Source organism: Myodes glareolus, chromosome 2 (assembly GCF_982192425.1).
Source record: "Myodes glareolus chromosome 2, mMyoGla1.1, whole genome shotgun sequence".
NCBI classification, from domain to species: domain Eukaryota; kingdom Metazoa; phylum Chordata; class Mammalia; order Rodentia; family Cricetidae; genus Myodes; species Myodes glareolus.
Genome location: NC_142027.1, coordinates 107,745,733 through 107,817,821, shown reverse-complemented (window position 1 = coordinate 107,817,821; position 72,089 = coordinate 107,745,733). Strand labels below are relative to the sequence as shown.

Genomic DNA, 72,089 nt, shown 5'->3' with positions numbered 1-72,089 from the left:
TGGTGAAGATCAATAAAACAAATAGCAGCTCGTTCTGGTGAGGTGAGTGGAACATTGGCTCACCACTAATGGGAGTGCAAACTTGTTTGACTATGGAAATACATGTGCTGATCTCTGAAGAAGCTTTCAATAGTTATACCCTAAGATCCAGCTATACTACCAGTGAGTTTATAATAAAAGGAATCTATATCCTGCCATAGAGGTACTTGCTCATTCATTCTTCATACTAATCTATTAAAAATAGCAGAAATTGATGAGTAGACAATGAAAATACAGTATTTTTAGACAGTGAAATATTATACAGCAGTTATGAAAAATAAAATTTACAGGTAAATAGATAGAGCTAGAAAAATCACCCTGAATGAAGAAACACAGACCACAAATTTCAAATATTTTTGTCTTATACAAGGGTGTCAGTTTTTAAGACTTTTCAATGAGTGCTATAATCTGAATAGCCTCAAAGGTTAGGTGCAGACTAAGACAACAGGGTGGAAGGAAGGATCTTCAAAGGAAGGAGAAATATAATGTATTGTTATGGAGTGACAGAGGGCAGACTAGAATCAGAGTATGAAGTAGGGAGAAAGAGGGAAAATAGGAGACAAGTAGACAACACAGGAAAGGGAAAATAATAATTAATGCCATTTGAAAACCTATTACTATAAAAGCTTCTTGACATATATGTGTACATAACCAGAACTTAAAAAGAGACAATAAATAAGGAGAAAATGCTCCCAAAACATCTTATAACATCAAGTAAACCTTCAGTATCAGGAGTTACACCTCATTGAGTCATTGGACAAAGATGACTCATTGAGAAATCCGTAAACATTACAAACTGTTGCTTAATTTCCACATTCCAGTGGTAAGGTCTGTTGGGAGCCACCTGGAGGCACAGGTGGTCCTGCAGTTTGGAGGTAGCCACGTGGGGCTGAGCAACCCTGCCTGCACCCTTGCCTGCACATGCTCAGACCAGCAGAATGGCATTAACCAATCAGGACAGCGTTCAAGCTGCTCCACCGTTTAAAAGCAGATGCCTCGGGACCCTACTTCCTCTCTCTAAGCTTTCTCTCGTCCCTGCTCTATCGTCCCTTCCCCCAATTTTCCTCAAGGGAATGCTCCAAATAAAGATGTGACCAGAGAAGGAATTCTCGTTTTTGGTGGGGTTCATTCCTGCTGGACAGGATGGCGCCCCGCGACTGGTGCTCGAAACTCCGGGACGCTGAGGGACCCTGACAACTACGCCGGGGGACCCTGAGAAGGAAGCGCCCAACAACGCGCTGAAAGCCCAAGATCAGACACCAGCACAGAGAGCCTTGAATTTCAGAACTCTGAGAACATGGAGCGGTGAGTGACGTCGGTTGAAATCCCCAGAAAGGGGAGGAAAAGAAATGTAAAAAGGAATTTCAAAGGATAGGCCTAAAATAGAAAAGAAAATACAAAAAAAAAAAAAAAAAAAAAAAAAAAAAAAAAATCAAAGTTAAGGTATCTGAAAGAAGGTACAGAAAGCAACGGGGAAGAAAAATCCCTTAAGTTCAGTGCAGGAGGAATGTAAACAGCAGCAAAAAAGGCGAGGTAACTAAGGCGGGACTTTGAGGACGATGGGGTACGGGAGACCGCGGCTTCCGCTCCCTCTCCGTCCACCTGCGTACTCGCTGATAGAGACTGGAGGCAACAGTCTCGTAGGGAGGCAAACTTGATCACTGCCTTCCCTGTTCTTAAAGAGCCACAGAGCTTTTGGAGGTGATTTTCGCCTAATTTTGATAAGAGAGCTCAGTCTTTGGCTCTCACGTACAAAAAACTTTAATTTTGACAAGCTGCTTGATCGTGCTGAGAGTGCTGGCGGCAGCCGGCCCGCCTTTGAGCGGTAATGCCTGATTAAAAACACGGAAGTGGGCCAGGCACGGTGGTGCACACCTGTGATCCCAGCTACTCAGGAGGGAGACGCAACCAGTTGCTGGCGGGGAGTTTGCTGGAGGCCTACGAACAGCCAGATCACCATGGCGACGGGCGGGCTAAAGTCCGTGTGACATCAGAGGCTATATGTCCCGGCCTTCTGGCGGGGCTATGGTTTTTGGAGAACTTTTTCAGCACCTGAGCGGACTCGCCTGACTGAGGCGGAAGCTGCGTGGTGAGCAGCGGCGCCATAGAAGGCAGAGAGGAGCTGAATCGGCTCTGCGGAAAAACTGTGTTTCCATAGCATCATGGGCGGGCGGAGATGAGTTCCCAGAGAACGGGGCTCCGCGCGCGGGCAGACCGGGCCCTCCACGGGTGGGCGGATGCCCCCCCTCGCCGGAGCTTGGAAAAGACTCACAGCCGGCGGTGCGAGTTCATTGCCTGAGGTAAAACGGCGAGCCCGTGCACGGCCCGGGGCGGGGCCATGCGGAGCACGCCATAAGGGGCCTTAAAGGCGGAGCTGTGGCAGCCGCCACCTTCCGCTGCCACCGCCGCTGCTGCCGCCCTCAGCCAAGGTCGCCAAGAATTTAGTCAGATAAAAACATTTGTCGCCAAGAATTCAGTCAGATAAAAACATTTATCCCCCAAACATCGCCCCTTTGTCAGCAGGAAGTAGTAAGATGATCGATGCTACGCCCATTCTCCCTTAAAGAACTGGTCGTGATTATTATAATAAAGGCATGTTTACCTGGTTACCGTATCCTAGGTAACAAAGAAAGGCGGACCTTTTGCCTGAGGCACCTGGTGAGATAAACAATGCTACCTAGAGGTTTTTCCATCTGAATAAGGGAGCTGGAGAGATGGCTCAGAGGTTAAGAGCACTGATTGCTCTTCCAAAGGTCCTGAGTTCAATTCCCAGTGACAACTGCTTTGGTTTTTAGACATAAGAGGGGGAATACACTACCAGTGACAGCTTCCCCCAGAGAAAGGATTTCTCTTGCATTCTATACACTTAATTTTTAATTCAAAATTTTGCTGGTACAGGCAAACAAGATTTGCTTTTTGAAACAGAGACCTGCAAATCTCTAAGTTCAAAACCAGCCTACTTCCAGTACTGATTGTGCTGAATTTTTACACTGAGAGTTTTTAGTACTCTTAAATGTTAATTTGGGAGGAGAGTTTTGTTTATGTTTTTCTAGGAATGCTGACATACATCTGGATGCCAGCGAGACCGACCAGAGAGATAAAGAAGATGACCCAGTGGATGCTGAGTGTCCTGCTGTGGAAGATTCGTGCGGAGGCAGCAGAGATGACCTTCTGGGCAGTGCCAAGAGCAGCTGTTTCACAACATCGACTTGAGCAACACCCTGTGCAACCTCTTATCTCTTAACAATTTTCTGACTGACTCTATTTTGCCTTTTCCCTCCTTGGGGATGGGTGGGAGCAGATATCCTTGGCATGCTGCGTCTAGGTGGGGACCAGATTGGAAAATAGTTTTGCCTTATTGCTCTTAAAGACAATAATTAGGGGGAGATGTTGGGAGCCACCTGGAGGCACAGGTGGTCCTGCAGTTTGGAGGTAGCCACGTGGGGCTGAGCAACCCTGCCTGCACCCTTGCCTGCACATGCTCAGACCAGCAGAATGGCATTAACCAATCAGGACAGCGTTCAAGCTGCTCCACCGTTTAAAAGCAGATGCCTCGGGACCCTACTTCCTCTCTCTAAGCTTTCTCTCGTCCCTGCTCTATCGTCCCTTCCCCCAATTTTCCTCAAGGGAATGCTCCAAATAAAGATGTGACCAGAGAAGGAATTCTCGTTTTTGGTGGGGTTCATTCCTGCTGGACAGGATGGCGCCCCGCAAAGGTCCTATTGCATAACACAACACCTTGAGCAGACCAATACAGGCTGCACGGTTGTCATTTCAGTCTCTGTGATCCTCTATGAACCCTGGTTAGTTGATTCTCTGTGTCATGTTCTTGTGATGTCCATGATTCCTCTGGTTCCTACAATTCTTTCTCCCCGCTTTGGTGGTACTACCCAAGTTCTGCCTAATGTTTGGCTGTTGTCTCTCTGTATCTTCTCTAACCAGTTGCTATATGAAGCATCTCTGGGGAAATTTATGCTAGACTTTGTTCTATGAGTATAGTAGAAAATTATTAGGAATCATTTCATAGACTTTTTTTTAACAGTCATGTTTGGTTCTATCCTAGATCTCTGGGCTCTCCAGTTCTGACTCCTTACCATCTAGGCTGTGTCAGGAATGGGCTCAGTCTTTTGGCTTAGGCTTCAAGTAGGATGGATTAACCATTGGTTGGCTAATCCCACAAATTCTGGGCCACTTTTACCCTGAAATATCTTGCAGGCAGGACAAATTATAGGTCAAAGTCTTTGTGTTTGGGTTGATAACCCAGTCCCCCTACTGGAAGCCATTTCTGGTTACCAAAGATGAACATCCCACATTGCCAGGAGTCTTCAATAGGGTTAACCTCATAGGTTCCATGGAGTTTCCATGGCACTAGGTTTCTAAATCTGCCTTCCCATATTTGAGTCATATCTCACTGTACTCCCTCACTCCATCCCTATCCCCCACCTGATCCTACCTGTTCGCATTGCCACCAACTCCCAGTCCACCCATGAAATTTTTTCTATTTTTCCTTCCAGGAGATCCTTACATCCCTCCTTGAGCCCTCCTTTTTACTTAGCTTCTATAGGTCAGGGGATTGTGACATTCTTATTCTTTACAGCTAATATCCACTTAGAAGAGCATGCCACAGTCGTCTTTCTCAGTCTGTGTTACCTCAGTCAGAATGATTCCAGCCATTTGCCTACAAGTTTCATGATTTTTTTCAGCTCATTAATACTCCATTGTGTAAATGTTCCAAGGTTTCTTTATCCATTCTGCAATTGAGGAGCATTTGGGATCTAGGTAGGTTCAAAGTTTTAGCTATCATAAATAGAACAGCAATGAACATGGCTTAGTAAGTATCTTTGTGATAGTATGGAGCATCATTTGATATACGCCAAGGAGTGCTACATCTGGGTCTTGAGGTACATCATTTCCCATACTTTGGAAACCATAATGTAGGGTACCATTTTGTATTTTGACTGTGTCTGTTGCCCTGCTGAAACTTTTCAGTTTCATAAGGTCCCATTTACTGATTGTTGATCTTGATGCCAGTGTATTCCTCTACATGCAGAATCCAGTTAGACAATCACAATTTTTTGAAGATGCAAGTTAGACAATCACAATTTGTTGAAGATGCTTTCCTTTTCAATATTTTATTTCTGGCTTCTTAAAAAATTTACTGCCCATAAATGTGTGGATTCACATCTGGATCTTCAGTTCAATCCCTTTGATCAGCATGTCTGGTTTTATGAAATCCCATGTGGATTTTTAATATAGCTCTGCAGTGCAGATTTAGATCAGAGGCAGTGGTATCTCTGGAAGTTCTTTTATTGTACATGATTGCTTTACCTGTTTGGGCTTTTTTGTTTTTCCAGAAGAAGGTGAATATTGTCCTTTCAAGGTCTGTAAAGAATTACATTAGAATTTATTTTCATATCATTTTATTGATTGAGAGTTTCATAACATACACCCTGATTACACTCATTTCCCAATATCCACAGGTCCACTCCCTCCCCCTTGTTACTTCCCCATGACAAAAAAGCAGGTGAAAGAGGAATAAAATGAGGAGAATAAGGAAAACTTCAAATTATGTCACCCATATACTTACTGGAGCATGATCAAATTCTTGGTGGCCACCCCTTAAAGAAAATAGAGTTCTTACTTACATGTACCTCTGTTAGAAGCCATCAGTTATGAAACACTTCAGCATCCTTATCAAAATTTTTAAGAATGTTCTCTGATGGCTTTCTAGGTTTTTACTTTTGAGGAAGAGGTATAGGGACCATCATATAGGCCTTTTATTTCCCTCTCTCTCAAATCTGAGTCACAATTCATCAATACTACAGAAAAAGTAGCCTCCTTGATCTTTACCATCATCAGTAGCCTGGGTCAATGGGCTTTTTCATTGTCACAGGTACTAACATGTGTCATGGAAGTCATTATGATCTCCAGTAACAGAACAGACCATGAACAACAGCATGGCTTTCTGCTGCAGCATAGGCCATGGACACCATCATAGCCCTCGGCAGCATCACAAGTTGAGGACATCAACATGCCCTCAGGAGGCAGCATAAGCCACTCAAATTAAGATGGCTACAGGTGGCAGAAGGCCCACAGACAACAACAGGGCTTTGCGTGGCAGCATGGACCACTGAAATCTGTATGGCCTTCAGTGGTAGCATGAACAATGGATATTACAGCATCTGACCACTGACATCAACATGGCCTCAGGTGGCAGAATAAGCCATTAATATATGTAACATGAGAGGGCCTGCTTGTTTGTGTTTTCTGTCCCGCCCTGTTCCCCCAGCCTGTTTAGCCCCAATAAAAATCATTCACACAGGAGATCTCTGTAAGTTATAAAACTGATTGACCCATTAGGTCAGGTTTCTTATTAGCTAACTCTCACATCTTGATTAACCCATTTTTCAGATCTATGTTAGCCATATGGCTCAGTACCTTTTTTAGTGGGCAGATCACATCCTGCTGCTTCGGTGGTTTGGGAAGGAGTGAGAGGAATCAGCTTCCTCCTTCCCAGAATTCTCCTGCTCTCCTTGCATCATTTCCACTTCCTGTCTGGATTTCCCACCTACACCTCCTGCCTGGTCAATCAGTGTTTATTTAAAACATGATTGACAGAATACAGACAATTCTCCCACACCACTTCCCCCTCTTTTTTTATAAAAAAAGGAAAATATTCATAGTCCATTTTTTGGGGGGAATGTGGGCGTAGTATTCCAGGCTACTTCCTGCTGGTTGGGGGTGCTGATGATCTTATGGGGACCTAAAGAAATTTAGAGTTATGATCAAGTCCTGACTGAAGTATCCTGTGAGTCTTGATAATCTCAGGCAGCATCTTGAATCTGTTCTGGATGAAGAACTCAGACATCTGGGCCATCTGTTCCTACCGGGGATTTCTCAGGTGGTCTCCCTTGGTCAAAGATTATTTTTCTTAACTCTGAATAAATCCACAGACTCTCATTTTCTGTGGAAACAAAAGAAAAATTTCTTCTCAAAGTAACATACCTTTTGACTTCAATTTTGAAGCCAAGGTATTTTCAAAATACCTATCTTGAATTAATTCTGCAGCATTAATAAGCAAATATTTTTTAGCCGCTGTTGCTCCTTCTTCAGCATTTAAACAATTCAAAGAGAGCATAATAGCATACAGTATCAAGATTCTCTGTGTATTTTCCATCTTTACGTGGCTTTATTTTAGCCTCGATTTCTTTTATTTTCACTTTTCACTTTTAGCTTTTTGAGACAGGTTCTCTGCATATCTTTGTCCTGGAACTCCCTCTGTAGACCAGGATATCCTTGAACTTCTAGAGATCCATCTGTCTCTGCCTCCCCAGTGCTGGGATTAAAGGTGTGTACCACCACACCCAACTACTCTCTTTCTTTCGTTTCTATTATAAGACTTTAAACTTTTTTTCAAGCCTGCATGTATTTTTAACACTATGTAAACCATTTAGAGGTTTTCTTACTCTTTGAATCTCTCCTTACTGTATATCTCTCTTTTTCTGACCACATGGGTCTTTAATTTGCTAAGGAATATGAAGAAGACAACACTCAAAAGCTCTTAAGGTCCAAATGGATTAAAGACATCAACATTAATCCGTCCACTTTGAACCTGATAGAAGAGAAAGTGGGAAGTAGTCTACAAGATATAGGCACAGGAGGCCTCTTCCTAAGTAGGACCCCAGCAGCACAGACAATAAGAGAAACAATGAATAAATGGGATCTACTGAAGCTGAGAAGCTTCTGTAAAGCAAAGGACACTGTCAGTAGGACAAAAAGGCTGCCTTCTGACTGGGAGAAGATCTTCACCAACCCCTCATCAGACAAAGGTCTGATCTCCAAAATATACAAAGAACTCAAGAAACTAGGCACTAAATCTCTAATTAACCCAATTAAAAAATGGGGTACTGAACTTAACAGAGAATTCACAACAGATGAACTTCGAATGGCCAGAGGACACTTAAGGTCATGCTCAACCTCCTTAGCGATCAGGGAAATGCAAATCAAAACAACTTTGAGATACCATCTTACACCTGTCAGAATAGCTAAAGTCAAAAACACCAACGATAGCCTATGCTGGAGAGGATGTGGGGTGAGGGGAACACTCATCCATTGTTGGTGGGAATGCAAACTTGTGCAGCCACTGTGGAAATCAGTGTGGCGGTTTCTCAGGAAACTGGGAGTCAACCTCCCTCAGGACCCAGCAATTCCACTCTTGGGAATATACCCAAGCGATACCCTAACATACTACAAAAGCATTTGTTCTACTATGTTCATAGCAGCACTATTTGTAATAGCCAGAACCTGGAAACAGCCTAGGTGCCCCTCAATAGAAGAATGGTTAAATAAGGTGTGGAACATATACACATTAGAGTTTTACTCAGCGGTAAAAAACAATGACATCTTGAATTTTGCATGCAAATGGATGGAAATAGAAAACGCTTTACTGAGTGAGAGAAGCTAAATAAGAAGATGAACCTGATGAAGATTATTTACCTATCCACCAGGAGGTAGGAAATAGACAAGAGTCCCAGATCCTTCATCTGGCGACGGACGGCGATACAGTCGGAGACCCACATTGGAGCACCGGACTGAGCCCCCCGAGGTCCAAATGAGGAACAGAAGGAGGAAGAACATGAAAAACGAAATCAGTACTGCGAGGGATGCTATCACCTACTGATGCAATGGAACGGATCTAATGAGAGTTTACCAAGGCCAGTTGGACTGGGACTGAATGAGGAAGTGATCTAACGAGATTCTCGGAATTTGGCCGGATTCTCTGAATGTGGCTGGCCTGAAGTCTTTCTGAAAAGCCATTGACTATGATACTGGGACCTGTTTCCTCTGCATATGCTGGATTTTGGGGATCAAGTCTGTTTGGACACTCACCTTCCTGGACCTGGAGGGAGGGGGGAGGAACTTGGACTTCCCACAGGGCAAGAAACCCTGACTGCCCTAAGGGACGAAGAGGGAGGAGGAGAGGGAGTGGGGGGAGTGGGAGGGGGTTGGGAAGAGGGGCGGAAATGGAAACTTTTATAATTTAATAAAATTTACTTAAAAAAAAAAAGAAAAGCTCTTAAGGCGTTTCAAGGTCCTTGCCAGGAAGCAAGCTGCAACAGTGTTTCCATAGTCAGGAAGGCCTGCTTGAAAGAGTCAGAGTTTTCCCTGGCCGGACAGCCCAGAAATCTGGCATTTTAAAACAGCGCAGCTTTTTTCCTGCTTCAGCTGAAAACTGAAATGCTTTACTCTAGTCTTTCCTAATCTTTCTAAGGCATTCTGTGGATGCAGTTATGCACATGGGCACCATTCTGTAACATGAAAAGGCCAGGCCTGCTTGTTGGGGTTTTTGTCCTGCCCAGTTCCCCCAGCTGTTTAGTCCCAGAGAAAAATCACACACAGATCTCTGTAAGTTATAAAGCTGATTCGCCCATTAGGTCAGGCTTCTTATTAGCTAACTCTCACATCTTGATTAACCCATTTTTCTGATCTATGTTAGCCATATGGCTCAGTACCCTTTTCAGTGGGCAGATCACATCCTGCTGCTTCGGTGATCTGGGCAGGAGTGAGAAGAATCAGCTTCCTTCTTCCCAGAATTCTCCTGCTCTCTTTGCATCATTTCCACTTCCTGTCTGGTTTTCCCACCTACACCTCCTGCCTGACCAATCAGCGTTTATTTAAAACATGATTGACAGAATACAGACAATTCTTCTGCACCAAATATAAACTTGGGATCTGGAAGCAGCATGACCCATAGGTATCCTCATGACCTTTGGGGTATGTTGGAATTTTGATGGGGATTGTGTTGAATCTACAGATTGATTTTGATAAAATGGACACTTTTACTACAGTAATTCTACCAATCCATGAATACTGGAGATCTTTACATCTTCTGATATTTACTCCAATTTCTTTCTTCAAATACTTGACATTATTTTCATCCAAGTCTTTCGCTTGCTTCGTTAGTGTCACTCCAAGATAAGTTATACTATTTGTGGCTATTGGGGAAACTCTTATTCCCCTGATTTCTTTTGTGGTCAGTTTTGGAAAATGTCTGTGAGGTAGTGAGAAGAAGGTACATGCTTTTGTGTTCAGGTGAAATGTTCTGTAGATATCTTTTGGGTCCATTTGGTTCACAGCTTCTATTAGCTACACTATTTGTCTGTTTAGTATTTGTCTTGATAACCTGTCCATTGGTGAAAAAAGGTTATTGCAATCACCGAATATTAATGTGTGAGGGTTAATGTCTGATTAAGCTTCAGTAATGTTCCCTTTACAAACATAGTTGCCCTTACTTTTAAGGCATAGATATTAAAAACTGAAATGTCATCTTTGTGGATTTTATCCTTTGATGAATATGACATATTATATATTACCCCAACTTTTTTGACTTAGTTTAGGTTTGAAGTCTATTTTGTTGGATAGTAGGATAGCTGCAGTCTCTTGCTGGTTAAGTACATTTGTTTGGAATATTTTTCTTTCCAACCCTTTATTCTGAAGTAATATTTATCTTTGATGTTAATATATGTTTCTTAAATGAAGCAGAATGATGAATCATATGTTGCATCCATTCTTCTAGACTGTGTCTTTTTATTGAATAATATTGATTTTGAGAGATATTAGTGACCAATAGATTGTTAATTCCTGTTATTTGTTGTTGTTGGTGATCATGGTGGTGATGGTGGTGGTGATAGGGTATATGAGTTTGCTTCCTTTCTTTCACTTTTGCTGGCATGATACTACTTATTTCCTGTTTTTAATAAATGTAGTTAACCTCCTTGCTTTGGAGTTCTATTCTGTTTTCTTCTCTAGGGACAGATTTTAAATAAATATTTTTTGACTTTGACTTTATTATGAAATATCATTTTTCTCCATCTATAATGATTAAAAGTTTTGCATGTATAGTAATTTTGGCTGTAATTTGTGGTTTTTTAGAGTATGCAGTAAATTTCTCCAGGACCTTCTGGATTTTAGAGTCTGCACTGCAAAGTCAAGTGTAATTCTCATAGGTCTACATTTATACGTTACTTGGTCTTTTCTCCTTGCATGTTTAGTATTCTTTCTTTGTTCTGTACATTTAGTGTTTTGATTATTAGCTAACAAAGGGTTTTTTTTTCTGGTCCATTATATTTGGTGTCCTAAAAGCTTCTTATCCTTTATATGCATGTCTTTTTTTAGGCTAGGAAAATTTTCTTCTATGATTTTGTTGAAAATATTTTCTGGGCCTTTGGACTAGAAATCTCCTTCTTCTATTCCTATTATTCTTATATTTGGTCCCAGTTTTCCTAGATCTTTGTGCTAGGAATTTGTTAGATTTAACATTTTCTTTGACTAATGTGGCAATTTCTTCAGAAATCCTCTATTGCATGTCTTCTGTTGGTGATGTTTGCCTCTGTAGTTCATGTCCACTACCTAGGCTTTCCATGTCCAGAATTCCCTCTAATTGTGTTTTCTTTATTGATTCTATTTTCATTTTCAGGTTTTTAAACCATGTTATTTGTTTCCTTCAAATATTTGTTTGTTTGTCTTTCTTTCTTGCCCTTCTTTAATAAATTTATGATTTTACTTGTAAAGAAACTCTATTATCTTTGAAAAGTTGGTTTTAAGGTAATTTTCTTGTGCTTCAACTGTGTCAGAACTGTCAGATCTTGCCATGGTAGGATAACTGGATTCTGGTAAGGACATACAGCCCTTGCTGTTATTGATTATATTCTTCCATAGTTTAGGCATCTAGGTGTTGAATGATTATAGGTCTAGGTACTGATTTCTAAATTTGTCTTTGTTGGATGATTGTTGTGTTCCTTAGTTTCTGTTTCCTCTTTGGTCTTCTTTGGTCTGCTGGCCTGATAGTCAGGCAGCAGGTCTGATATGTAGTCAAGCAGAGAGTCTCGTAATGTTAAGTTAATGGTGGTACATGGTGATTAGGATGAGAGGAGTCACTGGTGATATTGTTAGTAAGGGTAGGTGTGGAGAAAATAGAGTAATTATATATGTGGGCCACCTATCTGAAGTTCTGGCAGTTGAGTTTGCCTATCTCTTCTTTCAACTGCTATGGCCTTCACATGCCCTTCTAACTGTTGGCCTGTACCTAAGCAGTGGAGATCTGTTCAAGTTGTGGAAGAACCTAGAAACAGGGTTAGTGGTGTTGCAGGAAGAGGTAATAGTTGGTTATGTCTTTAGGATCTGAACCAAGGGTATAGGAGAGTTATGAGGGCATCTGGGCCACTTTCCTGTTCTTTTGACTGAACCAGAAAGAAATCTTCCTCAACTCCTCCTGTGTATTTCCTAAGACATCACATAGGACTCTACCATCAGGAATGTGGTTTGTGTTCACAGATGACAGTGAAAATCACTATACCATAATATGTATTACATCATGCTTCTAAGGTGGTTATTTCTACCTTTGAATTCAGCATCAGTCAAGGCATCATTTAGGTCTCCCATGTAAAGCATTCCATTTCCTAAACAATTACAAAGTCATTTGAGAGTTAATAATCAACTCAGTTAAACAAACACTTAAGAAGGTCCAATCTGATCAAGACTGTGTATTGACACAATTCTATATATCTTGCACAGTTTATAACCTTTTATATTGGAAGAGACTGAACAATTTTAGACCTATGGCCAAGTTAATAATATATCTTCATATTGCACAAGACTTATCCTGGTATCCTACTGTGTAATTACCCTGTTTATTTAACCTGCCTTTAATGCAACACTGTCTCAAACAACTTTATTTGCTTTGGAGTTCCTATGTAATGAGCCTTTAATACCTAAGCTAATGCACAGTTTAAATCATAATTATGTATCCTATCACACCACAGACTACGAGTAATGCATGTTTATATTTGTGTGTTGTAGTAATCATTTGCTAAAGTGGCCAACAGTTTGGAAGCAAACCACTAGAGAAATATGTACCACAAGCATTGTAAGCAGCCCATACATTAACTTTTTCAGTTGTAAGCTGACAATACTTTTGGTTTTCTGAGTGTTGTAATGTTTGTTGGGGTCAATAAATCAGTTTTCTCCGTGTAAAACTGTAAAATATTCTGTAAAAGTATCCATCATCCGTTTCCCATGTTATGGTTCATGTGATGTTCAACAAATATAGAATAAAGCCCTTTGTTAGGAACTCATACATGAGCAATAGTTCAAGACAGAACAACAGGCATAAATCTCAGATAGAACACCACCTTTTATATACAGAGGCAAGTCACAAGAGAAAAAGTCGAGAAATCAACCTTGGGGATTTCTCTTGATCAAGTTAATCCAAGGGTGATGTCCTAATACATTTGGGTGCATATGAACCTATCTTTAATATATTTAATTGACATAGGACTGGGAACATATGAGTGAAGCATCTCTAGAATATTTCATTAATTTAAAAAAGACAACAAAAGTAATGCAAGATGAACTTTAGATTTTGAAGGGAAGACATGATTGTTTTGTCAAAAATTGTTATGGAATATAATATTCCTTCTATAATACACAGGAATTCCAGAGAAAGGAATACACATGGATAAATATTTAGAGATGAGGTTTGTATGCAAAGATTTAACGTTTTTAACAGTGATGACAGCCACAGAAACTTTAAAGGAAATTTAATGTCAATCAGTCTACTGCATTTCTGAGAAACAACTATGACCTCTGGTCTCACTGAGAGCATTGGTTTAATTATTTATTAATTTCCTAGAGAAAAGAACAGTGAAGAAGTCAAAATGTGGGTTACCTTGAACTATTGTGAACTGTCAACTGAAGAGGACACCCATAGTCTCCATACCCATGACAGATACACACTTGGTCTTTCTACTGGCAGTATCAACAGCTCCACCCCCTTTCCTAGAACATAAATACTGTGGCTTAGCTTCACAGTTTCACTCCTGGTCTCAGAAGGAGAACTAAAGTCCTCACCTACAAGGAAAAGTCAGAGAGCAGATTTCTTGGAAGAAAAGAGCAATGGACTTGATTTTAAACCTTTCCATGGAAACATGGGCACTACTGGCTACTATCCTGGTGCTCCTCTACCTGTGAGTAAGGGCTGGATGCTTCTCTGTTGTGGCCCTAGAGTTGGAATGATTCTCAGACCCTTTTTACCTATCTGAAAACCGGAAGATATAATCCAATGGAAATTAATACTGCCACAGCTGAACACATGTCAACTGTAAACTAAACCGTGGATCTCACTGTGCTTTTCAGTCAAAAATTCTCAACTATTGTTAAAGTTCCAATAGGCTTAAAATGGTTAGACTGAGCTGCTTCTATAGGATTATTTTCTGCCATTTGTTTGTCATTAGTTTGTCACAACAGAATAGGAGGATTTGCAGGATCTTGATCCCACAATGTAGTAATCTATATTTGAGTTATTAGTTAATAATTAGACTCAGGCCTACCTTCTCTGAGAGTATTGTCACAGATGTTGCTGAATTACAGACAAGAGTTAGTAATAAATGCTTTGTGAGTGATCATGTTAGTTCATAATGCTGTCATTGTGCTATTTATGAATAAACAGGTTAGAGTTAGTCACTTCATTTGGGCACAACATGGTGTTGTTCAGACTTTTTACCTCGGTAGGGCATCACTGACAGACCAGTGTACCCATTTATCCAAAGTCTACCTTGGAGAGGCATAAGTTTATGAATCTATTACAAGAATATTTTTGAAATGTTACTTGCAGAGGTGTGAATGGCTCGAAGGAAACTGCAGCATCAAAACATCACATTGTTGGATAATGACACAAACTCTGCATATGTGTATGTATATATTCTGTGCATATGAATGTACCATATGTATTGCAGATGCCCAAGGGTGTTAAAAATACTGTATGGGGATTCCAAGCTCTGGAATAATTGGCACTTGTGACTTGTTATGTGGCTGCTGTGAACAGATCCTTGTCCTCTCCAGGAGTAGCAAATGATCTTAGATATACAGCCATTTGTCCACCCTGACACATGCACAAGGGGAGTTTTGCACACATTTCAGGCTTAGAGACAAGACAATTCAGAGAGTTTTGCCAAGAAGCTCTATTGGTTGACTTTCCTCACTTGCTGAGCAACCTCACTGTTTACTGTTTATATAATGTTGAGGAGGGGCCATGTTCGTGTTGCATTGGAGGTTTCCCACACTGGTGATATATGTTTTCTTTCTAAGTCTTGTGAAATCATCAGTAACATTCAAACTCAAGGTTAGAAAATTTTCTTACATTCTACCTACAGTACTGAGACCATAAAGTATGACTTTAAAATTTTATAATAAGATGTTATATTAAGGGATTATTGCTCCACAATGTTATGTTAAATTCTGCCTATCTGTGACCTCACTGTATAGAATCTTGTTCTCAATATTTCTTCCCAAAGGGAGAGAAATCGATACATACTGATATGTTAACTAAATAATATATATAACTAAGGGCATATGTGGATATGTATATTTATGGTTGTGTATAAGTAAATAGGTATATTTATGTGTTTATATGTGTGAATATGTGTGTTCAAGTATGTTCATGGGTAAATGTCTGTATTTGTATAGGTGCCCATATAAATTTGTGTTATTTATATATGTATTTGTGTGAATATATATGTGTCTGTTGAACAAGCCTATGACGTGGTTTTCTTCTTCATGATATAGTTATGGAACCTCTTCACATGGCCTTTTTAAGAAGCTAGGGATTCCTGGCCCCAAACCTGTGCCTTATTTTGGGTCAATGCTTGACTACAGGAGGGTGAGTGATGTTTGGGTTCCCTAATTTGCTTCTTATGAATATGTCAGTTTTATGAGTGTCATGAAACTGTGTCAGTTCATCGGTGCAAATGACAATTGGAATGAAATGCTAAGATTTACAGCTTTCAGAATCTTTTGTGGCAATCCTAGATCATTGCTGCATTATCATATGTGGGTTTCCATATGTGATTTTTTGGGGGGACCTGAATTTTGTGTCGTTTCCATATGTGGTTTTGTTGGGGGACCTGAATTTTGTGTCAGATGTGAATACTTAATGTTGGTACAGTAGTACCTGATGTTAAAAAACAGACATATAGAATTTAGGAGCATAATATTTAAGTATTTTCAGTAAAATTTCCAGAAAACTACAGTTTTACTGATACAGTGTTTGAAGAAACACATATCAGGGCTCCTGGGTGTCATCTCAACAACTTTAGTGCAGTGGTCACATGTAGGTTGAATATATTCTTTTCTTGATAAGGATAACTGGTGCATGTTTATAAGGGCACAAGTTGCTATTGAGGTGTATGCACAAAATTGAATCCTCAATAATCATTGCATCCCCTGTTATTTCCAAGTCTCTAGCTATGTTTTTGTCTCCTGTGATTTCTTGTTTGTGTTTGTGGCAGGTGCACTAAGAGTTCAAACAAAAAGGCTTACTCCTTTTCACTTCAAAGGAGAACCTTATGTAGGATGCTGAGGTATAGATTTATGGGAGATTAGATGAGGTTGCCTGTGAACCTCTGATATTTAACCATAATGTGGGTTTCGTGTCTTGAAACAGAAGCAGAATCAATATAAAAAGAAATCACTTTTTGACAATTTTGTAAAAGTACAAAACTAGTTGTGGTGGGAAGAATGTATATATTTAAGATGTTTATATATATTATATAAAAATGTATACATATATACATAAACACATATGTATACATAATTAAACTTTTGAATTTATAGAGAGCCTTCTCTAAAGAGAAGGACTCCTGGACTGTCATTCCTAATCTCACACCCAGGAGACCAACCATAATGGGAAGGCTGCACAATTGGAATATTTCCTTTTCTGAAAACTTGAGTCTTATTCATCCTACCACAATTCTTTCATAATGAGAGATTGTTTTTCTTATCTCACTAAGAATTCCATACTCCTCTGAATTTACAAAAAGCAATAACTCTTACTTCTTGTTTTAGATGTCATTTTCATTGACATCTGTTGAGTGATATTTGGAGTAAGATGGTAGAGTTAGGTCCTAGCTAACCAAAATCAAGCACAGAAAATTTGGAGCACTGAGGACAGATAGGACAGGAAGTAGTAAGATAGGACAAGGAGGGATATGGCTCTTTGGGTAAAGAAACTAGTCAGGAAGAGAGAACTGGTACCTTCTCTGCTGTCTGGTCTTTCAAGCTCTTACCATAATATCTGACTTCTGAGATTTTATTGATAAAGACTAATTAGAGCATTTCTTCAGACATCCTTTGAAAAACACTTTTGGATGTTATGTTTTCCTTCATTTTGGGGTTTTGTTTTAAGTAGCGTGTTCTGTAGTGAGTTCTGGTCACAACTTTGTTGTGTATATAATGGCCATGAATTTCTGTATCTGCTTACTCACTGCTTGTGTGTACCACAATATCTTAATGTGGGGTTAATTATAGGGACTTGGGTATCAAACCCAGGGCTTTGCTTTTACTAGTCTGACTCCAATGGGAGGAATATGGGTCTTGAATTGTGAAGAGAGCTGATACTGGGAGTTCTTTCATCACAGAACCATCAATAGGAAACTTTCTTGACCTTCATAAGTGGTATTCTATTTTTAAACATTCACCTACATTTTTCCATGTCTTTAAACTTACAGAACCTTCACCAGGGAAACAAGGGGTTATTTTCTGAATGGATATAAATAACTTTTCTAAATGCTTTACAAGCATTAGCTTGAACAAGAATGCAGAGACAAATGAAGTCTATTAAGGAAAAGAAAGTGCTCTTTAGAACCTCTCAGCTGTTCTCTCACCCTTTCCTTCTTATAAATAATCCCCAAATCTGACTCATTTTATATATTCATCAAGGCAGTGATTATTCTTGATGATTTCCCTTATACTTTATCCCCATGCTGGGCACCTTCTCTTACACATAACCTCACCTTAACTTGCTGGAAATAGGGTCCCAAATGAGAAGATTGTGATATGTGGTGTAGTTGGATGTTGCTCATTCATTTCCTGGCTGCCCAAACCCAAAATAATCCCTCAGAAACTATATTAATTACCACACTGTTTGGCCTATTAGCTTATGTATATTTCTAGTTAACTCTTACTTTTTAAATCAACCCATCTCTATTAATCTGTGCATCACCATGAGGTTGTGGCCTACTTGCAAGATTCCAGTGTCTGTCTCCTCTAGTAGCTACATGATGGCTCACTGACTGTGCCTAGTCTCTCTCTGCATCTCTGTTTGGATTTCCTGCCTGCATTTATTCTGTTAATCTATTGGCTGAAAGCAGCCTTATTCATAACCAATAAAACTAATAAATATACAGAAGTACTTCTCATACAATTTTCCTTTTTCTGTTTAAATAAAAAGGAAGGGTTATTTTAACATAGTAAAATTAATATAACAGAAACAGGTATCAAACAAGAATTACAGTTACAGTACTTACATCTACTTATCTTTCATCATAACTAAGGAAAGCTTTAATTATAACTCTCTATTCTTCAGCTCCATCAAAGATCGCAGAAGGATATAATATTACCTAAGTTAACAGGAAGTGAATTTTAAGCAACTTCCAAAACTTTAGAATTGACAGAGACATCTCACTGCCTGGAAATTCACACTAAATTCCTCTGTAACATTGGGGCATCCAATCTTCAACCTACAGACCCGTAGTATCTGGAAGACTTTTCCATGAAGCAGGAAGTTTCAACGACAGTTCTGCCTATATTTGCAGTTTGTCAGTTGCTTTCTTCTGTGTTCTGAAGAATGTCTGGCAGATTCTTTCATGGGCAAGAACCCTGAAGGACTGTCTCACCTTTTTTAGGCAACTTCAGCAGTCATTTTTCTGTGGATCCTGCATGTCCAGTTTATATAGTATACCATGAAGCACTCCAGGCAATATCAGTTTCTTGCACAAATGGCTAGCAAACTCCATAAATAGCCTCCCTCTTCTATGTCCATACAAATATGTAGTATATTTGTGCTACCAAGAGCAGACATGTATCACTATTATGAAAAGTTCTAAGTTCTTATTACATTTTAAATGCCATATTCTGGAGGTCATTGTTGACTGAAGTTTCTGTCCTACCTGGTCCCACAGCCATTCAGCCACAAAGAAAGACACAGAGGTCTAACTAATTACACACTGGTTTGTCTATTAGCTCAGGCTTCTTATTAAATAATTCTTACATCTTAAAGTAGCCAATTATTCTTGTCTATGTTAGAAGTGTGCCTTGGTACCTTTCATCAGTGAGGCATTCTCATCTTGTTTCCTCTCTTTCTGGGTGACAATGAAGACTGACTCTTCCTCATTCCAGAATTTTTCTGTTCTCATTGCTCTACCTCTTCTTTCTATCAGATTACCCCACCTATTCTTCCTGCCTGGCTACTGGCCAATCAGCATTTTATTAAACAAGTATAAGAAATAAATATTGACATGGTAAAACCATTGTCCCACCGCAGATTATTGATAGGCTTGAAGATTATCTATCTAACTAAAATATATCCATATATATCTAGAAAACCTAACAAATATGACTACAAATTTGACTATTATAGATGACTATCTATTAGACAATATTTCTTAATTATATAGTATATTTTAAATAAGGTTCACAAACATAATGCCTTAATCAAGAGTAGAAATATACATATGATAAAATTGACTTTAAATTTGTATCAATAGACCAAGATCCACACCAATGCAAATCTCTGTAGTACATCCCTCTTTATATGTAAACAAACATTTGTAAGCAATATTTGGGAATTTGGGTGTAATTCTCTCCAAACTGCTTTATGCTTTTTGTTAGGTGAAGTAATCTTGGGGTTTGTGGAGACCTCTCAGGGGTGTTTTGGTCCATCAAACCACATTAGTCTGGAAGGAATGCACAGGTTCTCATTCTCTGTGGAAACCAAACCAGAACCTCTTTTCTAAAACAACATATTCTTAGACTCAAATTTTGAAGTCAAGACCCCTTTAAAGTATATATGTTGGTTTAGCTTAGCAACCCATACAATGAAATGTCTCTCTGTGCTTAGCTCATTCACAGTCAAAAAGTTCAAAGAAAATACAATAATATACATAATCAGGACTCTCTGTCTATATTTCATCTTTATGTGGCTTTTTTACTACTTTTATCTATGATTGTCTGCACTCTGTCTCTTTAAAGACTTTGTTTCATTTTTTAAAACAATTTTTTCTTCTAATTCTCTATCCTCTTTTCTTCTCTCTTCCAAGCCTATGTAATTTTTTAAAACATACTGTGACCAATTCAGAGGTTTATTTATGTCTGAATCTGTCTTTTTTGCATATCTGTAACTATTCTTTTGACCAGGAGTTCTTTTAAAATGGTAAGTAGCTTGATCACAATGGCCCTGGATGCTGGCTCTGCCTCTCAGGCTTTCAATATGGCAAAGGTAAACAAACAGAGTCCATCTGAGGGGAAAAATGAGGCTAAACTTGGTTGTTTGTGTCTAGAATTCCTTTTAGAGCTCGGTTGGGTTTTATGTAGATTTAGCTGACACACATTGGTGCACCAATCTGTTATTGAATGCTACTCATTCATTTTCTGGCTTCCCAGACCCAAAATAATCACTCAGAAACTATATTAATTGCAGCACTGCTTGGTCTATCAGCTTATGCATATTTCTAGCTAACTCTTACATCTTAAATCAACACATCCCTATTAATCTGTGTATCACCATGAGGTCATGGTCTAGTGGCAAGATTCCAGCATCTATCATTTCCAATATTTACATGGCATCTCACTGCCTCTGCCTACTCTTTCTCTACATCTCTGTTCAGATTTCCCACCATTGTCTGAAAGCAGCTTTATTTGTTAACCAATAAAAGCATATACATGTACACAAGGACTTCTTACACTAATGTGCAGGGTGAGGACTGGAGATGAGAAGTAAAGAAGACACATAACTGAGACTGAGAGTCTCGAATAAGCTGCTGACTCATACCAAGCATGCATATTGGGTGGCATAGCTTTTTACATTGTATTTTTAGGGGGAAATGGCACAGGTCAGCACAGAGATGAATCAAACTGTAACATGAGGAGTGGGCATGTTGGGGTTTCTGTCCTGCCCTGTTCTCACAGCTGGTAAATCCCAAAGAAAATCACACAGAGGTCTCCATAAGATTATAATCTGATTGGACCATTAGCTCAGGCTTCTTGCTAACTCTTATAACTTATAACAACCCATTATTCTTATCTATATTAGCCACCTTTTGCAGTGGGCAGGTCACATCCTGCTTCTTCGGTGATCTGAGCAGGACTGGGAGGAATGGGCTTCCTCCTTCCTAGAATTCTCTTGTTCTCATCGCCCCGCCTCTACTTCTTGTCTGGTTGACCTGCCTATACTTCCTGCCTGGCCAATCAACATTTATTTAAAACATGATTGGCAGAATACAGACAATTCTCCCACACCATCAAACAATATTGACAAAGAGAACACAAGATACACCAGACTCAGCTGTTTTAGGACTGGTAACCACAGCTCAGGGGAAAACATCTGGTTTCAATAAACTACAACCTTAACTCCTTCAAGGATCTAGTCCAAGACTGTACTTTTCCATTCTGCTACTGGACAAGTACACAGAACTAATGTTTTCTTTTCTTCTCATATTGTCTCTGAGAAAGTCTTATGTAAGCCTGGCTCTCAGCATGAAGCAAGCACTCCACAGGCAGGGCTCGATCGTCTGCCCAGAGACCTAGTTTGACAGAGTTGAAATTCACAATGTTGAAGATAAATTTCATCCTGTAGATGTTCGTCTAGCACAGACATCTTGATAACAAAAATATATTAACTGGGCACATTGATATATATCTGTAATCCCAGTACATAGGCAGGAAAATCAGAAGGGTAAGGATTTCAAGGGCACACTTAGAATACACACAGAGTTTCTTTACACTTTTAATAAAATATACCATACTGTTTTATAATAAATACTGTGATACATAAGAGAACAACATAAAAGAAAAAAATTAAGGTTTAAGAATATAAGCCAGTGGCAATGATTTACCATTGCCATCTATCATGTACTTTACATAATTATATACGATATACATTCTTTAAGGTACCAAAGATTTTTTATTTATTTTACATATCAAGCACAGTTCCCCTTCCCTCCTCTCCTGCCCTTCCTCTACCTCCTCTGCAACCCATTCACGTTCGCTCCTCAGGAAGTGTAAAATCTCCCATGGGGAGTCAACAAAGCCTGATACATTCAGTTGAGGCAGGACCAAGTCTCTTCCTTCATCAAAGTTGAGCAAAGTAACCCACCATATGGAATGGATTTCAAAAAGTCAGCTCATTCACTACAGACAGATCCTGGTCCCACTGCCAGGGATTCCACAAAAAGACCAGGCTATAAAACTGTTGCCCATATACAGAGGTCCTGGTTTGGTCACATACAGGCTTTCCAGCTGTCAGTCTAGAGACCTTGAGTTGCTGCAAGTTCAGATCAACTGTCTCTGTGGGTTTCCCCAATCATAATTTTGACATTACTTATTCTTATACTCCTTCCTCTGTTTCTTCAAATGGACTCCCATGGCTCAGTCTTGTGCTTGATTATGGATCTGCATCTACTTTCCAATCACTGGATAAAGGTTCTATGATTAGAGTTAGGGTATTCAGCAATCTGATTATAGAGGAAGGCAACCTCTCCACTATTGCTAGGGGTCTCAGCTGTGGTCATCATTGGGAATTCCTGGGAATTTCCCTAGCATCAGATTTCTCCCTAGCCCCATATTGGTTCCCTCTATCTAGATATCTCTTTCCTTGCTCTCCCATCCTATCCCTCTTTCAGCCTGAGCATCTCATTCTTTCATGTTCTTATCCCCTATTATGCACAGAGCTTGAGTCCAGTATGACTTACATGGAATTCTGTCTCCTCAAATTACAAGCACTAATTTAACACAATGTACATGTTTTTTCCAAGGCTTTAGAAGTGAAAATTCAGACCAAATGTTCAATTTTATGTTTGCTTTATGTAAATTGATATCTCCTCATCTTTCCAGGTTCAACATGCACACTCAAAGGCAAACCTGTTTTGCCTATGCTTTATTATTAACACTTTAGTTAATTTGGCCAATGACATTTATATTAAAAAATCTAAAATTCTATAGGCATAAATGATACCTCAATTTACTGATTCCTTCAGGATTCTATGGAAGTCATCAAGTTAATAATAGGTTTAGTAAGTGAGAAACAAATAGATTTTGCATAATTTGGAAATCTTCCTGGCTTTTGTTGCCCTCATGCACCCAAAGAATAGAAAAATATGGAGTGTTTCATAATTTCAGTAAATATATTAACAGAAAAGTGCCACAGGTAACAAACAAATGCTTAGTTTAAATAGAGAATAAAGCATTTGTAATGTATAATACTCTGGAAAGGAAATCACGAATAACTTTAATTTCTTCATGCCAAGTGTCCTCTGCATTCTTTTCTTTCTCTTCAGAGACCTTCTTTTAACCACTAGTTAGAGAACTTAAATAATGAACCTAGTTTCCTAGGATTTATGTCATTTACTTGCCAGATATACACAGAAAAAATGGCATTTCATTTTATTTCTCTTCCCAGGGTATATGGAAATTGGATGAAGAATGTCGAAAAAAGTATGGGGATTTGTGGGGGTGAGTATTCTGGAAATATGTATCAGATGGTATTATGATATGGCACAGAACTGCATGAGAAGTTTGTCAGCCCAGTTACGTATGGCACATTTGTCTATTTTATAGTGTCTGAAAGTCTGTCCTACCAAGGATGGCATAGCCAGTTTATATTGTGACCCTCAGAACAAAAGACTAAGAATGTTGCAGGTATTTTGTAAGCAACCTTTGGTTTTCCAGGGGCAACTAACCTTCTTTTATCAAGTGTCTTCTCAGGAAACTTGCCTCCATTTATCCTTCCTTGGGTTCATTTAAATTGTGTGAAATGCATTGTTTCAGGCACTTGTAATATGTGCTCATAGTTTAGAAGCACGTTCTCTTTCTCATAATAATTCACACCGGGTAAAATAAGAAACACTTTATAAAAAATTCTTGCAGTAAATACATGTTATACTGTAGTGGCATTTTATTTATATTTTAATAAATAAAGCATGCTTATGGATCAGAAAAGGAAACCAGCCACATTGACCAGACTTACAGACCAGGCAGTGATGACACACACCTTTAATCCCAGTAGCCACACTGACACACACCTTTAATCCTAGTAGTCATACTAATTTAATATAGAAACCAGACAGTAGTGGTATACACCCTTAATCCCAGAAATGGAGAGGATTATAAAACAAGATGAGACAGCTCTCAGGCACAGTCTCATTCTGAGATTCCTGGAGGCAGAATTAGCATTTTTAGACTAAGGTAGAGTTAAGAGCCAGTGACTAGCTGTTTTGCTTTTCTGACCTTCAGGTTGAACCCCAATTTCTTTTCTGAGTTTTCCTTAATCATGCATCACTCTACAAATACAGGTTTAAGGAAAAACAAACCTAGGAATTTGTGGTTGTTTTATGTAAAATTTCCTGTGTTGATACACTGTGGATTGTATTTGAATGCTTATTTAATTGTTTGAGACTATATAATTGCATCATTACTCCCTTCCCTTTCTCTCTTCAAGATTTCTAAAAAATATCTCCCTGCTCTCTTTCAAATTCATGTTATCTTTTTTCATTAATTGTTGTTGCATATATATAGTATATATGTAATATATATGTATATATATTCCTAAGTACAACCTTCTCAGTCTACACACACACACACACACACACACACACACACACACATATATATATATATATATATATAGAGAGAGAGAGAGAGAGAGAGAGAGAGAGAGACTGAGAAGATATATTACATAATATATTACATATTATCTTTATGTATGCTTTCAGTGAAGAACATTTGGTAATTGATATTCACTAGGTGTGCTCTTCTGTGAGGGAGAGCAGTTCTCCAATTTCCAGGATTGTTTTGTTGCTTGTAGTTCTTATAGTATGTTTGATGCCTCTTAAGTTTTTCCCATTCTTTGTTTTTGAGAACAGGTCTCAGTATATCCATAGTTTACCTCGAAAGTTATTATGAAACCCAAGTTGGCCTAGAACTCACTGTCTTCTATCCCTCCCTTCTCTCTTTGATGTCTGTGGCATCACACTTTGCTGAATTATCTATTTTTTTGCATTTCCTGTGTATATGTGATCCTAGGTGATGGTTATTTAACAAGAAGGTATATGAGTATTTCCTATTACCACATTCTCACTTTGAAGAACAGGTATAAGATGTATTACACCATGTTGTTACCTTCTGGAAATGTCATATATTGCTTTGTGTGATGGTTGAGCCAGCAGCAGCAGATCTTCCCTCTCAGAGTTCCTGGGGGTTTGGTCACCTGGGAAGAGGTGATATCACTGTACTGTGTGCCACAAGCATAGTGGAGAAGGTTCTGCCTCTTCATCTCTTCTCATCCATTGAGTCCACAGTACTAATCACAGGGTCTGCTGAGCTGACATGGTCATGTGACTCATTGCCAAGGGCATTCTGTGCTGCATTTCTAATAGTTTCAAAAGGAACTGTTCTTTGCGACATCATTGCTTGTCATTTGCCAAGATTTTGTTCTTTAGGTCCTGGAGATTTGGCTCAACAATGTAGAGTACTTACTAGTCTTAAAGAAGATCCATCATTTCTTTCCAAGGACCCATAGGGCTTACTGGAAGAAATCCACAGCCTGTCATTTCCTGTGGAAACAAGACCATAACCTCTCAATGCAGCACATTGTCCAACTTCCATTTTGAAATTAATACATTTTTTAAAATATAGGTTTAAATTAGCAGTTTCAATAACCCTATCTGTCAGCACCTGTTTGCTCGCCAGTAATCAAAAAATTTCAAAGACAACACAAAAACATATAAGATCTGGACTCCTTGTATATTTCTGCTCTCTATATGACTTATCCTTTTTATTATGTTACTCTCTCTTTAAAGACTTCACTATTTTTAACTATTTACTTTTATCTATGAGTATCTATACCAACTTTTTCTTTAGCCTATGCGCATTGTTAAACACTATAATCGGTGTAGCATTTTTTTCTTTCCATATGAACCCACTTCATGGCATAACTGTAAACTTTCTGTCTGCATCAGCAAAACTTTAAACCTGACACACTGCCTAGCTTGTGGGACCCTAGTTACTCAAACATGAAGGCAGATACCAGGACATGTGTCTCTGTACCTCAGACAGAATGAAAGACATGAGACCAAGAAGTTTGCATTTGGTTCTGTTTTGGTATGTTTGGAATCTTAAAAAAAAAAAAAAACTTTCTCTGGTCTTATGTGGAAATACATGTCCCCATGTTGGATGCCATTTGCAAGTGGATTATTCTGTCCTGCCTACCAGCTCCCAAACAGGCACACAGAGACTTATTATTGATCTTAAAATCTTGGCTTTTAGCTTAGCCTTTTTTTCTAACTACCTCTTATAACTTAAATTAACCCATTTTTTATTAATTTACTTTCTGCCATGTGACTATTTCCATTATTCCATGTGGTCCATGCTGCTTGTCAGCTTACTCTATGTCTGGCTGAAGACTCCCTATTTCGTCCTAGTGTTCTCTGTGAATGGAAATTCTGTTACTGTTCAGCTTTTTATTAATACAATTACAGTAATGCTTCTTTTTATTGATTTTTATTGAGATCTGCATTTTTCTCTGCTCCCCTCCCTGGCTCTCCTCACCCTCTTCAACCTCCCCCAAGGTCCACATGCTCCCAATTTATTCAGGAGATTTTGTCTTTTTCTACTTATCATGTAGATTAGTTTTAGGTAAGTCTCTCTTAGTGTCTGCATTGCTGTCTAAGTTCTCTGGGATTGTGGTCTGTAGACTGGCTTTCTTTGCTTTATGTTTAAAAACCTCCTATGAGTGAGAACATGTGATAATTTTCTTTCTGTGTCTGGGTTACCTCACTCAAAATAATGTTCTCTAGCTCCATCCTTTTCCCTGCAAAATTCAAGATGCCGTTAATTTTTTCTGCTGTGTAGTACTCCATTGTGTAAATGTACCACACTTTCCTTATCCATTCATTGGTCGAGGGGCATTTAGGTTGTTTCCAGGTTCTGGCTATGACAAACAATGCTGCTATGAACATAGTTGAGCACATGTCCTTGTGGTACGATTGAGCATCATTTGGGTTTATACCCAAAAGTGGTATTACTGGGTCTTGAGGAAGGCTGTTTCCTAATTTTCTGAGAAGTCACCACACTGACATCCAAAGGGGCTGTAGCAGCTTGCATTGCCCCCAGCAATGTAGAAGTGTTTCCTTTTCCCCACCATCTCTCTAGCATAAGTTGTCATCAGTGTTTTTGATCTTGGCCATTCTTACAGGTGTAATCCACATCAACAAAGCCTAAACATAACTAGGAGATCTTGTTGCTGTGTCTTATAGAACCAGAGGTAACATTAGGATCAAAGCTTAATCATCTCTGTTTTCACAACGCAGGATTTATGAGGGACAGCAGCCTCTCCTAGTCTTTACAGAACCAGAAATAATCAAAAAAGTGCTAGTGAAGGAATTCTATTCTGTCTTCACAAATCGGCGGGTATGTATATCTTTTTAAAGTATGTGAGCAATATACACAATAAACAGGTTATATTTAGTAATATATGTACATATATGTATGAAAGCTAATAAGAAAAAATGGTCATCAGTATGAAAAAGTGCAATAAAAATTTATGGGAGGTTTGGAGGAAGAAACGGTAAGGCAGAAACTTAATTATATTAAAATTAAGAAACTAAAACTATGAATATTTATTTAAAATTTCTATTATGAGTAGCTGGGGTTATAGCTTGGTGGTACAGGGATTACTCACATGCATAAGACCTCGGGTTCAGACTCCCATACCATAAAACAAACAAATCTATTATAATGAAGTATCTATGCAATCACTGTAAAATGTAAAGGAACAGATAAAAACATGCTCTTTGTGCTGTCTTTTTGAAGGGGTATGTGTCCTCATTCTTCCCCAAGGAGAAATTCTCAGCACTCAGGTATAAAGAAATAAGTTTTCCAATCAATTCCCAACTATGGCCTCTATATATTGCTAAAAGAGGCCAAGACTTGGCCAGAGGTTCAGACGCTGTCATAGTCTTCTGACCATCTTAGAGTAGTTTTTTTTTACCCTAAACTTGAAGAATATTTTCTTCAGAGCTAGACAAGTTTTACAGAAATTTAAATGTGCATGATTCAGGCTAAGACAAGGTTACCTTTAGTAAACACAGCTTGCTGTCTGAGGTAGTTTGAATGTAATTGGTTCCCATATGCTCACATAGAGAAGAACTATTAGGAGGTATGACTTTGTTGAAGTTTGGCCTAGATGGAGGAAATGTATCATTTTGGGGAATGGGCTTTGTGGTCTCCTATGCTCAAGCTATTCATTTTCACTTCCTGTTGTCTGTGGATCAAGATGCAGAACTGTCAGTTCTTTCTCCAGTAACATGTCTACCTACATGCTGCCCATCATAGTGATAATGGACTAAAACTCTGAAAATATAAGCTAACTCAATTAAAGTTTTTTCTTAATAAGAGTTGCCATGGTCATGGTATCTCTTCACAGCAGTAGAAACTATTACTAGACACTGTATAAGTGGGTAATGGTAGTGGTCACTTCTCAACAGAAAAGAACAAATGTGATCCATTGCAGGAGAGAGGAGAGACAAGCAGGGTTACACAGAAGTGAGAATTCTTGTTAGCTTTCCTGTCTCAAGTCAGAGACAGAGTCTTACTCTGTTTCCTTATTCCTGTGTCACCTCATATTTAATAAGGAATCTTTTCTTGGTTCCCATTAAGAGTGTGGAGGGGATTTTGTTTTGGGTTGCAATGAGTCTATAAATTGTTTTTGGCAGGCTGATCATTTTCACAATACCAGTTCTACCAATTAAGATCACTAGATGTCTTTCATTTTCTGGTATCTAAATATCGTTCTTCAGGGACTTCAAGTTATCATTGTACAAGAGTTTTTTCCACTCCCTAGCTAGATTTTTTTCAAGAAATATTATTTTCTTTTATGCTATTGTGATAGAAATTGTGTCCATAATTTCCATCTTACATCCCTGGTATAAGAAAGGGTATATATTTTGTAAGTTAATATGGCAACTTGCCTCGGTATTGAAATTCTTGAATATTGTTGCAAATTTTCTGGTGGAATACTCTGAAAATAAAGAAAATTCAGTTTCTTCTACTTCTTCTTCAACTTCCACTTCTTCAACGTGCTTTTCATTTTCCTCTTCCTCTTCTTCTTTTCTGCTTCTGCTTCTTTTCTGTTCTCTGTGGTAGCCTTCCTGACCTGACCCCACTTATGTTATAAGAGTACTTATTCTTTTTCTGTACTCAGGCAACTCTGATCAAGTGCCATAAAAGCTAGATTAATGTGTCATTCTTCATGACAGAATTCTGGGAGGAAGGCCCAAAGGATTAAAAGTTGATGAAGATAGGAAAGTTGTGTTTAGTAGGTCTTGTAAAAACTATACCTTATGTCAATAGAGATAAACTCACAGATAAAATTGGAAGGATCTGCAGAGAGCTACCATATAATGCAATGAAGTGTAAATGAAGCTAATCAAGCAGTGCTGCACAAAGAAAAACACCAGTTATCAAAAAATATTTTACTTCTATTTATATAAGGTACTAAAAGAAAGTTTTGGATGGCCTGACTCCCAACACCACCATTGTTTTTATATTTTTAGTAATAGTATTTTTATGCATTTTATGCTTTCATTAGTGTGCACATACATATGTGTGACTTATTATCACATTGCTGTAATAAATGTGAAGGTTGCTAGTGAATGTACATATAATATATACATATATAATGTATTTAGCTCCTATACGTAATTTTGGTCCCCTACTACTTTTGTTGTTTGCCTTTCTTTTACAGACTATTCTTCCTTCTATTCTAATATCTTTTAAAACTTTTTGGTGAGTCAATGAATATAATAAGTATTAATTGCAAGACCATGCACACTGAAAGGCTACTTGGAGGAACATAGGACTCTACTGCTGTCTTCACTGTTAAATGAAATGGTTCTCCATTCCTTAGAAAGCATTACCTACCTATACATCCTATAAAAGAACTTTTCTCTTCCCCATGGTGGCGTGTTCATAGTTCCTATACTGTGTTGTTCTTTTGCAGATTTTACAGATGTTGTGATTTCTAAAGTGCAACGGCCTTGTCAGTTCCAGAAGACAGATTTTCCCATGTTCTAACACTTTCCTTTTGACTGTTAACTTTTTAAAGATTTTTTTATTTATTTGAAATATGTATGTCTCTGTATGGTATTGTTGACATGAGTGCATACAAAGGCCAGAAGAGGTTATTTGATTCCTTTGATCTAGAATTTCAGGCACTTGTAAGTCACCTGACATGGTGCTGGGTACTGAAATCAGGCTCTCTGCAAGTACAGCAAGTGCTCCTAACAGCAGAGTCAGATCTTCAGTCCCAGTTTGAGGCACTTTTGTTGAATATTTACTGAAAATCTATCATGAAACCTGCCACCTAAATGAGGGTCAGTAACTATGCTAAGGAAGTGATATCTGTTTATATATGTTTTGCAACCAAGCTCATAGAGAGAAGAATATATTTTATTTGTATTGTAGTTTCTTGGTCAAACTGGACTACTAAGATCTAGTGTCACTGCATGTCATGATGAAGAATGGAAGAGGATCCGAACATTGTTGTCTCCAACCTTCTCCAGTGGAAAACTGAAGGAGGTAAGAAAGTGGAGGACTTTTCACTGTAAATGTAAACGACTGTGTCTGAGGACAGGTAGAGTAATATCATACTCATCAAAGTCCTTTGAGCATAACATTCTTCAGAATTGCTTTTGTTCTTTCTAGGTCTTACATTAGAATATGTGACTGGCCTTTCAACATTTCAAAAGCCTTTTTATGTTGGGACTCAGAACCTTACATTAACAACAGATTGTGCTGTGTTTTCTGATTAGATGTTCCCCATCATCAAACAGTATGGAGATACAATGGTAAAATACATTGGTCAGAAGGCAGAGAAAGACAAGCCTGTTAACATGAAAGAGTGAGTAGTGATGAATGCATTTTCTGGGGCCTATTTGTCACATCTGGAGATCTTCTTGGCCTGCCAGGTAGCTAATCTTCCCTGTGTTGATTATTCTAGAACAATATTCCCTGTGTTGAATTAACCCAGAGCTAGAGTAAATGTGGGGTGAGATGTTATCCAGCTATGAACTATTTGAGAAAGAGCATCTCTCAGATTGCTCTGGTTAAAACAATCTCCCCCATGCCTACTGTGCAAAATTATGTTAGCTGTTGTCATATTGCACATTCTGGAAGACAAACTATATATTTTGGAAATAACATAATCTTAAGAAGGTACAGTTGTGGAGATTGGGAACTGTGGGAGGAGAATGTATGTGGTAGTTGTTTTGGCCAAGAGTGTTACAGATTGCAACATTGGATATTCTACAACCTTAGTTTTGCAGAGGTACTTAGAAAAATATGAAAAAGAAAAAATTTTCACTCACATATTCATAAAACTCAAATCAAGAAGTTATAGAAATGGGGTAGGTAATAAAACCCTGTTATCTTATGATGGCATCCAAGTGGTAAGCTTATGCTGTCATGAACACACTGAAAATAAATTATCACATGGCTCTAGTATGTAAAAAAAAATTGGTATGTCTATTTTTATATTTTAGCCAGAAACATCCTTAGTTTTTATATTACACAGGGATAACTTCCCCAGAGTCATCAGTTTCTGAGGGTTTGGGAAATTTGAGCATAGGCAGGAGGTGTTTGGGTCAAGTACTAACTCTTGTTTTTCTTAGGATGTTTGGGGCCTACAGCATGGATGTGATCACTAGCACCTCATTTGGGGTGAATGTGGATTCTCTTAACAACCCACAGGATCCCTTTGTTGAAAACACAAAAAGATTTTTCACATTTGGATTTTTAAATCCACTGTTTATCTCTACAGGTATATAGTTTATTTTTCAGCAATATTAAGATTATAGATATATTTTAAATAGCACACAGTAAAAAAAATCCTTGTAGAATATCCATACACAATGAATTGTCTCCCCCATCTTGTTTTCAAACTTGTATAATCCAGTTCTACTATCCTGCGTTGTGTTTTCATGTCAGATGTAGTTATTCATCATTGCCATATTCTCTCTGTGTGTGTGTGTGTGTGTGTGTGTGTGTGTGTGTGTGTGTGTGTATTTATCATGGGATTTCTGTCTTTGAACCATTTATGTGATGACTTTTATTTATACAATTATATATATATATATTAATCATTCCTCCATTTCTTGAATGAAATTTAAATTAAATTTATTTTAATATAATCTACTTCCAATATTTCTGTTTTTATTTTGGTATGGATAGTCTATTTATTTTAAGAGTGCATGTGGAAGTTTCTATCACCCCTTTAAAGTGAAGGTGGGTTCCCTCAACAACCCCAGGATTCTTTGTGAAAAACACCAGAAAGACTTTAACCTTTTCTTTTTTTAATATATTGTTTTTCTCTGTAAATATGTAAGCTATTTTTCAAGTCTATTAAAACTCTAAATTTATTTTTAGTCATCATACAAAGTAAAAAACTTCCCCATGGCATAACCATACACACTGTACTCACTCCCATGTCTCCCTGTTTTTATTGGATGTTATGGCACAATATCCTCATTTATCCTTGCATAATGCACATGGTTTTATCAGTTTTTGGTGCATGTTCAGTGTTAAGTTATTAAGTATGAGAAAATCCTATGATTTTGGTCCTTGAGTCAATTTATGTCAAGATTTACATTTATTTATTTACAAGTATTGAACCATTCATCCATCACTGGAAACAAAGTGAAATAAATGTCACATAAATCTTGTCACTTTATTGATTCCCTACTATCTTTATTTTCTTATTCCTCTTTTCCTTAACAAATATCTTCTTAGCATTGTTTATTTCCCATCTACCCTCTTGAATGTGCTTAACTTTTTTTCACTCTGAAATACTCCTTCCAGTGGATTCTGGAACTTGGCTAAAATCATTTAGCCTGACTTACCCCACGTAATTTTTCATTCTTCCTTAGTTATAATCAAGAAGTTGATGGTATGTTAATCTTTTTAGTAGCTTTTGATTTTCAGATCATGAAATACCTCTTTCTAAGTCGTCTATTCATTCATAATTTGCATTAAAAATTCAGCTCTGACACTGATGGATCTATATTAATACGTGGCTTGGTCCTTCCCTCTTGCTTGCTTCAATACACTTTATTCTGTGTTGTGAGCTTTTACCTTAAATGACACGATGTTTCTTTTCTGCTCTTGCCTATGTGATGTTCTCCCTACACTTTTATAGCTACATGGACATCTATTTTGTAGGGTTTAGGAAGTTTTCTTCTATGTTCTTAATGAGAATATCTTATATGACTTTGACATGAAGATATTCTCATTTCTCTATGCTGAAACTCACAGACTTCACTCATGATCTTCTATAAACTTTCTCAAGTTCTACCTACTCTCTTTATCAATTTGATCTATAACCCCTAACTGGATGGTCCTATTCCTCCGTCTTGTCTTTCTGCCTTCATCTTCTCTCATATAAATGACTCATTCTATCTCTGGTGCTTTTCACTGAATATTAAATTTGACGTAATGAATTTTTTATTCTCAGTTTTTTTCTCCTGCATCTCTATCTTTTCATCAAAATCTATGTTAATATCTTGACTCAATTTCCTAACTTCTTTTAGCATTTGATGTTTTCTTGGTATTAATTAGGAAGATACACCTGTGTTATTTGAATTCTTTGAATGTATTTATTATCATTTGGAGTTGTTTCTGTTCCTCATTTTTAGTGTAACTATGAACTTAATAATTATTAACAGAGAATTGATTAACTTGTGCTTTAATGCTAGCCTTTGCTGATCTGTGTTTACATCAGTGGTTACATTTTGTTGTTCATTTAATTCGGGCCATCTCTCTGTCTTCAGTGGGAGTTTTCCAGTGTTAAAGAAAGTCTAGTTTTTAGTATGATTGAGGTGAGTTTTCTTTTCTTAACCTTGTGTTCAGGGCTCCAAGCTCTCAACTCAGTCACCTGCAGTCAGCTGATCAATGTGTTCAACATGAATTACTATCCATTAGTGAAATTGACATGAAAATGTAATAGTGGTTAATTATGAAACTGTCCTTAGAAAATGTTTAATTATCAATTGTTATAGAAAGGAAAGCACACTCAATTCTTTCTCTATTGATGTGTTAGCTATTCAGAATATACATAAGAAAAAAAATGGAAGAAAATAAAAAGTAAACATGGAGAGGCTAGTAATTAATAAAATGTTTCTTGGTAGGAAATAGAGGAGGTCCATGTACACAGAAAGAAAGGGGTAGACATCTTATGGATATCTTGACTTGTTGAGCATCATTGTAGCTCATAGGTATCCTAGTTATATAGGACTACTGATTATGTACTACCCTTGGAAGTTTATGTAGTACTTTGTGGTACTGTGAAAGTTAGAGCTTTACAAGGAAGCTTCCAGTTCAGATCCAGCATGAAACCTCTGAGTCATGTGTCTGAAGTACACAGACAGGCAACCAAGGGAGACAACGATAGCTTATTTATTTGAGAAGGCACTTTTAACTATCCTGACCAACAACTCCAGATGTGATTTCTCACATCTGTCACTGTGGTTTTTGTTAGATAATCTTTGTCTCTTTGTGGGGAGTGTTAGCCCAAAAGGCACAATATGTGTACTATTCATGCATATGTGTGTGTGCCTGTGTATGTGTATCATGAATTTATCTGTTGGTATGTGTATATGCTGTATATAATTTTGGTATACATAAAATAATAAGCATCTTTGAGGCTTTACCAAACATCCTGGTGCAGTTTGTCCACTCTCCCTTACTCCCTGTCCTTCAGGATTGACTTCTCTCCACTCTTATTTATTTCTTCCATTTGACCCAGAGTTGATTTTATTAAAGATTACATTTTTTCTGGTATAATATTCTTTTATCTATTTTCTGGAATATAATCACTGTGGCATCTTTACATTATGGAATTATAACTACTTATAATGACACAAATTTTCTTATGTGTTTGAGTGACTTGATCTTCTATCTTAGTGTGTCTGGAAATTTCTATTGAATTGTAAAAATGCATTTAAAATGTTAACATGAGAATAAGTCATTATTCTGTTCTCTTTCATTTGAATCATTAGTTAAAACTATAAATAGTATGAAGTTTGAAACAGTGTTGTGTTTGTCTTTGAGTCAGGGTTGGGGGTGCCCATGGGAAAGAACCAAGAATGTAGACAGATCCACTCAGTCACATAATGGAGAACTAGAGACTAAGGCTGGTGTGTGAAGTCCTTCTGTATATATGTTGCTTTTATTGTTTAATTAATAAAGCTGTTTCTGCCAGTGGCTTAACAGAACAGAGCAAGGTGGGATTTCTGAGCACATAAAAAAGGAAAGAAGGCAGAGTCAATGAAATGTCATGTAGCCACCTGAGGAGAAAGATCCCACACACATTGATGCGAGTGAACCATGAGCCTCGTGATACAATATAAAATAATAGAGATAGGTTAATCTAAGACATAAGAGTAGTTATAAATATGCTTAAGCTATTGGCCAGACAGTATTTCAATTAAAAAAAAGAAAGGGTGGATACACACACAGAAAAATAACATAACAAAAAAAGTAGACCAAAATTAGAAAGGTGAAGTTGTACACTCATATAAAACAGTCTCATCTCTCAGATAGCTCAGTCACAGAGATGCTGGAAATCAGGACAGTCTATGTTCTAAGAAGGAAGAAAGGTTAGGGAGAAAGGTTTGAAAACAAAGAAATTGAATAACATTTAAAAAGTGAGAAAAACTGGAATCCATATTGGCATTAAACATGGTAAAAAAAAAATAAGGAATAGCTGTAGTGGAGAGTAAGACTGTGGGAGAATTTAGATAAGAAAATAGCCTGGTCAGAATATGAGGTTATCTCACCAAAGGAGGATTCTCTGCATTATTCTCTTCACTAAGTCCTGCTCCAGAATATATTTGATGTTGAGTTTCATCAGCAAGATGTTCCCTGGGTCAGTTAATTACTGTGTTAGGGTCAGGAGGAAAGTATGCAGTGGTGGGGTATTACTATTTAAAGATTTTGTAAATAGTGTTTTCTTGCTAATTTCACATTGGGCTTGTTTTGTTCCATTGAATGTAAGTACAGTTAGGTAAAGGAACAATTTTTTGTGAGTCAACTGTGTTGGTGAATTTTTAGTCTCAGCAGTACTGCTGCAGAAGCAGGAGGATTACAATTCTTGACCTTCCAGGTCTAAGATCAAGATTCTTCTTCAAACATAGGAGTGAGTCAGGGATAAAACTTTGTGGTGTGATGTTTGGATAGCATGTCTAATGCTGCTTATCTCACCACCAACAATGAAATTTTTTGCTTATTTTATTCAGATTCTATTAGTAATCTAGTCTTTTCTCAAACTTGCGATTCTCCCCCTACAGACCTCAGAGTGTTGTAAAACTGAGAGTGCCAGAACTCATGGCTGCAACTTATTTTTGTGTATCCTTGTATATTGGTGCTGAACCCTGATAGACATACAAGTCTGATTTTTTTTGGTTATGGTCAGTGAAGGGTGATAAAGATAAAGAGAACAGTCATCGTTTCTTTTTTTTAATTTAACTGTAAATATTTTGTCCCTAAGTATCTGTATAAACTCTTGGTTTTCATAGACAATTTGCAAGTTGAGAGAATTCTCTCTTATGTCTTATAGTTTACTAAGAACATTAATTAGCAAGAAATGTTGGGTATTGTGTTCTAAATGTTCATATCACTCTGTCTTTGATGTGCTTGTGTGAATCTTGGTTTTATTCTATTAGTGGCAATTTGAATATCATGCTTTGGGATTCATTTCATGTTTTTGCATTGTGTTGGTAAGTATTTTGTTGAAGATTTACTGATGGTACTTATTTTTTTGGTGCAAAACCAAAGAAAGGAAGTTTTATTTTGGCTCAAGCTGTAATAGGAGACTGCTCTTTCATTCCCAGCTGTCTAGAACCGAATAATCACTCAGAAACTATATTAATTACAACATTGTTTGGCCAATAATTTAGGTGCACTTTTAGCTATCTCTTATATCTTTTCTTTTAATTTATTAGACTTTTTTTTAAAACTACCAACCCAAATTTCCACTCCCTCCCTTTCTTCCATTCACTCCACAGACCCTCCCACCCCACCCCATTTAATCCTAAGAGAGGGTAAGGTACTTTGTTTTGTGGAAAATCCAAAGCCCTCTCTACCACATCTAGGCTGAGTAAGGTATACATCCAATGAAAATAGGATCCCAAAAAGCCAGTACATGCAGTAGAGATGAATCCCAGTGCCACTGTCAGTGGCCCTTCAGTTTGTCCCAGCCATACAACTGTCAACCACATTTAGAGGGACCAGGTTTGTCCTATTCTTGTTCCTTCCCAGCCCAGCTGGAGTTGGTGAGCTCCCATTAGCACAGTTAAACTGTTTTAGTGGATGAAAATTTCATGGTCTTGACTTCTTTGCTCATATTCTCATTCCTTATACTCTTCAAATGGACCTTGGCAGCTCAGTTCAGTGCTCCAATGTAGGTCTCTGCATTTTTTTCCAACTATTGTTGGATGAAGGTTCTATGGTGACATTTAAGATAATAATCAATCTGACTACAGGGCAAGGCCAGTTCTGGCACCCTCTCCTCTATTGCTTAGGATCTTAGCTGGAGTCATCCTTGTGGATCCCTGAAAATTTTTCTAGAGCCAGATTTCTTTTTTTTAAAAGTTTATTAAATTATAAAAGTTTCCATTTCTGCCCCTCCTCCCAACACCCTCCCATTTCCCCCACTCCCTCTCCTCCTCCCTCTCCATCCCTAAGAGTAGTCAGGGTTTCCTGCCCTGTGGGAAGTTCAAGTTCCTCCCCCCTCCCTCCAGGTCCAGGAAGGTGAGTATCCAAACAGACTGGATCCCAAAAAATCCAATATATGCAGAGGAAACAAGTCCCAGCGTCATTGTCAATGGCTTTTCAGAAAGACTCCGGGCCAGCCACATCCAGAGAATCCAGCCACATTCAGAGAATCTGGTTAGATCATGTGCTCGTTCAGTTCCAGTCCAGCTGTAGAGCCAGATTTCTTGCTAACCCCATAACGATTTCTTCAATCAAGATATCTCTTTTTTTGCTCTCTTATCTGTCCTTCCTCCATCTTGACTATCCTGTTTCCTAAGGTTCTCCTTAATCCTCCCCTTCTCCCTTCCTCTTCCCCTTCTACCCTTTCTTCTACACCCACCTCCATATTCCCAGTTTTGTCAAGTGATCTTTTCTGTTTCCAGTTTCCAGGTTGATCTATATATGCTTTTCTTTGAGTTCTCTTATTACTTAGCTTCTTTAGGATCATGTACTATAGGCTCAAAGTCCTTTGTTTATAGCTAGTATCCACTTATGAGTAAGGACATATCATATTCATCTCTTTGGGTCTGGGTTACCTCACTCAGGATAGTGTTTCCTAATTCCATCCTTTTGCATGCAAAATTCAAGATGTCATTGTTTTTACTGCTGAGTAGTACTGTAATGCATAAATATGCCACACTTTCTTTATGCATTCTTCTTTCAGGGGGGATCTAGGTTCTTTTCAGGTTCTGGCTATTACAAATAATGCTGCCATGAATATAGTTGAACAAATGCTTTTGTAGTATGATTGAGAAGCTTTTGAGTATATACCCAAGAATGCTATTGCTGGATCCTGGAGTAGGTTGACTCCCAATTTTCAGAGAAACCACCATATTGATTTTCAAAGTTTCAAAAAAACCTTGTTGTACAAGTTTGCATTACCACCAGCAATGGATGTGTGTTCCCCTTACTCCACATCCTTTCCATCATAAAATAGTGTTTTTGATCTCAGCCGTTTTCACAGGTGTCAGACGGTATCTCAGAGATGTTTTCATTTGTTTTTCCCTGATGGATAAGGAAGTTGAACATTTCCTTAAGAATCTTTTGACCATTTGAAATTCTTGTGTTGAGAATTCTCTGTTCAGTTAATAACACATTTTTAATTGGATTATTTAGAATTTTAATGGCTAATTTTTTGAGTTCTTTATATATTTTGGAGATAAGTCCTTTGTCTGATGTGGGGTTGGTGAGGATCTTTTCCCATTCAGTAGACTGCTTTTTTTGTTTGTTGAATGTGTACTTTGCTTTACAAAAGATTCTCAGTTGCAGGAGGTCCAATTATTTATTGTTGCTCTCAGTGTCTGTGTACTGGGATTATATTTAGGAAGTAGTCTCCTGTGCCCATGCATTGAAGGCTACTTTTCACTTTCTCTTCTACCAGGTTTAGTGTGGTCATATTTATATTGAGGTCTTTAATCTATTTCGACATGAATTTTGTGCATGGGGATAGATATGGATTTATTTCCATTCTTCTACATGTTAACATCTAGTTATGCCCACACCATTTGTTGAAGATGCTTTCTTTATTCCATTGTGTAATTTTAGCAACTTTGTCAAATATCAGGTAATTATAAGTGTGTGGATTAATGTCCAGTTCTTCAATTTGATTCCATTAGTCAACGTCTCTGTTTTTATGCCAATACCAAGCTGTTTTCATTACTGTAACTCTGTAATAGAACTTGATGTAAGGGATGGTGTTGACTCCAGAAGTTTCTTTATTGTACAGGATTGTTTGGTTATGCTGGGCTTTTATCCCATATAAAGTTGATTGTTATTCTTTCATGGTCTGTGAAGTATTGTGTTGGGATTTTGATGGGGATTGCATTGAACCTATAGATTTCTTTTGGTAGGATTGCCATTTTTACTATGTTTATCCTTCCTATCCAAGAGGATGGGAGATCTTTCCATTTTCTGGTATCTTCTTCAATTTCATTCATCAAAGACTTAGAGTTCTTGTTGAACAGGTCTTTCACTTCTTTGGATAGTGTTACCCCAAGACATTTTATGTTATTTGTGGATATTGTGAAAGGTGATGTTTCTCTGATTTCCCTCTCAGCTTCATTATCATTTGTGTATAGAAGGGCTACTGATTTTTTTGAGTTGATCTTATAACCTGCCACATCACTCAAGGTATTTATCATCCGTAGGTGTTCTCTTGTAGAGTTTTTTGGGTCATTTATATACACTATTATATCTTCTGTAAAAAATGAGTTTTCCTTCTTCCTTTCCAATTTGAGTTCCCTTGATCTCCTTTTGTTTTCTTATTGCTATTGCTAAAACTTCAAGAATTATGTTGAAGAGGTACAAAGAGAGTGGACAGCATTGTCTTTCCCCTGATTTTAGTGGAATTGCTTTGAGTTTCTCTCCAATTAACTAAATGTTAGCTGTCGACTTGCTGTGTATTGTTTTTATTATATTTAGACATGTTCCTTGTATCCCTGATCTCTTCAAAACCTTTATCATGAAGAGGTGTTGGATTTTCTTAAATGCTTTTTCAGCATCTAATGAAATGATCATATGTTCTTTTTCTTTCAGTTTATTTATATGATGGATTACATTGATAGAATTTCATCTGTTGAACTAGCCTTGCATCTCAGAGATGAAGCCAATTTGATCATGGTGGATGGTTTTTTAATGTGCTCTTGGATTTGTTTTGCCAGTATTTTATTGAGAATGTTTGCATCCATGTTCATGAGTGAGATTGTTCTATAATTCTCTTTCTTTGTTGAGTCTTTGCGCAGTTTTGATATCAGAGTAACTGTAGCCTCATAAAAAGAGTTTGGCAGTGTCCCTTCTGTTTCTATTTTGTGGAACACTTTGAGGAATATAGATATTAGCTCTTCTTGGAAGGTCTGGTAGAATTCGGCACTAAAACTCACCAGCCCTGGGCTTTTTTATTTGTGAGTTTTTTGATGACAGCTTCTATCTTCTCATACTTATAGGTGTATTTAAATTGTTCACTTTGTCTTGATTTAATTTTGATATATAGTATCTATCTAAAAATTGTCCATTTCTTTTATATTTTCCAATTTTGTGAAGTACAGGTTTTGTAGTATGGCCTAATGATTTTCTGTATTTCCTCAGTGTCTGTTGTTATGCCCCCTTTTCATTTCTGATTTTGTTAATTTAGATGTTCTCTCTCTGCTTTTTGATTAGTTTGGATAAGGGTTTGTCAATCTTGTTGATTTTCTCAAAGAATCAGCTCTTTGTTTCATTGATTCTTTGAATTGCTTTTTTTTGTTTCTATTTTTATTGATTTCAGCCCTCAATTTGATTATTTTCAGTCTTTTACTCCTCCTGAGTGAGTCGGCTTCTTTTTCTTCTAGAGTTTTCAGGTGTGCTGTTAAGTCACTAAAATGAGCTTTCTCTGTTTTCTTTATGTGGGAACTTAGTGCTATGAACTTTCCTCTTAGCACTGCTTTCTGAATGTCCCATCGGTTTGGATATGTTGTGCCTTCATTTTTGTTTAATTCGAGGAAGACCTTAATTTCTTTCTTTATTTCTTCCTTGACCCAGGAAGTTCAGTAGTTGACTGTTAAATTTCCATGAGTTTGTAGGCTTTCTTAGAGTAGTATTGTTAAATTCTAAGTTTAATCCCTGCGGATCCCATAAGACACAGGGGTTTACTCCAATTTTCTTTGTTTCTGTGGAGATTTGCTTTGTTACCAAGTATGTGATCAATTTTAGAGAAGTTTCCATAGATGTCTGTTAAGTTCATTTGATTCATTGCCTCTGTTAGTTCTCTTATTTCTCTGTTAAGTTTCTGTCTGGTTGACCTGTCCTTTGGTGAGAATGAAGTGTTGAAGTCTCCTACTATTAGTGCATGGGGTTTGATGTGCAACTTGTGTTTTTAGCAATGTTTCTTTTACCATGTGAATGCTCTTGTATTGGGGGCATAGATGTTCAGGATGAGACTTCATCTTGATGAATTGTTCCTGTTTTGAGTATAACGTGTCCTTCTTCATCTCTTCTGATTGATTTAAGTTTGAAATCAATTTTGTTAGATATTAGGATGGCCACACCCACTTGTTTCTTAATTTCATTTGATTGGAAAACCTTTTCCCAACCCTTTACTCTGAGGTAGTGTCTGTCTTTGAGGTTGAGGTGTAGGCTGGGTCCTGTGTTTGTATCCATTCTCTTAGCCTGTGTCTTTTTATAGGTGAATTATTGCATCCATGGATATTAAGTGATATTAATGACCAGTGGTTGGTAACTCCAGTTATTTTTCAGTAGTAGTGTCTGTGTGTTTCCCTTCTTTGAGTTATGCTGGTCAGGGATTACCAGATGCCTGTGTTTTGGTAGGTGTAGTTAACTTCCTGGGGTTGTGGTTTTCCTTCTACTACACTCTGTAATGCTGAATTTGTGGATACGTATTGTTTAAAACTGTTTGTCATGGAATATCTTGGTTTCTCCATTGATGGTGATTGAAAGTTTTGCTGGGTATAGTAGTCTGGACTTGCATCCATGGTCTCTTAGCATCTGCAGCACATATATGCAAGACTTTGTGGCTTTTATGGTTCCCATTGAGAAGTTGGTTGTAATTCTGGTAGGTTTACCTTTATATGTTACTTGACCTTTTTCTTTGCAGTTTGTAAAATTCTTTCTTTATTCTGTATGTTTTGTGTTTTAATTATTATATGGTGGGGGATTTTTTGATATTTGGTAAAGAAAACCTATATACATCCACCTGGAAAGGGTAAATGGAAATGATTGCTTGACCAAATTGGAATCATGCGGGTGGGAGAAGAAGAAAAGACAAAGAGGAGGAGGAGGGGATAAGGGGAGAAGGGAGAAGAATTTGAGAGAATGAGATAGTTGAGGTTGAGGAAGGTCAGAGATGAAAGCAAGAAAAGGGACATTTTAATTGTGAGGGTCATTATGGGGCTAGCAAGAAATGTGGCACTAGAGAAATTCCAAGGAGTCCATAAGGATGACCTTAAGACCCTAAGCCAGACAGGGAAGGAAATAGCACAGGATCAAACTAGTTCCTCTGAATGTGGGTGACAGTTATATGGTTGGAGAAGATTGCAGGGCTACTGGCATTGGCACCAGGATTTATCCCTGCTGCTTGTAATGGCTTTTTAGTTCTCTTTGGATAGATACCTTGCTTAGCCTAGATAGAGTAGGAAGGGCCTTGGACCTTTCCCAAAGCAATGTGATCTATCCTCTCTGAGGAGAGGATGGGGGTAGGGTGGGGTATATAGTGGAGGGGATGGGAGGAGGGGAAGATTTAGTATTCTGTAAGTTTCTTGTACTTTCATAGTGATATCCTTCTATAAGTTGGGAAAGTTTTCCTTCCATAATTTTGTTGAATATATTTTCTGTGCCTTTGAGCTGGAGTTCTTCTCCTTCTTCTACCTCTATTATTCTTAGGTCTGGTCTTCTTATGGTGTCCCAGATTTCCTGAATGTTTTATGTTAAGAATTTGTTGGATTTAATGCTTTCTTTTATCAATGACTATATTTCCTCTATAGTATCTTCAATGCTTAAAATTCTTTCTTTTATTTCTTGTATTCTGCTGGTTATACTTGTCTCTGTAGTTCTTTTTTGTTACCCAGATTTTTCATATCTAGAATTCACATGGTTTGTGTTTTCTTTATTACCTATATTTCATTCTTCAAGTCTTGAACTGTTTCCTTCACCTGTTTTTTCTTTGTTTTCTTGGGTTTATTTGAGGGATTTATTAATTTCTTCCATTTTTTTGTTTGTTTTCTCTTCCATTTCTTTAAGGGAGATTTTAATTTTCTCTTGAAATTCTCCATCATTTTCATAAAGTTACATTTAAAGTCATTTTATTTTGCTTCTTCTGGGTTATGATGACCAAGTCTTCCTGCTATGTGACCATTGGATTAGGGTGTTACCATGTTGCTTATTAGCTTGTTGGAAGAATTCTTGCATTGGTGCCTACCTATTTCTTCCTTCAAATAAGGCCAGCAGTGTCTTTCCATCTTGGTCCAATCCTTGCTGTGTCTGTCTGAGTATTGGGGAGTTTTTCTTGGTCTGCTCTGTACTGTCAATATCTGTCTCAGGAAACTTCTGACGTCTCTATTCACCTGCTTTCTTGATCTTCTCTTCTGGTTTTCTCTCTTGGTCCTTTCTCTTGGTCCCTCAGTGTTATAGCAAGCTCTTGGTCCCCTCTGAATTATAGTAAGCTCTCCGCTCTTAGGTGGGGTATGGCTCATAACTTGGGGGAGTCCAGTGAATGGGTTTGGGTTTTGGGGGTTCCTACCTATAGAGAACTCCCTGATGACTGTCCAGAAAAGTCAAAGGGAGTTGGGGAAGGGGCCCAGGGTTTTGTCCTGCTCGGGTGGTCCTAGAGAGAGGAGTGTCCTTCGATGTACTGTTCACTCACCACTTAGGTCTCCTCAGAATTGGAGCAAACTGTTTCAGTGTTTTACTGAAGTTGTAGGGTAGACAGGTTTGGGGTGAGGTGTAGCTAGTTGTTTGAATGGCAGCTAGATGGATTGGTGGGGAGCCTAGCCACATGAACCTCCCTGCTGGCTGGCTAGAAAAGCTGAGGGAGTTGGGGAAGGGCCCTGGGTTTTGTCTCACTGTGGAAGTCCTAGAGAGTTGAGTGTGGCTGTGTGACTGTTCACTCTCCTCTTAGGTCCCCTCAATATTGGAGTAGGCTGTGTTGCAGAGTTCCACCATGGTTGTAGGAGGGTAGGAGGGTTTGAAGGTGAGGTGTAGCTAGTAATTTGGACGGCAGCTGGATGGGTTGGGGGTAGAACCTAGCCATAGGAAACTCCCTGCTGGCTGGTTAGAAAAGCCAAGGGAGTTGAGGAAGGGCCCCTGGGTTTTGTACCACTGGGCATATCCTAGAGAGTGTGGCATCCAGCCGTGTTGCTGTTTACTCACCTCTTAAGTCCTCTTTGATGGTACTAAATAAGTCATATTTCAACACAATTTACTTTGCAAGATATATTATGATATTAGCAAGAAGACAGGGCAAGTTTTAGAATGAATTTTCAAGTTTTCCATAATTTTGTAAGTTTTCAACATGCCTGTGAAGAATTGGTTTGGGTTGTATATCAAATATTTTGATAAAAATTCTACACTTAATCCCTTTGTATAAGATTGCTTCATTGGTACGGTGTGGAAGGAGGCTGCTTGTTCATTTCCTGGATTCCCAGACCCAAAATACCTACATAGAAACTGTATTAGTTAAATCACTGCTTGGCCTATTAGCTCTGGCTTCTTTCTAGCTAACTCTTCCATCTTAAAGTAACCCATTCCTATTATATTTTATTTTACTACAATACTCATGGTTTACTGGTACTGGCATTATTCTCCTCCAGCAGCTACAAGGTGTCTCCCCAACTCTGTCTACCTTCTATATACAACATTTCTAGCATGGCTATATTCTGTTAAGCCATTTGGCCGAAACCAGATTCTTTACTAACCAATGGCAATAAAACATTCCCAGCATATATAGGGGAATTCTACATCACCTCCGCTTTTCTGTCTAATTAAAAAGGAAGGTTTTAATCATAACATAGTAAAGTTACATATAACAAAACAGGTTATTACTTTATATTACTTTATATTTTATCATAACTAAGAAAAACTATGACTATCTATTCATCAACTTCATCAAAGACTCCAGAAGAATATAATATTACCTAAGTAAACATGAAGTGAATTGTAAACAACTTCCAAAACTCTAGAATTGACAAAGACATCTTGCTGCCTGGACTGTCACCCAAAGTTCTGCTGTAACACTGGGACTCCCATATTTAATCTACAGGCCCATAGTATCTGGCAGACCTTTCTATGAAGCAAGAAATTTCAAAGACATTTCTGCCTATATAAGCAGTTTGTCAGTCACATTTTTCTGTGTCTTGCAGAATGTCTGGCAGATTCTTTCATGAAGCAGGATCCCCCCACCAGACTGTCTCACATTTAGGCAAGTTCAGCATTCATTTTTCTGTGTGTTCTCCTTGTCCAGTTCAACATAACATCAAGCAGTCCAGGCAAGAGTAGTTTCTTGCTCAAATGGCTAGAAAACTCCTTAAGGAGCCTCTTTGATGTCAATCATTCTCTTGATGTAAGTGGTGCTTTCAGGAGCAGATGTGTTTCATTATCATGAAAAGTCCTAAGTTTTTAAAACATTTTAAGTGCCATATTCTGTTAGTTTTTGAAAGGTTTGAAAAATACCTATCCATTTGAAATATATCTCTATATATCTAGAAAACCTAACTAACATGACTACAGGCTTGACTATTATAGATGACTATCTATTAATCTGTATTTTTAATTATACATTACCTTCTAAATGAGCTGTATAAACACAATACCTTAATCAAGAGCAGAAATGTACATATAACAAAATTGACCTTAAATTCATACCAATAGATCAAGATCCATACAAATGCAAAATAATAATCTCTATAACATATACTGCTTTGAAAGTAAACAAAAATTTATAGACAATCACTTAGGGAACTGCTTCCTGATTTTTATTCAGCAAATTAATTTTAGTGTTTGTGAAGATCTTTTCAGGCAGGGATCCTGGTCCACCAAGCCACTTACATGTGGAAGAAAATCACAAGTTCTCATCCTCTGTGGAATCAAAGCAGAACCTCTTTTCCAAAGTAACATATCCTTAGATCCTTTCTTGAGTCAAAATTGCTTTCAAATATATACATTGGTTTAGCTTACCTGTATAACAAAATGTCTCTCTGTACCTCATTCACAGTCAAAAAATTCAAAGAAAACACAGTAATATACACAATCTAGACTTCTCTGTGTATATACCATCTTTATGTGCCTTATTTTTCTTTTTTCCTTTAATCTATGACTCTTTTTACTGTGTTTCTTTAAAGGCTTTGTTTTATTTTTAAAGAATATTACTTGCTTCTTTTTATAACTATCTGTAATATTAAGTTGGGGGTGTCACCCCAGCCCTCTCACACCTCTATATCCAAGAAGTCTGGGATGATTGGAAGCCACTGACCTGGTAGTTGTCCTGGTCCAGACTTTAACTCCCAGCTTGCCAAACACTGACTCCTCCCCCAGGGAGGGCCAGGACTACTCTCACAGGTTATTTAGGCTCACACCAGAAAATGGAACCATGGTTTGGGATTTGCATGGGTTTTTCTCCATGATGTGCTGTCTTGATCCACCTGAAAGCGCCATATATATTAAATACGGGCATTTTAATTTGGTCTACTGGTTTGATTGGAGTTTCTTGCATCGGCAGAGAAGTTTATTAAGATTAAACCAAACACTGTCATCTTTCTTCTTTCTCCCAAGCCTACTTACGTTTATCCAACACTGTGACTCCACGTATAAGTCTTTTTGAAATATGAATCTGTCTTTATTGCATATCTGTAATCCTTTTCTGAACAGACCGGCTTCTTAAAATACTAAGTGGTGTGGTTAGGACTAAGGTTGCTTTACCTTTTGACTCCACCCATCCCAACATGGCGGAGACATGTTGACCACCTCTGCAAGCTATACACACCACCTCAGTTCCAGGTATACAGTGGGTCTATGTTGTGTCATTAAGCAGTTTGTAACAGGTTGCTCTTTCCGAAACCCCATTCAAGTCCTCGGCCTTCTGAAAGACCCAGAGATCATGCAGGCTCTTTTTTAAAAGAGTCACACAGTTTTTGCTGCTCCTGCTGAGTCAGGAAAGAGCTGTTGTGCCTCTGCTTGCCACCAACAAACAGCCCCTCTGGGAAAAAATAAAATAAAATGCCAACTACCAAGAAGCCATGCTTAACTCTGTTATTTTGTGTCTAGAATTTCTTTCCAAGCTTTTTCAGGTTTTACGTGGTTGCAGTCAGCCCTATGCACCAATCTGATTAAAAATTTAGCATCTTCACATTGCCATATTTTCCCTCCAGTTCTTTGTTTTTTTTGTCTTTGGTCTCCGAGTCATCCAGGCCATTGATCTTACTAGTCCAGGCAGTATCAGAATGGACTTACTCTACAGACTGGGGAATTTTGAGGAAGAGAGGGAGAAAGAAATGTGGAATAGAGGGTCAATGACACCACAAGAAAACTCATAGAATTAACTAACCTAGGCTCCTAGGGGCTCACAGGAACTGAACTGACAAACAGGAAACCTGCATGGGACTAACTAAGGCACTCTGTATATATACTATAATTATGTAACTTGTTCCTCTTGTAAGATTAATAACAGTAGGAACAGAGGCTGTCTCTAGCTCTTTACTGACTCTTGGGTCTTTACTCCTCATCCTCAACTTGCCCAGCCTTAATACATAGGAAAATACTTAGTTTTACTGCAACTTGATATGACATGTTTTGTTGTTTCTCATGGGAGCCATATCTCTTTTTTTAAACAAAAATTGAGGAAGAGTGAATTTTGGGTAGGATCATAGGGGGTTGAGGTGAGGAACTGGGAAAAGAAGAAAGATGGGATACTACAAACAAGAAGTAAAATGTAAATGTAAAACTGTCAAAAAATAAATTTTACATTTTTATTATGTTATTTCTTTTTCTCTATAGCAATCTTTCCATTCCTTAGAGGATTATATAACAAATTGAATATCTCCATGTATCCAAGTGATACAATGAAATTTATGCAAAATTTTGTAAATGAGACGAAAAAGGTTCGGCTTGAAGATAAACAGGAGGTAAAAGATAATAAAATTTTATTTCAAATCCAAAAAAATTCTATCCTTTGTCACAAATTCTCTTTACAAGGTCCTATTAAGATATTTGATGAATTTTGTTTGTTCTGAATTGTGGCTTGCCTTCAACTTGGGCAATTTCTCTGAGAATTGAGAGTGCCACTTGAATAATACAGCTTTGACTAATGTGATCAGCTGATGGCAGAAAGGCACTGTCAGTGAGATGCCAACGAATCAGTATCTAACCTGAAATGTCATTTCTTATTTGTTCTTATTCTGGGTATTTGGAATAATAGCACATAATCACATAAAGCCCAGCAATGAGCTCCAGAAACAGCCGTCGATGAGTATGGAATATTGGTTAAGATTATGTCAAGGAAACAACAGATGTATGTACAGGATATTTTTCTAAACAAATGTGCATGAGAGAAGGAGAAACTGATAATTATCCAAGCAGAGGTCTGTCCTCAGCAGCAACAGATATTCAGAATGAGGAAATGTCATGAGAAAAGGTGTTGGATATGAAAGAAAGATACTAGACAATGATAGACTTCTCCAAAATCTGTGGATGACAGTTTTGTGTCACCAGTGAGTCAGACAATGTTAGACTTAATTAAGTCATATACTCATAAAAGATTTTAAGCTCTTCATTCAATACTAAATTTTGAACTGACAACACAATTCTACCTTTGAAATTTGTGTCTACTTTCAGGCCCGAGTGGACTTCCTTCAGTTGATGATGAATTCCCAGAATTCCAAAGATACGGAGTCCCATAAAGGTAACTAAGGATGCTTTAAGGTCTAAAAGGAAAGCAGAGCGGGAGGGACTGGTTCTTAAAATGCAAAGAAGATCAATTAATCAGAGAAGGCATCCTGCTAAATTTCAAAAGGTCACAAACATGTGTGTTAAAAGTGGTAGCCTGAGGAACTTTCTAAAGTCATGGAGCATGTACATTCTAAAAGTAGCAAAGCTATTGTAACTTCCCTCTATGACAGAGATGCTACAATAATGAAATCTCAACAATATGGCTGCCTAATCAACACCTGATTTGTCCCAACAACAACTGTCATTCCAATAAGATGGGAAAACTATCTATGGTTGAGAACTCATCCTTAGATGAAATACTACAGATAGTCAACAACTACTGAGAGATAATTAGTCTTCCCCATGGATGAGTCTCTGATTGGTTATTTACTACAAAATGGCTAGCCCTGAAACAAGTACAAGTAGGCAAAATTGAAGCAACTCAGTAGGTTATATTTATATCATTTTTATTTGCATATGTAATAAAAATGGTTAAAGAAGAGACCCTAAATCTGAGAAAGCGTGGAGGTGTCGAATGGGAGGGGTAGAAAGGGGGAGTTAAAGGGAGAAATAAAACACAATTTTAATTAAAGTTTTAAAATTATGGAGGTCTATGTAAGAATGTCTTTCACACTCCAACAGTTTCAGTGATGTTTAGGTTACCTATATAAGTCAAATGCTGAGTCTCAGCCTCATGCAGAGCCCATGAATCAGAAACTTTACCAGCAAATATGCTTCCATAGCATACAGTCAAGAAATATAGTGTTCAAATACCAACCCTCACTGTTATTCATTTAGAGACTATAGAAATTTGTTACTCCTACCATAAAACAGTACCTTAAGGAGAAAAATGACAACGTTTATAAAACAGTTCCTCTTCATTCTTTTATTCAGTGTTTGGATATAGAATTTCAGAGTAGTGCTACTTTCCATATATTAGTACTACAATGTGTGTTTTGGAAATTTTTATTATTTAATTCCATTATTAATCCCACATTTGAAGTCAGCACTGAAGTTTGTGTTATTTTCTATTATTGTGAACAATTTTTTAAATTTAAGTATATCTTCAACATATTCTTTTACTACCCAAGGCCTTCCAGGTCCCCCAACTCACCCAACTTTAAATTATTTCCCAAACGCAAACAAATATCTAATACAACAGCAAAATTCCCCTAAGCCATCTACTCCTGAACCATAAGGCTTGCCCTGGAGTGGTTGATATGCCCAGTGTTACTACACTGAAAAAAAAGACTGATTTTCATTCTCCAACATTAATAAAGGGGACAATTCAGTTTTTAACTTTTTCCCTAGTGACTAGGTTTTAATTCATTCATTTTTAGTGTAACAAAATAAACTGTAATAAGATAAAACAGAAACTTACAAACCAAAGTTGGGGAAGACTAACTAAGACAAGAAAAAGAGGCCAGGGAAAGACACAAGAATCAGAAACCTACTCATTTGCACACTCGGGAAGCCCATAAGATTACTAAACTGGGAGTCATAATGCATACAGAGAACCTGGTAGAGACCTATGAAGGCTTATGCGTGCTGCCTCAGTCTCTGTGAGTTCATATGAGCTTTGATCGTGCTGATTTGGAGACTCTTGTATTCTTGGTGTTCTCCATCCCCACTGACTCTTACACTCTTCCTGAATCTTCTTTCATAGAACTCACTGGGTCATGCATAGAGGGGTTTGGTGGAGATATCCATTTAGAGCTGGGTATTCTAAAGGCTTTCACTTTCTGCCTATTATCTGGCTGTGATTCTCTACATTTTTTCCCATTTGCTGCAAGTCAGGGCTTCTCTGATGATGGTTGAGCAAGGATAGTGGACTATCATTAGGAGTCATTTTGTTTCTACATTTCTTTTTATACAGCAGTTTAATTTTTGCTCTTGGTCCTGGGGCTGTCTAGTCTCAGGTTCTTGTTCAACTAAGCAACAAGAAGTCTGGGTTACACCTCATGGAGTAAGTCTTAAAGTCAAATCATTTATTGGTTGGTCAATTCCACAAGTATTGTGCCATCATTGTCCTAGCATATCTTATAGGCGTTACACCACATTTAAACAAAGTGCAGAGTATCTTCCTGTACCAAGTATGGTAGAACATTGCAGATGAAGGCTCTCTATATATACACCAGGCTTGATCATTCACATGAAATGTCTTATTTCATTTTAGCTCTTTCTGATCAGGAGATAATTGCCCAATCGATCACTTTCATATCGGCTGGCTATGAGACTACAAGCAGTGCACTTTGCTTCACAGTGTATGCACTGGCAACTCATCTTGATGTACAAAGGAAACTCCAGCATGAGATCGATGCATCCCTGCCTAATAAGGTGAGTGGAAAGTACATAGAGACCCCAGGGAAAGGTCAAACCTCAACAAGAAATACTGTCTCCATACGTCTATTTAGGATTATAGTAAATAAATTAATAACTGATTCTTTTGGCAGTAGTCACTGAAAATCTAAGACAGAGGAAAATTTATGTGTGGAGTAAAACCAATCTCTGTAATTCTGTATGGTCCTGTAACATCCACTATCTCTAATTATAATAACCCAGCCTAAACCATGCATAAAATCTCTATAGATTTTTAAGGATAAGAAAGTATCAGTCAAGTGTCTTCTTTACAGTTAAGTGCGTATTTCACCTGCCTGTATATCTGTGTGCCATGTGCATATCTGAAATATGAGGAAACCAGAAGAGGGCATCAGATAACCTGGCATTATAGATCCAGAAAATGTATTCACCATGTCGGTACTAGCAACTGACCATGGGTCCTCTGCAAAATGAACTAGTGCTGTTAATCACTGTGGAAGGCCGCTAGACCCTCAAACAAGTGAACTGAGAACTGCAGTATGACTACTGGAACTGCATTGGCAAGACTGCTGTCAATGGGGTATTTCCTTGTCTTGGCTGGGCAGGCTGAATCAGCTATTCCCTTATCCTCTCTAATCACAGAATTTCACTTGAACAATGAAGATCCTGGCAGTTTCCAAGCTACACGGTTCACCTCTACATTATGATAGCTTCAGTGTCCCACAAAGTGGCAACCACACATTATATGAGCTGTCTTTTCATCTATGCCAAAAATTGAATCTAAAGGGTTGTGAGGGACCTAAACTCTGGACTGGCTGTGTTGTCAGTGAGGTGCACACTAAGCATCTTCAAACCCCATACTCACCCCGGTTCCCTTTTCATTCTGTCACTGTGACAACTATCATGATTTAAAAATACTATGGGGAGGAAATTGTTTATTTCAGCTTACATTTTCACATGACTGTCAATCACTGAGGAAAGTCAAGGCAGGAACTCAGGAAGGGAGTTTATAGGCTTTCAACTTCATACAGCACAGATTCTGACTAAGGTCACAGCCAATGAAGCATAGCAGGGACTATGGAGGATGCCGACTGCTCTCTGGTCCACTCACTAACCTATCATCATCCAGTTTTTGTATACAATCCAAGTTAATCCTTTCAGAATACACTACTACCTGCAATTGGCTGGACCCTGCCACATCAATGAACAATCAAAATACAGCTTTCCCATATATATGCACAAACAAATCTAATCTAGTAATTCATAATCTTTCATCTAAACCTCTTTCTTGGGTGACTCTAGGCTTTGGGATTTTGGAAGTTAAAGATTTATTAGAACACCATATGAAGCAGCAATGGAAGGATTCATTCAGGAGCTAAGCACGGAACTCTATGGACTAGAATATATTCCACCGGAATAGAACGTTTTTGCTCAGTTAGTCTCCATTTTTATCCTATTTTGCCATAATTAGTCTCAAAGGAAAAAGTTTCTACTGAAGTTAATCACTCTAATTTCAATTAGTATTCCTGTTTAATATGGCATTGATGTTCAAATTTCACATTTATAGTAATGTTAAATTCAGTCATAGGATTTAAAAATTATGAATTATCCTCTGGTAGAATTCATGATAGAATTTTTAAAAAGAAGTTAAAATTCTCCACATTACATTTCCACAGTCTGAACTTGTGACCTCCTTTATATGTTATGACATCCTCAATAACTAATTTATGTTGAGTGATATTTGCATAATATGACATTCATTATTACTGTAAAGGAAAACAGTACAAAAGAACACTGAAGATTTGGACCTAAGTGTAAGCTTCTCTGAATATTTTTTCATATTCACTTCAACATGCATTTCAGTGGCCCTTTAGCATGTCAACACACATATGACTTATCAGTGATAAATGCAGTCACTAATATTGTTGAATGAGGAGTTCCTATAAAAATAAAAGTACTCTATAGTTTGACATGAAAGTTAGTTTCAAATATCAAATCAGCGAAATCTTGTTTTTTAATCTTCCCAGGCACCTGCCACTTATGAAGCCCTGCAAAATATGGAATATCTTGACATGGTAGTGAGTGAAGCTTTGAGATTATATCCAGTTGCTAACAGGGTTAGCAGAACCAGTAAGAAAGATGCTGAAATCAATGGTATGCTCATTCCCAAAGGGACTGTGATGATTATACCTGTCTTTGCTTTACACCGAGATCCAAAATACTGGCCAGAGCCTGAGGAGTTCCGTCCTGAAAGGTATGAGGACCCTGAAAAGGGGAATGTACACTGAATCAGACATCTATAAGAAGGCTAATATGCTCAGTCTCTTTCTGTAAGCACATTAATATAAACTGATATTATCTTGGATGTGTATTTGATTTTAGAATATCAGTAGTACAGTGATAATTATAGTAGAATCTACATGAATTTGAACTGAGAAAAAAATGACAATTCTGTATTTTTTAATTTTGTTTTAGAGTCTCAAAACTGTCTTATTTATAGTTGCCATAGTGTCTATGAAGAGACAGTGACCACAACAACTCTTATAAATAAAAACATTTCTTAGGGGCTGGATGATGGAAAGCATGGTGGCATGCAGGCAGACATGTGGCTGGAGAAATAACTGAGAGCTCTATAGCTAGATCAGCAGGCAGCAGAAAGAGAAGACTGAGCCACTATACCTGGCCTGAGCCTCAGAGACCTAATAGGCATCCCCAGTGACACACTTTCTCCAAAAAGTCAACAACTCCCCCTAGTGCCAGTTTCTATGAGCCTGTGGGGTCATTTTTATTTAAACTACCACGAATCCTTAATATCAATTCCATTAATATAATGATACCATTGGTTATATTTCTAAGCATGCATAGGTATTTAAAAGATAGAAAAATACCAGTTTTTCTCCTGTTTTTATAAATTATTATTTTCTACTACCTATAAAGGCTACTTTATGTCAGATGCTTGTATGTGAGAGTATGAGTGTGTGTGATTATGAGTATGTGTGTGTCAAAAAAAGCAAGCGCAATTACAATGATTAGAATATCAATTATCTTTTTTAAGTTGTTAGGTTTACATTTCTTTAATATTGTCCATTTTTTCAAAGGAACACTCTGAACACATCCCCAAATATAGGAATCACCTATCAAATATAAGAATCCATTGTATTAGACATTGGTGCAGATAGAATGTACAGAAAGTCTCTTCTTTGATGCTAATACAAGTCTTCTTAGTCTTGTTTCTCTCTGGTTTGTGAGTGAAACTCCCATACACTCATCCAGTGGGGAGCTCCTCAAAATCCAAGTTGTTTTATTCATTAGAAAGTTGACATTTTCATCCTTCTTAAATATGCAGCATAGTTTTCTATGAATGGAAATTAATAAGCAGTATGGTAATTGTATGAAGCATGGAAGTAGTTGATAGATTGCCATTATTGCTTCACTAATAAAAATAAAGAATAATATTTCATTTTTCAAGTTTTAGAATGATATTTTTGAATCACATTTCTTCATTCCCCTTCTTTCTTCCAAATTCTCCTATACACCTCTCCCTGCACTTCTTAGAGTGCATAGCCTCTTTGTCACAAATTGCTGTTTAGGTGTTATTTAGATTCTCACATATGTTTGTATATGCATGTACATATATATGTGTGTGTGTATAAAACCTGTCAAGTCCATATCATGCTACTCTTGTGAAAATGACATTTTTAAGATAGATGCAATTGAACTTTGAGGCCACAAATTTAAATATACAGTAGCCTCTTCATAAAATACTTGATGCCTAAGATTGTAATCTTATGCACACATCTGGTGTTTGCAGATAATCTACACATAGAGCTTCTTACAGCAGTAAAATGGAGTGAACTAACTCCTCTTTTCTGGTTAGGTGAATTCTTTGTCCCTTTTATATAGTCACCACTTCTACCTCCTTTAGCTTAGTGACTATAAACTTAGACATCATTCATTGTGCATGTCTATGGTTGTACCAGTTTTCAGTCAGATAACGTAGACTCAGTGAATATCAATGACTAGACCAGGGATTAAGGAATACAAATGCTAAAACATATTGAGGTTATAATCGGAATACAAATGCTAAAACATATTGAAGTTATAATCAAACATGACATATAGGATGTCTACAGAAGTGTTTTAATATTTATTGCGTGTGTGTGTGTGTTTCTGTAACCTCACCTGACAGTATTCCATCAAGTTCACCTTGCACACACATACTAACACTACCTTCACCTGACTCCAATGATGTTCTATAAAATAGCTTAGAAATTATTCCACAACCCTCCTTGATATTTAAGAGCTCTCATAGAACAAATCGTTATTAGTCTTCTAGAAAATTTCCAGAACCAGCATTTTTATTTAAATTACCATGTGAGCAATCAAGTATTACTTAGACATAGGTCTGTAATTTTAGTAGTTTTTTCCCAAAACAGGGGGATTGAGACAAAATTCAGAGAAACAGCATGTGTCCTGGCAAACAACTTCACTTGATGACAGTTGGAAGTGAGTGAGAAAGTCAAAGATTTTGTAAAATGAGCTTATTGAGGGGAAAAAAGCATGACTGGGAAGGAGAAGGATGAAGAAGAAGAATAAAGATTAGGAAAAATAGAATGAAAGAAAGAGAGGATGGTGAGGAGAGTAGGGAATGAAATAGAAGCATTTCATTCATAACATGTATCTCTTTCCTTCACAGTGAGCAAATCCCCAACTCAAGTGTCAAGGGAATTCCTTCCTTCTCCTTCATGTTTACTTTGTGATGTTTACACACTGGGAACCCACAACATCTTTAATATTTTAAACTTTAAAGACACATTTCATTTCGATGAGCATTCACCACACATCATCTTATTAACATTGGGTGTTCCCTTATTGAAAAGTTGTAGAAAGAACATTAACTTTCAAATCTCATAATGAATTAACTTCACCACTCTTAGAATGGTGGGTAGACTGAAGTGTCCTGTATGAATCTACCTGAGGGCTATAAGTAAAAACTACAATCATGTTGCTCTTGTGCTCTTCATGTTTCATTACTTATTGTGTTCCCAGGTTCAGCAAGGAGAATAAAGATAGCATTAATCCTTATACATATCTGCCTTTTGGATATGGGCCTAGAAACTGCCTTGGCATGAGGTTTGCTCTCATTACCATGAAGCTTGCTATTGTCAAAATCCTGCAAAACTTTACCCTGCTGCCTTGTGAAGAAACAGAGGTGAGGAAGAACATATTATTTTGGCATGTTTTTTGTTTTATTCATAGAAATTTTTATAAACTTATGATATATATCAAATATATTGAATATACATATGGAATATACTAATTCATCTTTAATTAAGATTTTCTTTGTCAAAAGATCTATGTAAAACTTTATGCGAGTTCTAGGACCCTTGAGTTATGGAGCAGTTATTCTGAGTCTAAATGTAAAGGTAAGATAAGAGTCAGTGAAGATATTTCTTATAAGATTATGTATAGTAGCAATGATATTTTTACTGATATTGGTATTTCCTTGATACCAATGTATATTTATTTCACAAAATAGTAGGCTTTTTAAAACATTTTAATACTTGTATATGCTATACATTGAGCAGATTATTTTCTTTTTCTTTATTCTTCTCTCATAAAATACATCTCAAACACAACACAACCTCCTTTCCCTTTCCTTCCTCCTCCCAGGCCCAGCTCACTTACCCTATCCCTCAGTACCATAGCACTTTCATTTCCCTTTAGAAGCAGACCTCTTGGGGATGTCGATCAAAAATGGCATATCAAGATGCAATGAGACTAGACACAATCTCTCATATCAAGGCTGGGTGAGACCACCCAATAGGAGGAAAATTTCCCACAAGCAGACAAATGAGTCAGAGGTATCCCTACTCCCATTGTTAAGAGTCAAACAAAATCCCAATCCTAAACAATCACAGGATGTATGCAGCAGGCCTAGCAAAGACCTGGAATCTGACTGATTTAATAGAGGTCATATCCTTAAAGAAAACAGACTGTCTTTCACAGAAACAATCAAAAAGCAAGGTTCCTCAACTACGGGTGGGGTCATGTTTCTATTTACGCGAGCATACCATTATGGCTTGAGTTTGCTCATATTACATGTCTTTTACATGGTGTCACATCTATCTATCTATCTATCTATCTATCTATCTATCTATCTATCTATCTATCTATCTATATATCTGCACATTATTCTTGGAAAATACTGTTTCATTGAAGTCAATGAACACTTCTGGTCTTATAAATCTTCACACCCCTTCTATGTGCACTTTTTCTAAGGTGTCACATTTAGAAACATGTGTGAAATGTCTATTCTGAAGAACTTAAAAATACATTGTCATTAACATAAGTGAAGCAATAGCCAACAAGTTTAATTTCATGACTTCTGTATTAAAAGTGACTCAAAAGTTAGTAGGCTTTCATCATGGAAGAAGAATATAATGTGGTCATTTTGCCTTTGGTTACATGAGGGTGGGTCTTTTCCTGTTCTACATATGAATACAGATGAGTGACTTTATTTTGAAGATAGGTAAGCGTCAGGCATTTGGCAATCTTTAATAAACTCTAGGTGATCTACAAGATGACTTTCTAAAACTACAAGACAATCAGTTTATACACTCTTCTGCTGATAAAGGATTATTACTCGGTTGGAGGGTCCTCTCATCCACAAACTGACAAGAATATCATTTAAATAGTCAAAATGAGTCCAAATTCCATTTTCAGCACAATCTTTTAATTTCAGAAGAAATACAGAGAATTAATGTCACAATGATTCCCAAACTCCTCCCTCTATCATGACCTTACATGTATCAGATTTGAAGGTAAATATATTGCTTAAAATTGAGAGTTTGACAATCGTGTTTACCATATACAAAACCTACTCCTGGTGCTGAGGAATTCTATATATTGATTCAAGGATAACAGGAAGAGGTTTGAGACACTGGACATGGCTTGAGCATATAAAACATCAAAGCCTAACTCCACAGTGACACACTTCCTTCAGGAGCATACCTACTTAAGCAAGTTCACACTTCCTGATAGTGCCACTCCCTTTGGGGGCCATCTTCTTTGAAACCACTACATTAGTAAAAGTCATTTATTTAAGTTTAAGGAAGATTTATTTATGTCAAGGAAACAGTCCAGGTTGTTTAGGATGGTACAAAACGTACTATGTACTTTAGCAAGACTTGATGTTGTATTCAGCCTTCCTCTTACTTCTGAGTCTTGAGTACTAGGGTCATAGCCATGTGACAACATAGAAAGAAGCCTCTACTGTTCTTAATATATTAGTTCTACAAGTCTTCTGTAAAATTTGATTATTCATTAACCTAATAAACATATTTATTCAACTATTTCAGATTCCCTTGAAATTGGGTACGAAAATGTTTCTTTCTCCAGAAAACCCTGTTATCCTGAAGATTATATCAAGAAATGGGGCCATAAATGAAGGATGATTTTTACCTCAAGTTCTGAAATGTTCTTCAAAGAGTGCATTCTAAACACCTTGATTTGAATTTACTCCTAAAGAAAGCTTAGATGAAAATGAATTTAACCCACCACACTTCATGACAGAATCTTCAATTATTTTTCATTGACTTGATAGCATCTTGATTCTTGTATATGAATGGAAAATGATTATTTAGAATTTCATATCTTCTCTCATGTCAAAATTTGTCCATTTTTCCAGACATAGAACTATATGTTTGATTTCAATGCTAATAAAAGGTTTCTCCTTAATTTGGTCAATATTGTTTCAATTATATAATCATTAATTTAATTTCCCATTTTTGGTTGACATTTCTTTATACTTTAATGAATTGTAAGTTTATGTATTGCCCACTATCCATTTAAAAAAGAAATTTATTTGATTAGATGTGATGGCCACATTAATCTATTGGTAAAAGATGTAAATTTTGAAGGCAATTCGATATTAAGACCATTTTTCAGAATAATACTAGGCTCACTTGTGGGCCTGTAAGCTCCATTTTCTTGGGTTCTTTAACAAAGGTAGAGTATTGAATATGTGTTTCCTCCAATGAAATGGTCTTAAATTTGAGCAGAAAGTTGGTAGCTACCCCCATAATATTCATGTCACTATTCCATATATTTGCATGTATCTTGCCATGTTGGTCATTATGGGAGCTCATAGGATTCACTGTTGGATAAGACTGTTACTTTCAGCCCAAAGACTCCTCCCTAGCATTTTCCAGTACTATAAAAGATTGCCATCAAGGAGAAAGTTTCCTGGTGAATATTATGTTGATATGGCCTATGATCAATGTATTTAGCCTCTTCTGCAATAGGCTCTTATTCTCATGATCTGTAATGCTGACTAGTGGAACTGTTATATTGTCAGATCTTCTCTATTTATTAAAATTCAGTTAAAATGCCACTACATTTCCCCCTTTGGTCTAAAATTAAATAAAAGGCCATAATTAATATAAGAAAACTAAAAACAATAAGTACAATGACTATATACAATATATACAAGCCATAAATACATCAACAATGTCTAGTCCATTTGCATTTGACAAATTCAGAGAAAATATTTTATATCTATTATATCTTGGTCAGTCTAAAGTCTTATACCTAATTTACTTTCTATCATACCTTGCTTTATGTGTCTGACAAATTATAACTGCAACTACTTAAGCTTCAATTCCCTCAGAGACCCAAGAAGGAAATAATATTAACGGAGTAAGCCGGAAGTGCAAGCAAGTGACTTCCAAAAATTATGAGTAATGACAGAAACATCTGGTTGTCTGGACAGTCACCCAAAGTTCTTCTGCAATGTTGGGGTATCCATCTTTGTCCTACAGGCCTAGCATATTTGACAGACTTTTCTGTGAAGCAGGATATTTTGTTTCCTGTTTATCCAATTAGGGCAGCATAATGTCAGCAGTCGAGGAAGGGGTATTTTCTTACCCAGTGGCTTACTTTTGGCCTAAAGAAAGTAAATTCCATGTGGAGTTTCTTCGATGTCCATGATTTTCTCTGAAGTCAATTGGTTCTGCCAGGAGTAGACATGTCTCATTGTCATAAAATAAAAGAACCTAGGTTACTAAAACATCTTAAATGTCATATTCTATAAATTTCTGAAGTGTTTGAGGTTGACTTATTTATGTAAATTCTATCTTTGTTTTTACCTTGAAAACATAACTAAGATGACTACAAGTTCAAATATACAAGGAGATTAACTGCTAACCTATATTTCTTTATTATCCTAAACAGCTGATAATAGTAATTTTTAAAGACTAGAAATTTGTATTACATTGTTAAATGAGCTGTATAGCTGCAATACCTTAAACAAGATCAAAAATGTATGTACAATGTGTTTTATCAAAATCAATCTCAAATTTGTGTCAATACAAAGTTGCATACATTATACAAAAGTAAGACCAATGTAAAACATTTAAAACTGATAGTTGCTTTTTTATTATTATTTAAAATTTTATTTAACATACTTTCTAAAATTCCCATTTATCATAGCAACCTGTCCTGAATTCATAATATCAGCAATTTTTTCCTTGTTCTTCAGAATTATTGGGCTTTTTTGCTTGTTTTCTGTATGCATGTATTTGTCTTTTTTTCCATTCAATTATTTACACTGACTTCCCTCCTCTCAATCCCCTCACGCTCTCCCATACCCCTTCCTCCCTCTCCCACCCTGCTTGAGAGAAGGCAGGGAACCCTGCCCTGTGAGAAGTCCAACCCCCCCCCCCACATCCAGGTTGAGGGAGCTGTGCATCCATATAGACTAGGGTCCCAAAAAGCCAGAACCTGCCATAAAAACAATTCTCAGTGTGTTTATCAATGGCTTCTCAGTCAGCCCCCATTGCCAGCCACAATCAGAGAGTCTGGTTTTATCACATGCTCACTCATTCAGACCCGGTCCAGCTGGATTTGGTGAGCTCCCATTAGAACAGACACGCTGCCTCAGTTGGTGTACCAACCCCTCGCAGTCCTGACTTCCTTGTCTGTCTTCTCCCTTCTTCTGCCTTTCAACTGGGCCTTGGGAGCTCAGTCCGTTGCTCTGAAGAGGGTCTCTGATTCTATCTCCATCTGTCACTGGATGAAGATTCTATGGTGATATTCGAGATAATCATCAGCGTGATAGTGGGGCAAGGACAGTTCAGGCACCCTCTCCTCTGCTGTCCAAGGACCTAACTGGGGACATCCCCATGGACACCTGGGATCACCTCTAGAGCCAAGACTCTTGCCAACCCTAAAATGGATCCCTTATTGTAGGTATCTTCTTCCCTGCTCCCATATCCACTCTTCCTCCATCTCCACCCTCCCACTCCCTGAAGCTGTTGCCAGCCCTTCCCTTCTCCTTTCCCTCTCCCCCTCTCCCCTTTCCACAACCTCACCCCACCCTCATGCTCACTAAAAGTATACAATGGAAGAAAGAAAGCATCTTCAACAAATGGTGCTGGCATAACTGGATGTCAGCACATAGAAGAATGAAAATAGATCTATGCACAAAACTCAAGTTCAAATGGATTAAAGACCTCAATATAAATCCGATCACACTGAACCTGATAGAAGAGAAAGTGGGAAGTAGACTGCAACACATGGGCACAGGAGACCACTTCCTACATGAAACCCCTGTAGCACAGACAGTAAGGGCAACATTGAATAAATGGGACCTCCTAAAACTGAGAAGCTTCTGTAAAGCAAAGGACACTGTCACTAAGACAAAAAGGCATCCTACTGAATGGGAGATCTTCACCAACCCCACATCAGACAAAGGTCTGATCTCCAAAACATATAAAGAACTCAAGAAACTAGACTTTAAAATTCTAATTAACTCAATTAAAAAATGGGGCACTGAACTGAACAGATAATTCTCAACAGAAGTTCCAATGGCCAAGAGACACTTAAAGTCATGTTCAACTTCCTTAGTCATCAGGGAAATGCAAATCAAAACAACTCTGAGATAGCTTCTTATACCTGTCAGAATGGCTAAAATCAAAACACCAATGATAGCCTATGCTGGAGAGGATGTAGAGTAAGGGGAACACTCATCCATTGCTGGTGGGAATGCAAACTGGTGCAGCCACTTTGGAAATCAGTGTAGTAGTTTCTCAGGAAATACAGAATCAACCTACCTCAGGATCCAGCAATACCACTCTTGGGAATATTCCCAAGAGATGCCAAATTATACTACAAAAGCATTTGTTCAACTATGTTCATAACAGTATTATTTGTAATAGCCAGAACCTGGAAACAATCTAGATGCCCCTTAATGAAAGAATGGATGTAGAAAGTATGGAATATATACGCATTAGAATACTACTCAGTAGTAAAAAAACAATGACATCTTGAATTTTGCATGCAAATGGATGGAAATAGAAAACACTATCCTGAGAGGGCTAACTCAGACCAAAAAAGATGAATATGGTATGTATTCACTCATTTGAGAACTTTAGCCATAAACCAAGGTCATTAAGCCTATAGTTCACAAGCCGAGCAGAAGCCAAATAATAAGGTGAACCCAAAGAAAAACATGTATAGATCCTCCTGGAAATTGGAAGCAAACAAGATTGCAGGGCAAAAGTAATAGTTGCTTTTAAAAAGTAGATTCAATAATCTACCTTTTTATCTTATCATATCCATATCCTCCCTTTTTCTTTTTAGAGTAGATTCAATAATCTATTTTTCTGTCTTATCATATTTATATCCCTTTTATTCTTTTCCTTTCTTTTTTTCCCTTCCCTCCCTCTCCCTCTCTGTCTCTTTCTCTTTCTGTCTTTCTTTATTCCTTTATTTTGTTTTTTGAGACAGGGTTTCTCAGTAGCTATGGAACCCATCCTGGGTCTGTCTGTAGATGAGGCTGACCTTGAGCTCACAGAGATCTGCCTGCTTCTGCCTCCCAAGTGCTGGGATTAAATGACTGTAAACCAGTGTCTGACTTTCTCTTCAAAACAAGAACTATGACTCTAATTTCCTTTGTTTAGCTTTTTTCCTGACCATTATCCATAACAGCTTGTAACCAACACATTAAGCAAAAATAAATATTCATGATTCATTTTTTTTGGAAATGTGGGCATTGTTTTCTAGGATACTGCCTGCTGACTGGGGGCACTGATAATCTTGTGGGGACACAGAGAAAATTTACAACTATGGTCAAGTCCTTACTGGAGTATTCTATGAGGTTGGATCATTTTCTCCAGTAGTCTTGAAGCCATTTTGGATGTAGAACTCAGAAGAAACTGCAACAAATGTACTCTGAAATGTTGGATCATCTGGACCATCTGTTCTCATTGGAGATTTTTTAGGGAATCTTCCTCTATCAAACCTTATTTTTTTAACCAAGAATGAATTCTCTCTCTTTCTGTGGAAAGAAAAGCAAAACCTCTTGTAGTATGAGGGCCGGCTTGTTGGGGTTTCTGTCCAGCCCAGTACCCCAACAGCCAGCAAGCAACAAAGAAAATCATACACAGGACTCCATAAGGTTATAAACTGATTGGTCCATTAGGTCAGGCTTCTTGTTAACTCTTATAACATATATTACCCCATTATCCTTATCTATGTTAGCCATATGGGCTCAGTACCTTTCTCAGTGTGACAGCTTACATGTCGCCTCTTTGGTGGTCTGTGCAGGAAAGGCTGAGAGAGAGCTTCTGCTTCCAGAATACTCCCAGTCTCTTTGCTCCACCCCTACTTCCTGTCTGGCTTTCCCGCCTATACTGCCTGCCTGGCCAATCAGCGTTTTATTAAAATATGATTGACAGAATACAGATAATTCTCCCGCACCTCTTTTCCAAATTAGCATATTAATTAAATTTGGAAGTCAAGGCATTTTCAAAACATATAAACTGGATAACACAGCAACATTTATCATCAAAAGTCATTTAGCAGCTGTTGCTCCTTCCTAAGAAGTCAAACAATTCAAACAGAACACAATAACATGCAATACCAAGATTCTCTGTGTATTTTCCATCTTTACATGGAAGCCAAGCTGGAGAAGGTGGGAACTGGTAGCACTAGGTTTTTTCCCCCGAACCCAGATGGCTAAGTTTAGGTTCAGCTTCCAGAGCTGGAATTCCAGTCGTAACTTTGACCTGGGCTGGTGGCTAGAAAGCCTCGGGTAAATGGCATTTTCATGGATTTGTACCTCAAGAAGTTGGGTGTCAAATGAAGCATGATTAATAAAAGCTCAGGGTCAGAAATTGGGGTTCAACCTGAAGATTCAAAAAGTAAAACAGCCAGCCACTGGCTCTTACCTTGACCTCAGTCTGAAATGGTGATACTGCTTTCTGAAATCTCAGGAGACTGCCCCTCTGAGAGCTGTTTACCCCAATCTTATATTCCTCACTAGGACTTGAATTAAACGTACGTAACACTGGGATTAAAGGTGTGTGCCATTGTGGTTACTGGGATTAAAGGTATGTGTTATTGCAGTTACTGGGCTTAAAGGTGCGTGTTACCATAATCTGGTCTGGAAGGCTGAGAAGTGGGACTCTTTTACTCTCAGATCTTCAGGCAGTATTTATTTATTAAAATACTGTTGAAATGTCACTATACAATCCCTCCAAAGGCCCAAACCAAAAGTAAAGCAAAGAGAGGAAAAGAGATGACTCATGTTCAAACCAGGATATCAGTCAAAAAATCCTACCACCCTCTGAGGATGAGTACTTCCAAACTATGCATTTCGGAAGTCACTGTTAGGGGAGTTCAACTGTGTGGTCTCTGTTTTGCTTGTGGTTCATTGGTCACCAGGCTATGAGGACTAAGTGATCAGACTTGGCTAACAGAGATTATATGGCAGTGAGTATGACAGAAAGAATCCCCTGGATTCACTTTCAGTAAAACAGCTCAATTTTATTCCTGGGAGTTAGGGGAATAAATAGTAGCTGAGGCATCACCTAATAGGTGTTCACAGTATGCTTCATTTGCGTTTGGAAATGAGGTTCCATCAAAGAGGTGGGAGCACAATATCTAGCTATCATATGGGCAACAGGGGCACAGGTTGTGGAGGGAACAATGTCCAAGATTACTCTTAAGATATGTCAGGCATTCAAATTAAAGGACAGCCTCCAAATAAAGTTAAACAGAAAGTAGGAAGCCCACTTTGGGCTTCATTTTTCTCTCAGGTTCAGTGAGCTATCTGGACATGGTGAGCAGAAACTTTAAGCAGCAGGACCTTTCTACAATAACCAATGTGTTTACCGTCTTCTGTAATAGGATCTTGCTCTCAGGTTATGATTTGTAACCAAGAGCAAATGAAATTATTCTACATTTCAGGTGGACTTTGGGACAATCTGAGTGTGGGTATCCTATATTTGCTAATGGGATATTTATTAGACAACTTTGGCTTCTTAAAGAAGCATAATCCTCAATGTAGTGCATGTTTTCATATATACATGTAAAGATTATCAAAACATGACTTTCTGTCTTTCTTTTCCAAGCAAACTGAGTTATTGGCATTCCTCACTGCATCTCCTCCTCTGCCTTACCATCAAAATTCAAGGACTATCATGGAGTTCATACAAAAAAGATTCTAAGAGCCAAGAGCCAGGAAGGGCTAGAGTGAAACAGCATCTTCTATATGTGAATTTTCAGCAGCTGTAGTTGCCTGCATAAGATCTGAACAAATTCAAACCAATACATATTCTAACAAAGAAATTGATAGAATCTACAAGTCCCTGTTCCAATAGAGCAATAGACCGCTGATGGCTTTGAAGAGAAATAGTTTTATTTATGGGTTGCTCCTGGCTGGTAGACTAACTTTACCTTAGTTAATGGCCTCACAACTGGGAGTATACATGGAAAAAATGGGCTCAATGGGTTATAAAAAATAGAGAACACTAAGTTAGATGGGTGTAGGGATGTGGGACAGACCTGTCAAGTATTCAGGACAGGAGTCAAGTGAACATGATTAAAATACATCATATAAAATTCAGAAATATTAATTAAAATATAAAAATTGTTTAATTTCATCTGCTTCCAAGAGTTGATGGATGAAGGTTCTATAATAATTAAAGTAGTCATCAATCTGATTACAGGAAAATAAGTCATCAGTCTGATTACAGGGGAAGGACAATGAAGGCATCATTTCCACTATTGCTTAAGGACTTATCTGGGATCATTCTGAATTCCTGGGATTTCTCTTTTGTCAGGTTTCTCTTTATCCCCATAATGGCTGCCTCAAATGAGATATCTCTTTCCCTGATCCCACTCTCTGTTCTTCCCTCATCTCGACCATCATGTTCCCTTATGTTCTCCTCCGCCTCCCCTTCCCTTTCAGCCCTCTCTTCTCTCTCACATTACAATTTTTTTCAGAAGATCTTGCCTATTTCCCCTTCCCAGAGGGATCCATGCATGTTTCTCTTAGGGTTCTTCTTGTTACCTACCTTCTCTGGGATTTTGGACTATATGCTCTTTATTCTTTGATTTACATCGAATATTTGCTCATGCTAGAGAGGGCCTTGATTCTGATGCCAAACTTTGTAGACTCCCCATGAGAGCATTACTCTCTCTGAGGAATAGATGGGAGGTGGGTTGGGGAGAAGGTGGGGGCAATAGGAGTAGAAGAGATAGTAGGAACTGTGATTGATATATAAAATTAGAAAAGATCCTTTTAAAAAATAAATATACATATTTTTTAAAAATGTCTTATTTTAAAATTAAAATTTCAATATCATGCAAAGGTTAATCTAAGGCATCATATTTTCTTGTGCTATATTTTTATATACTTTGATTGACTTTTTAATATAAAATTTAAACTAAGTGAATTTGGAATTATGTATTTAAACACAAGAGGCCTAAGTTACAACCTTTCCTGTTATAGTTGAATGATTGCCCTCTAGATGTGAAAGGCATGATTCTGTTGGGCATGGTTGGAGCTTATTAGAACTGTAATGTCTCTTGAGATGATTTCCAAAGGACATTTTTAGACCCTGCACCATCTTGGCTCTGTCTGCCTCCTAACATGAGATGTGTGTGTTCACTCTGAATTGCAGTCCACAATATGTGATTCTTCATCGACCTATGCCATCAGAACTGCCAAATCTCCAACCTTTAAAAAGATGAGTCAAAATAATCTCTTTACATCATGAAAATTTTTAATCAATAAAGATATGCCATCGTGACATTATCTTTGGCCTTATCTAAAATAGGTCTTCAATGTATACTTTAATGTATGAAGAAATAGGTGCATGACTTCACTCTCTAATGTTTATAAAATATAGGTATAAATATTCAATATTATGGTAGTAACATTAGTTTTATGTTCTTCTAATGATTTACTTACTGTATTTGGGGGTGTAACAAGTATTCTCACTATCGTCCTATTTTAGGTCTAGAGCTTGTTTTGTAACTCAGTTGGTTTCAAACATATAATCCTTCAGACTGTCCACATTGATTTCTTGGATTAAAGGCATGTGGCATCTGACATCACACTCAGATTGCATTCTTTCTCTTAAAATATTTCTTTTACATGACTTCCATTGGATTTTAGAGTTTGTTTACTGTTCCTCAGTATACTCTTTCAAGTGTTGCAGGTACCCATGAAATTAAGTGGGAATGTATTTTTTCAGAAAAACCCATTTTTCTCGGAGCTGGAGAGATGGCTCAGTGGTTAAGAGCATTGCCTACTCTTCCAAAGGTCCTGAGTTCAATTCCCAGCAACCACATGGTGGCTCACAACCATCTGTAATGAGGTCTGGTGTCCTCTTCTGGCTTGCAGGCATACACACAGACAGAATATTAAAAAAAAAAAAGAAAGAAAACCCATTTTTCTTTTCTTTTCTTTTCTTTTTGGTTTATTGAGACAGGGTTTCTTTGTTTTGCATTCCTGGCTGTCCTGTAACTCAATTTGTAGATCAGGTTGACCTTGAACTGACTGAAATCTGCCTTCTGAGTAATTGGATTTAAGGTGTTGTGCCACCATGGCCAGACAATTCCATTGTTTTTAAGGTTGTGTCAAGAGGTGGAAACAAAATTGACTTGTAAAGATTGCTCAGATGCACAAACAGAAGAACATGGGTTGGATTCCCAGAATCACTGTAAAAATGCAGAATCCTGTGTGCTGGTATACCAGTACTGGGCAGGTCTTAATATTCAGATCGCTGGAGCTCCTTGTCAACATATTCTAGCCATCTCATAAAATAAACATGGAGAAAAATTGAAAGACAGTCATACATATAGAATCTCTATGTGCAAATATAGAATGTATACACTACACATATATACATTCACATACAAAGACACCAGCAGGACTTCACAACACACACAGAGACACACATATACATCACATATATTACATCAAATGAAGATAATAAAAATGCTGAGAAGAAAGGAAAGAATGGGAAAATAGAGGGGAGGGTCATAGACAAGAAAAAAGATAAAGACATGTCGCAAACACTGTGGTCTAGTTTCAGATCAGCATATAAATTCTTGTCCAAATGGGTCTCTGCAAGACAATACCCATGGAGATGGTCTCTCACACAGGAAAAACCTGTGGACCTCAGAACAACACAGACAACTGTTAGAAATGCACAGCTTGCACGATTCCTTCTCTCTCATAATGTTGATGATTCTCTTGGTGATTTTAGATTCACTTTTTCAGTCCTGTATGGGGTAATGTAATCATGCCTTTAAACCCCATTTTTCATCAATATTTTTCACTAAAATTCTTTGCAAACCAATGTTTCTCAGGTTTCTTATCTGGAAAAGACCCTGGGAACTTGTCAGACTCAGTGCTGACAGAATCTGAGACAATAAAGCTAATGAATGCATTTAAGGGAGCAACACAAGTGACATTAACTATGTCTCCCAATTCTGGGAAAGTACATTGAGGGCAGTGAGGAATGATGGAAAAGAGTACCTATTCAAAGTTTGCCCTTTATAGAGAGACTCAGAAGTGCAGGAACGTTTCGCAGAAGATGGAACAGATAGAAAATTACAAGCTAGATGTATGCAAGCAACTTACTGTAAATCACCCCTCTTTCTATAAATACACTTTGTTATTCTTGAGAATGTATATCTATGTCTATCACATTTTAGCTTTATAAGGACAGGATGTACCTGACTCGATAATTAGCCAAGCTCACTCACAAAATACTGAGAGTTTTGGGTTTAAAAGTTGTTGTTTTGATTTAAAATTTGGGGGAGACTTTTTTGTCTCAGTTTAACTCTGGGGGCTAGGGAAATATATTTTATTTAAAGTTTAAAGATGGCTTGAGATATTCAGGGCAACCACTTGTATGAGGTTCATCTGGTATCAGACATGTTTTTATGTTGATTCCCTTCTCAATGTCAGGACTTGAACCCAGCTGGGGAAAGACCCTGTTGCAATTGAGCGGGGCTCCTTGTTTATCCCTACCACCCAGCTAGCTTAGACTCTGAAAAAACTACACAGAAATTGTATTCATTAAAACACTGCTTGGAGCCAAGGACCAGATGGTTTCAATGCAGAATTCTACCAGAACTTCCAGGAAGAGCTAATACCGACACTCCTTAGTGTATTTCACAATATAGAAACAGAAGAGTCATTGCCAAACTCTTTCTATGAAGTTACAGTTACCCTAATACCAAAACCACACAAAGACACAGCCAAGAAAGAGAATTACAGGCCAATCTCACTCATGAACATCGATGCAAAAATTCTCAACAAAATCCTGGCAAACTGTCCCGCGCTTCCTCTCGCCTGCAAGAACCACGCGGTACACATAGGATCCTTCTGCAGAAAAGCTTTATGTCTCTTGGGAGCTAGAGCATAAGCCACATGGCGGAGACCCAGATAAGATGGAACCCATCCCTTATATAGGAAACAGACCCTGCTTTGGACGTGTCACTCTTGGATTGGTCAATTGCTCCCAGTCCCAGGTGATACCTTGGGAGTAGTGGAAAAATACCAACACGTGTGAGCTTTCTAGCTCACCTGGCGGTGCAGCGCCATCTATGGTGGAGAGTGTGGTTGCGGCCTTCTACATCTCCCCCTAATTTTTTACTTCTTTGCAGAAAGGCAACTCCCTAGGAAGGTAGAGATAGAGGTCGCACTTCCCAAAATGAAAACATTAAAATGGGCTTACACGGAATCTGCCCCTAGGTTCATGACACCTGGAACCTATCCGGCCTGCCCTCTGCCATTTTTCTGGGAAAGGGAACATACGGCAGGAAACCCTTATGCAGAGCGACTTATCTCTCAGAGAGGGCCATTCTCTGTGCGATGCTTTTCAGCTCGACAACCTTCAGGGCTAGCTAAGCCAAGCACTCCACCCTGTGCAATGGACCATAGTCCTAGGGGTGCAGGAGCTGGTTGGCTTAAACCTTACTGCTTTAACATAGATAACCACATATCAGAAGAAGCTCCCTGTTCCAGGGCAGCCAGCGCTGTGCAAAAACCACTTCGTCCCTAAGACTTTGGGATTTGAGTCAGCAGACCATCCAGAGGAGAAACACTATTCCATAGCAGGACCGTTCCAAAACATTTCCACCCCCACCCATTCTTTGAAGTAGGGGATGAAGGACACGATCCAGGACTGGAATTCTTCGGCCAAGCTTATGTCCACTCGCGTGGAGTTGATTGTCACGATGGACCGTCTCAAGAAGGACAGCAAATCATCAAAATTCTCCTGCAAGATACAAAGACAATTCTCGGGACAAGTTAGCCACTTTTATAAAGTTCTCATATGGTACACTGGTCACACATAAGGCTGGAGTTTTCCATTCACAGCCCAATTGGGCAAGCTGCCATAAGATATCCACCTGTTCTTTATTCTACCTCTAATAGATGTATCTATGGTAGCCTGCTGATCCAGGGCTGTAGCCACTGTGGTAGATAACTGATTGAGGGTCTTTGTTTTTCATGATATAGGCCGTGCTGCCCCAGTGGCGCCTAGGAAAAACCCAGGCCCTGTTTGTTGATATAAGGTTTAAGATTTATTGGCTCCCGTATTCCTTGCCAGTACGGTGGCCTTGGGCTCCAGAGCCCGCCCGCCATCCAAGGGCTGTGTGCGGCCCTGGGCCTGCTCGCTGCATGGATCCCCGTGTCCCAGGCCAGGAAGCAGGCCAGGCGGCTCCACCCCCAGGCGCCCCTGCCTTCCCCGCGGGGCTAGCCTAGTTCTCTGAGGCTGTGTTGGTGGCGGAGTGTGGTGGGAGCCGACACTCAGACCGAGGTGGCACAGGCGGCAACATCTCAAGGTCGGCCCAGAGCCGTTGCGGCTCAAGGGGCCGATGGGAGAGGCGGCGAACAGGGCCGCTTTCCTACTAGCAAACTCTCAACACCTGTGCCACAGCAAAAGCGGCTGTAAACTCTCATAGATCCAGCCAACGACCCAATCACCCCAAAATCCAAGGGCCCTTCGCATCCACCTCCCTGCGGATCCTGAAACACCAGACAAGCCAAGCGTATACACAGCAATCTTTCAGGAGGACTTGAGTTCTTAAAAACTTAAGTTGCACTA

At 38.0% G+C, this 72,089-nt stretch overlaps 1 protein-coding gene and 1 pseudogene across 1 annotated transcript; both read left to right on the top strand.

Annotated features, from left to right (window-relative positions):
- Positions 1-2,168: 2,168 nt before the first annotated feature.
- Positions 2,169-2,346, top strand: LOC148123121 (Nuclear RNase P; annotated as a pseudogene).
- Positions 2,347-13,894: 11,548 nt separating this feature from the next.
- Positions 13,895-59,412, top strand: LOC125398811 (cytochrome P450 3A5-like). The gene is made up of 13 exons (XM_048431792.3): positions 13,895-14,063; positions 15,661-15,754; positions 23,546-23,598; positions 27,453-27,552; positions 30,607-30,720; positions 30,954-31,042; positions 31,812-31,960; positions 48,424-48,551; positions 49,261-49,327; positions 51,530-51,690; positions 53,700-53,926; positions 56,722-56,884; positions 59,034-59,412. The coding sequence occupies exons 1-13, from the start codon at positions 13,993-13,995 to the stop codon at positions 59,127-59,129; spliced, it is 1,512 nt and encodes a 503-aa protein (XP_048287749.3). The 5' UTR covers positions 13,895-13,992; the 3' UTR covers positions 59,130-59,412.
- The last annotated feature ends 12,677 nt before the right edge of the window (positions 59,413-72,089 follow it).

Excerpts from the sequence above, each read along its gene's own strand:
- LOC125398811 (XM_048431792.3), top strand. The coding sequence starts at position 13,993 with ATGGACTTGATTTTAAACCTTTCCATGGAAACATGGGCACTACTGGCT. Across the intron at positions 27,553-30,606 it reads CTGTCTTCACAAATCGGCGG|TTTCTTGGTCAAACTGGACT; the intron begins GTATGTATATCT and ends TTTGTATTGTAG. Across the intron at positions 48,552-49,260 it reads GGCTTGAAGATAAACAGGAG|GCCCGAGTGGACTTCCTTCA; the intron begins GTAAAAGATAAT and ends GTCTACTTTCAG.